Below are 72,089 nucleotides of genomic sequence, written 5' to 3'. Positions count from 1 at the left end.
CACTACTGACCTTCCTCCTACAGCCACTATTGACCTTTTACTTTCTTTTATTTCTCAATCTGCACCTCTTTCTTTGCCTATTGACCCTATCATCCCTGCTGTATCACCTTCTTCCTTACCTTATGCTTCTACCCCTACTCTTAGAAGGTCCACTAGATCCCATAAACCTCCTTCTTATCTCTCTCAGTATTCTTGCAAGTCTGTTAGCACTAAGCCTAATTCTGGTGTGCCATATGATCTTTCAGCTTATTTGGACTATTCTCACCTTAGCCCTACCTTTCATTCCTTTGTCATGACAATCAATTCCACTCCTTCAAAACCTGCCTATTTTCATCAGACAATTCAATACCCTGAATGGAGGGCTGCTATGGATAAGGAAATAGATGCCTTAGAGGTTAATAATACTTGGAGTTTGGTTCCTTGACCTCCTGGTAAGTACCCTATTGGTTGTAAATGGGTTTATAGGGTTAAATATCTACCTAATGGCTCCATTGAAAGGAATTAGGCTCAGTTAGTTGCTAAAGGTTTCACACAAAAGTTTGGCTTGGACTATTCTGAAACTTTTTCCCTTGTGGCTAAGTCAGTATCAGTCAGGATTGTGCTTTCTTTGGCTGTTGTGAAAGGGTGGTTTCTTCATCAAATAGATGTTAATAATGCTTTCTTGCATGGTGATTTGGTTGAAGATGTCTATATGTGTCTACCACCTGGTTTTCACAGCAAGGGGGAAAACATTGTTTGCAAATTAAACAAGAGTTTTTATGGTCTCAAATAGGCATCAAGGCAATGGTTTGACAAATTCTCCAAGACTATTCTTCAAATGGAATTTGTTCAATCAAAATTTGATTACTCATTGTTTACTCACACTCAAGGGTTTTCTTTTACAGTGCTTTTGGTATATGTTGATGATATATTGCTCACTGGAAACAATCCTACTTGTGTTGACAGTTTGAAGAAGTTGCTTGATGATAGGGGGTTGAAAGACCTTGGTTCCTTAAGGTATTTTTTAGTTCTTGAAGTAGCAAGGATTGATGCAGGTATAAGCTTGAATCAAAGGAAGTATGCCCTTGAAATTTTGAAAGATATTGGTTTTCTTGGATCCAAATCAGTCAGATTTCCTATGGAGCTAAGGCTTTCAAAATATGAAGGAAAGCTATTGGCAGACCTTGGGCAATATAAAAGGTTAATTGGGAGATTAGTATACTTAACCTTGACTCGACCTGAAATTACCTATGTTGTGCATAGGTTAAGCTAGTTTGTTTCAAAGCCAAGGGAGCCTCATTTGCTTGCAGTCCATAGAATTCTTCAATATATCAAAGGATCACCAGGAAAGGGATTCTTCTTCTCAAGCAATTATGATTTGCACATTAAATCCTTCTGTGATGCAGACTAGGTTGGATGCCCTGATACAAGGAGGTCACTGACAGGTTATGTAGTCTATTTAGGAGAGTCTTTAATATCATGGAGATCAAAGAAATAAGGGGTTGTCTTAAGATCCTCAGCAGAAGCTAAATATAGAGTGATGGCTAGTGTGGTATGTGAGATTAATTGGGTGCTTCAATTACTCAAGGATTTGAAGATTGAATATCGTAAACCAACTATGCTTTTTTGTGAAAATCAAGCAGCATTATACATAGTTGCTAATCCAGTCTTTCATGAGAGGACTAAACATATTGAAGTGGATTACCATCTGGTTCGAGACAAAATTTTGGAAGGAATGATTAAGACCGTTCATGTGACTACAAATGCTCAAGTAGCTGATGTGTTCACTAAAGCTTTGGGCTTGAATTCTTTCACAAGATTGACAGAGAAGTTGGGCTTAAAAGATATTTTCATGCCAAAGAAATTGCAGACTAAAGTTCTACTTCAAGTCCTTGATCTTCCAGTTCAGGACTTGAGGGGGAGTGTTAAAATTGAAGAAGGAAAGTATAGTGGGATGAGCAAAGTAAAGAAGAAAATAGTAGGGAAGGATCAAAGGGAGTCCACGTGTCAGAGAAAGATGAAAAGGGAAGTTGGGAACAACTGTCAAGTAATGGAGAAGCCAAGTGTCAAAATGTGATTTGTTGTATTGTAAATCTGTTAGTTAGTTATTTTAGGCGGGAAAATGTTAGTCCCTGTTTTGTGGGCCAAAATGGGCTTTTGTCCTTTTCGCGAAAAAAAATCAACATGTTGTCCCATTTCTCAAACTAATTAGGGAAATGCCCCTCTTTTGAAACTCGATTTTCTCAAAATCGAGTTAAACCCTATAGCAACGCTTTAAGGAGCCTATAGTGACGTTTTTAAGGACATATAGCGGCATTTTGTAACTTGAGCTCCATGAAGTCGAGTTATAGGTTAAAAAAAAAAACTTGCATGTAACTCGATTTCATGGAGGTTGAGTAACAAAACGCCGCTATAGGTCCTTAAAACGCCAGTATAGACCCTTTAAAATGTCGCTATAGGGCTCCAGAAATTTTTTTTTTTAAACTCGATTTTGATAAAATTGAGTTTCAAAAGAGAGGCATTTCCCTAATTAGTTTGGAAAATGGGGTATTTGCCCTTTTTTTTGTGCGAAATGGGCATTTGCCCATTTTCGCTCTGTTTTGTGTATATAAACAGCAGTACATTGCTAATTATTTTGTAACCACTTTCATTCATTTTGTATCACAATTTTTAGTTTCTTCAATTCATTTTTCTCTCTTTTTAACATGGTATCAGAGCATGAGATCCTGAGTTTGATAATTGTCTTCTCTACTCTACCCTCCATTTAAATTCCCATGTGTTGGGTTTCACCTATTAAAATGTAGTTTTGACTGACACGTGGGGGGAGAGTGTTAAAATATGTGATTAAATGATTAAATTTACCATATCTCAATAACTTAAACTTTTGAAACAATCAGTAATTTAACATCGTGCTTATTATCATAGATGGTCATTATTATATATCAATGTATAATTGCTTTCTTCATTAGATCAGCTTTGTTTAATTTATAGTGCGGAATATAAATATAATTTTTGCAGCTTACGCTAGGTAGAATAGAATTCATTTTATTCATAACCAAAATGATTCTTTTACCAAAAAAAAAAAAAAACCGAGCATTTCAGAATCACAACTAACAAGGATTACACCAGCACAAACAATACAGCAAACTACGCACAGATCAAAAATACATACCAACCAAATGATCATAGCCGCCCAAAGAACTATATATATCCCGAATTGGACTAGGTCTCTCAAACAATTCTAAAGCTTCATCCAGCTGACATCAGTTCGCATACAGTACAGTACCCAACAACTCACATTCATTGTTAGCATCTCATGAAAATTTGCCGGCTACACTTGAACATTTACATTTCTAATAAAGCATATTCCCGATTACAGTACAAGCCGATGATTAGAGTGCTTACAATTGGACATTTTTGAAAAATTTGAATACTTGATCGATGCGAAAGAGTGTATGAAGTGCACATGAGAGAGTGTAAAATAATAATTTCCTTACAACAGTGACTTCCTCAGGCTTCTCATTACGCTCAGGAATTTGCCACCTTAAGCCTTGATGCTAAATATACAAACTTGCACTCAACAACCCCATAATATGTCCTCTGTCAGAGGTGTAAATCTCCAGGGAAGCACCTCGATCTTTACGGCTTAATATATGCTTTTCCAATGCCTTATAGTGAGAATAACAAATCTGCCAAAACATTTTTCCACATATATATATATATATATATATATATATATATTTATATATTGCTTTCCTTAATTAATACCTCCCCTATTGCCAGACGTCTCACCATCTGCTTGTTTTGCTAAGGAGACAGCCATTCTTCAATCTTGGCAAGCTTATGGAAGTGCCAAGTAATTCTGTCATTAATTATTTATTTTTCTCAATAGTGTTTGATTCTGATCACCTGTACCTATATGGTCTCATTTCATGTTTTAAATTTGAACATCAATAAAAATATATATAATTATTGTGCATAAAATTATGTATGTACTATATATGGAGCTAGCATACGCTAGTGTGAGAGAACAGTTATACTGTTGAAAAACTCAGTATTGTCCAAAAGTGACAATCACAAAAGAAATAAAAACAAAAAACGAAGGACGTTTCCCACTAAATTTTGATGATAAGAATTTGTCATATATCTTGTGCATTCAAATACTTCCCCCCTTCCCTCTTAATACCGAAGTACGTTTTCCACTTTAATTTTGTACGAATGCATTTTTATCGCTACTTATTTGCGCTACTGAATAAATAGTTATAAAATAGTTCCGATTAACGTGTGCTCTTAGGACATACGTTAAGCTATTTGTTTTTAAAAATATTTTATGAAAAATTGAAAAAATTTTACAACTTTTTCAATTTTAAATAAATTTTTTTTAAATAATATATTATTATATACTCTTAGAACACACATTAATTAATTCTTTAAAAAATATCACAATAACTTTCCAATAGCAAATCGACAATGCGTATATTCTTCATGTTTTTTTTACCAGAAAATAGGTTTTAATGTAACACGTGTAGATTTTATGGGCTGCCAACTAGGTTTCCACGTAGGATTATAGGCACGTGTCATACGCATCATGGCACGCCTCTGCACGAGCCTTCCATACACAAAGAGCATGCCCATGTTCTCTCCGCACTATATATGACACTTCAACTATACCCATTCTGCAGTGTCAGTGTGACTGTGTGAGTGTCAGCAGCAACCACTAATTTCACTAGCCTTCTTTATAGTTATTTTGGTTCAGTTCCCATTAAGAAGAAGAGAAAATGCTTTACATTTCCATGATGCTTACGTCCAAGTGCATCATGCATGCTGATTTGCATGATGGTGCTGATGATGTGTGTGGTTATAATTATTACCCTGAGATATTAGTAGAATTCGATGGCCACGATGATGACGACTATGCTACCACTACTGCATCCATGGAAGGTGACGGGGATGATGACGATGACGATGATGATGACGGTGACTATGCCCCAGCTGCTTGATGTGATAATCCACATGACCTGACCACGCATCTTGTTAAAACCCTTGTATTAGAACCCTAAAACCCTAGTATTTGCAGTGGCCCTTTTATATATAAATATATATATATATATATATATATATTTTTTTTTTTTTTTTTTTGCTGAATGAAAGAGTGGCCCTTATATATATAATCCCTTTTTGATGCGTAACTTAAATCTTTCTTAGTTTATTACAGTAATCTCTTGTATTGCTCATAGTAAAAGTTCCTTTATTAATGTGTCATTTTGTTTTTGGAGATAGTATTAAATTGTCACTTTGGTTAGACAATTCTAACAAAGTTGCAATTACTTTGCATATATAATTATATAATAATGTACTGATTTTTTTTTTTTTTTTTGAGAAGCAATAATGTACTGATTTAATATCAATAAAAGAAGTGTAATGATGTTATATAGTAAATTGTTTTTTATAAGCATACGATTTTATTAAAAGCTAAAGGTTCATATTATTACACATATTAACAAAGCGAGTATTGCAAACTTGTAGCTGCAAAATAAGGAGAAGAGTGCATAGTGAAAGCTGATTTCTCATGAATGCTTCCAAGTTTTGCTAAGTAGTCGGTCGGAAACTTACCTTCTTGATAGGAATGATTTAGCTTAAGAATCTGCGGTCTCTAACAAAATTATAAAAATTTGTTGTAGAAATAATATGGGTTCAAGTTTAGCATCAAGTTCCACAGCCAAGTGAGTGAGTTCAAATGTTTTTTTTCTTTTCTTTTTCATCTCTTACTGCCCATACTTCTACTAAAACATTAGTTCACATTCCTAAAGATCTTGAGAACCCAGCTTATCCAAAGTGGTCTCGAACAACCCCTATTTTCCTGAATTTCCAAAATTAACAAGAGCTATCAATATTAAGCTTGAACCAACCAAGGAAGGGAATTCGCCATTTAACTAAAATTGGAATTTTTGTTGAGAGGGAGATGGAATTATTAGCTAAGTGGAAAAATTCTTCTAATTTTTTTACAGGTATATAGTGGAAGATGGAGAGGTGGAGTTCGAATATTGAACAATAGATATGAGGGGTCTGTTTCGATACCGTTTATTTTGCTGAAAATTAAAAACACTGTAGCAAATAATTGGAAAAATTCTTCTAATTATTTTACAGGTATATAGTGGAAGATGGAGAGGTGGAGTTCGAAAATTGAACAATAGACATGAGGAGTCTGTTTGGATACCGTTTATTTTGCTAAAAACTGAAAACACTGTAGTAAATAATTTTAAATTAAGACTAAACAGTGCACACGTGGGTCCCAACAAAGATGGACAAACTGTTTACGCAACTAAATGTTGAGACGTGTACAATGCACAGTGGCTGAACTGCGTGAATGGATAAACTGCACAATATACGTGGGTCCTAACAAGGATGGACAAATGCAGAAACGCAGACGTGAGGGTGAGACGCTTATTTTGCTGAAAACTGAAAATATTGTAGCAAATAATTTTAAAATAAGACTAAATAGTGCACACGTGGGTCCCTGCAAAGATGGACAAACTGTTTACGCAGCTAAATGTTGAGACGTGCACAATGCACAATGGCTGAACTGTGTGAATGGACAAACTGCACAGTACACGTGGGTCCCAACAAGGATGGACAAACGCAGAAACGTAGACATGAGGGTGAGACGCTTATTTTGCTGAAAACACTGTAGCAAATAATTTTAAAATAAAACTAAACAGTGCACACGTGGGTCCCAACAAAGATGGACAAACTGTTTACGCAACTAAATGTTGAGACGTGCACAATGCACAGTGGCTGAACTGCGTGAATGGACAAACTGCACAATACACGTGGGTCCCAACAAGGATGGACAAACGCAAAAACGCAGACGTGAGGTTGAGATGCTGTATCCAAACGTTACCGAGGTATCACAAAAAATATTATTACCATTATCATTTGAACCCAAATTCTAAAGCCTTTTGGAATTTGAAGACATCACACCAAGCTATTAGATATTTTGAAAATGGTAAAACGTGTTGAACACATGTATGAACATACATACAAGTGTGCACAACTAAAATCGTGAAATGAAAACAATTTTCAACTTGAAACTGTGTCTTTAACTTATGATTTTTGTTGTTTTTGCACATATGTACAAGTTGGTGCGTGTAATTAATAAAAATGTATTTGATATTAAATAATACCATATTAGCCATATCAAAATACAATAAATAAGAAATTCGTGTGCAAAAACAGCTACCACACTAACATCTATAGAGTAGTAATGGAAAGCTAATATAATTATTTTGCACACATATTTTTCAATAATTAAATTTTGATAGGAGTCATGTGGTGTCATTTGATAATATATATATTTTCCAATTATCACTATCCTTTTCAAGTGACTCATAAAGGCCTTATAATCTGCTTAGAGGTTGATAATGGAGCTTTTTATGACCTATCCCACGAATCCACACGTAAATGCTATTGTATATAGACCCTAAAAATTTGAGATAGCCACTAAAAACACAACCAAAGAAATAAAAAAGCAACGTTGTTTTTTTTTTTTTTTTTTGGTTAACAAGAAAATGATTACTGCAAGTTGAATTGTGTTATGCAATGCATTATTGAGCAACTCGGCCTACCAAAATGTATTTCATCAAGTTTAGTTATGTTATGCAATGCATTATTGAGCACAACTTTGAGTTGTGCTCAACCATTCCAGTCCTCATAATGTATTTCAAATCCAAATGCAATACAGATGTTATGCTGTCATCTGCATCTGCTGCTTAATCGAGCTCTTTGCTGATGAGTAAGATTGGCTAATAACTACACAGACAAATGTCATCATTATTGATAACTATACCGTTCATTATTTTCTTGTAAAATAAGATTAAGATTCAAATATCAATCATGCTAATTATCCTGGGCCCAGAAGTTAAAATTGATAAGCAAATTAGTGACGGTTAACATATAATTAGCATTGCTATTCCATCTTCGTTATGGTAATATTTTTGGAAAATCATTTTTTTCTTTTTCACTGGTTTGCGATGTGTCTGTACCATGAAGTAAAATGACCCAGTGAAACTTAATTATCTAATTGAATTGGTTTTGCTACAATATATCAGAGATGGGAAAATTTCAGCACTCTTTTAATTTTTAAGGAAATTAGTGATAATTGCAACCCCAAAGCTACTAAATGCCAAATCAAGCAACTTTATTGCGAACCAAATAAACTAAAGGAGACCATTAAATGGTCTCATTTAATTTTTAAGGAAATTAGTGATAATAATTGCAACCCCAAAGCTGCTAAATATCAAATCAAGCAACTTTTTTGAGATCCAAATAAACTACAAATGAGACCATAAAATGGTGGTTGTCATTTAATGATAACTGACCTTTTTAAGACCCATCCCACGAATCCACACATGAATGGTGCTGTTGCTATTATATAGCACCTAAAAATTTGAGGTAGCCACTAAAAAAAAGCAACAACAAAATAATTACTGCGAGTTTAATTTTATTATGCGATGCATTATTGACCAACTTGGTCTCCATTATTATCTGAATTGGTGCAGTTTGAGTTGTGATCAACCATACCATTCCTTATAATGTATTTCAAATCCAATGCAATACAGAATTACGGATGTTATACTGTCATCTGCATCTGCTGCTTAATCTAACTCTTAATTCATTTATTCGTTTTTTAAAAAGTATGTATTAACATTATGTTAATAATTTTCCCTATTCAAGCTTTTTAAAACCCAATTTATGGCCTCATTTAGTTTATTTGGTTCTCAATAAAATTGCTTGATTCGGTATTTAGCAGCTTTGGGATTGCAAATATCACTAATTTCCTTAAAAAATAAAGGAGTACTGAAACTATTCCATCTTTCATATGATGTATCAAAGCCTATTCTATTAGATAGATAATTAAGTTTCATGGGTAATTTTACTTCACAATAGAGGCCAAAAATTTCATAACGTGACACTTTATTGGGATTTTATTTTTCGTTTGATTCAACTAACACTCTATCTCTCTACATTAGAATAGCAAAACTTAATCTATTGGGATGTTATTTTTCATTTGGATCTAACTGAGTCTTTTGTCAAATTAAAGAAAATTACAAGAAACCAGGTTTGTTTGGAATCTTCAGAATCGTACAATCCTAAACGATGGCTAAAATCCTTGAAAATTCTAGATCGTTTTAGATAGGTGGGATCATAAAATTGTAAGATCGGAGATTTTGACAACCATGACATCAACAACATTTCACACACTATTATTATTTTTATTGTATATGGACCACCTAGATTAATGCTTTCATAGTGTCAAAAATAACTTTGAAGCAATGATAACATAACTGTTGAAGTTTGAGCTTGAATTGAGTTGAAACTCACTCTGAAATAGCATGTAATTTTAATTTTTTGAAACCCATGGGTTATAATGTGAAATACAATTTTTGTTCATATGTTTATTTTACTTTTTTTTTTCTCCACTACATTGAGTTTGGAGAGAGTGTGGTAAAATTTTGAATACCTCCAAAATCTAATATGCTATCAACTAATTTATTCTAAATTTCTTTGTTGAGAACGTAAAGAAGTGTCAATTGATTCAAAGGATCGTGGGCTATTTTGCACTAAATTAATCTAGAGAATACATCCAATTAGAAAATGAATAAGTTGTGAATTAAGAATGCCAAGTAGTCAACATAGGGTTATTTTGCACCAAGAGAGAAAATAATGGTGATCGACTAGCTCCCGCAATTAGTTAAAAAGGTGCTTACACTTTAGAGGGACAAAGAAACCAACAATACTAAGCCATATTTTGACCTAATCGAATGTCCCTAACTCCAAAAGCTGAAATATATTATGTCTAAATTAAAACAAGTGCTAAAGTTACTCTAGTCTTGAGTTAGCCAATAAGGTAATGCATGCCGTGGCCTACCACGGAGACAGAAGAATCTTGTGACGCTGCATATCCTTTAATAGCACCATTTATGTGCTCCACCCCTATTGGTTACCAAGACATCTTCTAGAACGATAAAGAATCCCAACTATTCCATCCATTATGGGATGTTCACTAATGAAACTAAACTTTGGCCGCCTTTGAGGAAATGAGCTTTGGACAAAGGAAAAAAAAAATTATATAATACATACAAGCGACTCTTTGGCAATTGTACTTAAAAAGCCTTATAATCTGCTGAATCAAAATTTATGCAACCTTATCAAGTACCAACTATGCCAATCTTTTGCAGCAAATATCAAAGACTAGTCCACAATATTAGAGTTTGGTTGGAGGAGGGTTTCTTACTATTCACATTCTCTCACTAGTAACTACCGTTTTCATATCCGAAAAGAAAAGCCAAATCTTCTACTTTACAATTTTCTTTTAGTCCCACCAACGTGCCAATAAAAAGAAGAAGAAAAAAGCTCATTTTCATGACCAAATTAACCAAGCATCGAAGTCCAATGATAATAGATATGCTCTACCACATGCATAGTATGTTCTCTCTCATGGTTGCTAGCTTAGCTCCTATTAGTCCTACGTGTTTGCTGAACTGTCAGCTGGGTTTCCAATGTGTCTATTCTAGACAGCACCACCTATCACTGGCATAGGGTCATGCACACACTTCAAGCATTACTCCACACTTCCCACATGGATGGCTTGTGCCAAAAACGAGTTTCCCACTATATAAGCACCGCTTCTCATCCCCATAATATGCACACATTTGTTTCTATTTCTATCACTCTATCTTGACTCTTTAAAGCTTGTGGAAGACACTCAAAGTCATTCTCATTGTCTTTGTCTATCTTTACCACAAAAGCAAGAAAATGTTGTTCATTTCCAAGGCCATTGCTGCCTCATGGTGCAAGAAGCACGCAGATGGAGATGATGATGGTTATGATTATGCCCCAGCAGCCTCCATTGAACGTGATGGCGATGATGATGATGATGATGATGGAGATTATGACTATGCTCCAGCAGCATCCATGGAGGGTGATGATGATGATGATGATAGTTATGACTATGCTCCAGCTGCATGAATAGCCATTTACTGCTAGTAGTACTACTTATGGGGTTCTAGATAATTAGACACCCCAAAGTTTTGGCGGTTATGATAAAATTTCAAGCTATGTATTAGTGGGCCTACTAATACTCTCTTAATGCTAATGACGGCCATGCAAGTGACTTAATGTTTTTCATGTTAATCATGCTAATGACTGATGGTCATTATTATATATAAGTATTATATATCAATATATCATGGATTGATTGATTAGAGTTTTGTTTAATTTATAGTGCGGGAAATAAATAATATTTTTTCGCAGCTTATAACCAGGCATTCACAGTTAATTAACAAGGAATATTACACCAGCAATACAACAAACTACAAATAGATCCAAACTAAGATACAACTGAATCAACACCCTACTACAAATACTACTATATCAACTCTAATCCAATAAGCTACATACAGTCCCAAGTCAAATTTACAACTACCATAGCCAGCTGGTCTACCTCCTGAACTATTCTTCTTCCAAAGTGCTTGAACCAGACATTAGTAAAGCTACTCAATGCCTCCATATCCTGCAAAATAGTAAAATACTCCTCAGTCTCCAATCTGCTTGCTTCTAACCCTGCACAAGATTAACTAATTCCTTGTCTGCTACCAAAATTATTTCTGGGAATTCCTTATCCTAAGCAGCCAGCAATGCCTCTCTAATCGCTTTTCATATAGCTTCCTGTTTCAGCTTTACAGTCCCAATAAAACAGCCCATCATCAACCTTCTCCCTTCCTGATTTTTACAAATGAAAGCAGCACCATTCCATTTCCCTCTCTTCTTTACCCCTCATCCTACTAAAAAAATAATTTCCCATCCTTTACAACATGAAAAATGGCCATGTTTCTCTCCCTCTACTCTCAATACGTAGACTCTGTCAGTATTTGCATTGTAGGACATCCTGCAAATGGAGAAGATGCTCCTGCTAAATCCAGCACCATTTATGCATAAACACAAAAACTGTTTAACTGCACACCAAGTCCATACTTTGCTGTAGCACAATAATCAAATCATTATTATATCATTTGCTGGAATCAAAATCACATATCCATTAATGGTTCAACCATTAATGCACCGAGGATGGTTTTTATGGAGAACATTGCAGTATTTTGGTTTTGTTTTATGCTTAAAATATTGGACTTTATGGAGAGCAAGCAATTTGAAAAACAAATTCTCTATACATGGGAACCAAAATATCTGATCCAATCACACTTTTTTGCTTAGATATTGAAGTTATTCTGCAAACAAAATTGTAGAAGAGATAATATTGTAGTATGAATAAAACTACAGAAAAATTTCTCACCCCTGTAGTAGTTCAAGTAAACAAAATTTGATGAACTATTGACATCAATATGAATAGACCCAAAGCCAACATGACCAAAAATCTGGTAAGTAGAGCAGGGTTTCTATAATGAATACACTAGTGTCTTGTCAGAACCTTTCCTCTTGATGTATAGATGTAATTATTAACATAAATGGATTCTTTTTATATCCATATGAATAATGACAGACTCTGGTCACGAGTCCTGACAAGTTGTTAAGACTAAGCATCTGTACCACACCTTTAGAATTTCCCATTTTCATTTGAGAAATCCAATCACCAAGACAATTCAACCATGTTGACTCACTTCTTCTCCAGCTATGGGTCTTTGATGATCACTTGGAACCTCTCTAACCTGAGATATATTGGACCCACTCTTCGCCGGTGGCTGAACAATAAATAATGTTAATTGTTGAGCAAACTACAAATTGTCTTAAAACTTTTTTTCATAGTTCCACTGTGGCTTCCAAAATTCTGAAAATGCAGCTTTGTTCCTCACTAACAAACTGGAACCAGGATTTCTCTTTCAATCTCACTCTCTTCTGAATCCAACAAAGGTCTTGCCATTCTATCTAACATAGAAAATATTTCTCTAATTTCTGAATGAGACGGATCTCCAACAACAAACTCATGGACAATCCCATTAACCTCAATTGAACTACATCCAGGCACCTTTTTGACTCCAAGATCTTTCATTTTCCTTCTCACTTTTGTTACATCTTCCCATCTGTCAGCAGAAGCATAAATATTGGCAAGGAGTGTATGAATACTGGAATCACTTGACTCAATTTTCACCAGCCGATCAGCCACCCGTTCACCCATCTCAACATTGCCATAGATTCTACAAGCACTAAGCAAAGAGCCGTAAAGTGGAACTACAATCTCATTATTTTCTTTAGGGACTTCTTCTATCAATTTCTCTGCTTCGTCCAACTTTCCAGCTCGACCAAGAAGGTCAATCAGACACCCATAGTGTTCTAGTTTCGGCTCAATCTTGTACTGCTTTGTCATAGAATTAAAAAACTGGCGGCCTTCCTCAACCAAACCTCCATGACCACAAGCGCTTAAAACACCAATAAATGTGATATCATCAGGTGAGACTCCAGCTTGTTTCATCTCTAAGAACAACTCAAGTGCTTTGCTTGTCTTACCATTCATGGCAAGCGCACAAATGATTGAAGTCCAAGAGGCTGTATCTTTTTCCTTTAACTCATAGAAAATTTCCAAAGACTTCTCAACACACCCACATTTTGCATACATTTCTATAAGAGCAGTGCCAACAACTGTATCCACCGAAATTCTATTCTCATCTATGTATCCATGAACCCATTTTCCTTGCTCTAGAGCTCCCAACTGAGCACAACCTGTGAGGAGAGCAACCACAATGAATTTATCTGGTTTAACCCTTCTAATTTGCATGTCTCGAAATAGAGCCACTGCCTCATCAAAACGGTTAAACTGCACATACCCATTGATCATAGCTGTCCAAAGAACTATATCCCGAGTGGGACTCTTCTCAAACAACTCTCTAGCTTCATCCAGCTCACCACAGTTCACATACCCAGACACCATACTGGTCCAACAAATCACATTCTTTGTATGCATCTCATCAAAAATTTGCCGGGCTACACTTAAACAGCCACACTTAGCATACATGTCTAACAAAGCATTCCCAATGACAGTAGTAAATCCAAGCTCATTTGCAACATAACCGTGAATTTTCTTACCAAGCTCCAAATTTTTCAATGCTGTGCAAGCTGACAGAGTGCTTACAACTGTGGCTTCATCAGGCTTCTCATTGCTCTCCCTTCGCATTTGCTGGAAAACATTCACAGCATCCTCAAACCTCCTACGCCTAACATAGCCCGAAATCATAACGTTCCAAGACACCCTGTCTCTCTCAGGCATTTCATCGAACAGCTTCTTGAAATTCTCAACCTTGCCCAGTTCGGCATACATGTCCATAAGCGAGTTACAAACATAGGTATCAAACTCAAGCCCAGTCTTCAACACAAACCCATGAACCTTACCACCCTCCCAAGCCTCACCTAAGCACCCAATCGCCTTGAAAACATATGGGTACGTAAAATTATCGGGCCAAAGACCATGATTTCTCAATTGCCCAAAGACCCAAATGGCTTTTCTAAAGCTACCCTTCTTTGCAAATGCTTTGATCAACACGTTGTATATGAACAAGCTCGGGTTTTGAATATAATTGAAGATTTTCTCAGCGTAGTGCAAGTTCCCAAGATATGGATCTGTGCAAAAGACCATGAGCTTGTTAAGGGTGTCGTGGTTTTGGTGGAGCCCGACCCGGAAGATCTGGGTCTGGATTTGCTTGAGATGGGTCATGGATCCGCAGCTCTTCAGGTATTGAATGCATGATGTCTTACTCAGCCTGGGGCTGCTAGTGCTAGAGAGGCTTGAGAAAAAGTGTGGCTTTGAAAGGAAATGGCGGGAAATTAACTGGGATAACCCAACGTTGTTGTGTTGGAAGAGCATTGACCATGTGAGCTCAATGCAATTTCAAAATTTTAAGCTCATATATACTTTGTGAAAGACACAATGGGATAGTAGTAGGACACTATACTGCCATGTCAAGCCCTTTGGAGCAATATTAAATTTTTTATTTTATTCTTTTCTTTTAATGAATTGAACCGTATAAAACTTTTGAGTAACTTATAAAAAGTGTATGAGCATGGATACAACAAATTCCATGATTTTTTTTTTTTTCATAATTATTTAGGTGGCACATTGTAAGTTATGTATAATAAATTATGTCAATAGTAGTCCCATATAAAAGTGTTGTTTTCTTAATCACAATCTACTACCTCAAATAGATATATATATATATATATATTTCAAATTGTGGTGTCGTATTGTTGCTTGAGTAAGCGAAGTAACTAGCTAATGATGTTGTTACTAAGTACTAGGTTTTATAATACCAGTCATTATTTAGGGTTTAGCTTAGATCTAATGCTCTAGTCTAGTGGACCCAACACAATTCAAACACATGTTCAAATTTGGTCTTATGTTTACATTGTGTTCTATTTAGTGCATTGGAGCACTAGACAAAAGCTTCGCCCTATCTTTTATTGGTCAAAGGTTTAAAGTCATAAATACTACATTTATAATGATATCATTTTTTAAAAATTACACTTATCACCCTATTGATGCTCATTTTGGAAAAAGCCCAACAGCAAGAAGAAGCCCAACTAGATGGGCAAGAAGAGAGTTAGTGGGTTGAGAGAAGAAACCCATCAAGCCCGAATGGCAGGAATGATGGATCTTAGGCCCATAAAGTAAACAAATGGGCCTTGGGAAAAGCAAATGGGCCTTTAGGAGCCCAAAGGAAAAAGCAGTAAACTCATGGGTATTATGTGATGTAGAAAAGTGAGAATGGATCACAGCAGACCTGAAGTAATGAAGTAAGAAAGTAAGGGGTTGATGGAAAGTCCATGAACCCCAAGGATGAAGGATATAGTAATCGGGCTAGGAAAACCCAAAAGAGTTAGTAAAAACCCATGGGAATGTAGAGTTGGAAATGGGCCGAGGACGCCCAAGGAAAGAAAATGGGTCGAGGATGCCTAACAAGGAAGAAATTGACCAAAGGAGTCCACAAGTAATGTAATGAGTCAAGAAAGCACAAAGTAACATGACTATAAACCCAATGACAATATTGGGACATTGTAACTAATTGAGGGAAGAGCATACAATAGGCCTGAAAGAGGCCCAACAAGCAGGGATCAAATAGCATTGCAGTTGGAATAACAGAATGGCATGGCAGGAACACTCGCAAGCCAACGGAAGGAACAAAAAGTGGACTAAAAGAGGGAAAATCCACAATCAAGCAAGACCCAGCCCTAGAGGGAAGCAAGCTATAAAGAATGAAGGATCAAAAAATAGTTTACGCCACAAGAGGTTAAGAATGAGCAGCATAATACACAGGCAACCCTCCAGTCCATGGCAAACGCATGAGCAGCAGACAAGTTTTGGACATACACGAAAGTAGAGCACGCACAAGGCCCAGGTACCACCAACCTGTACCCAGCCAATACAGGAGTGGTGGGTCATGGGTTAGAGGTAAGAGAGGGAATGGTCTGGCGGTGGGGAGAAGGGAAGGCCTATTCTGGGATTCTCACTCAAAGTGGGTAATTTCTAATAGTAGGATCCTCCTGCGAGGTTACCCACGTTGAGGACGTGGTTCTCTTCTTGGTCTTAGTCTTGTAACACAAATAAACACGACATACTAACCTTTTTCCTCTTGATTTTACTATTTATCATAATTATTTCCTTTCTTGCCATTTATAGTTTCACTCATAACGTGTTTCTTATTGCTATATTGTTCTTTTTCTTAAGGATTACTTATTCATTTCATCTAACGGGAAGCGTATTGCCTTTATTATTGTCATACTGTACTTGTCTGCCATAATTCTTCTGTAACAGTTTTGTCTGCCATGGACATGTGACCAAAGTTTCAGCAAAATGGGCATAGTTTGTGCACAAGCCTGCCCAAGGTGGGTTGCAATTAGACTGGTCTCAACTCTCCTATCTAGAACACTTGGGCCCCAATACAGCAGGAGGTAGGCCAGCGCAAAATCACAAAAGGCCCACCACACACCCTAAACTATTATTTATGTTGTAATGTTTCTCTAAACTATCAATTTGCATGTTTGACACATAATCTAACTTAAAAAGAATTGTACTCCCTATTGAAGAAAAATACTTAATTTACCCTTAATATAAGTGGTGACATGATATTTTAGTATGCATGACGTATGCCATGTTACTATAACTTTTGTGTGGAGTTTGTGATGTGTTTTTGTATTAAAACCTCATTCTCTCTCCATTGTGTGTGTGTTTGTTTCTCAAAAAAGAAAAAAAGAAAAAAAGAAGAAGAATAGACATATGCCATGTTAACTAAAATTAAGAAAGTTAATATGTGGTGGTGTAATATTGCTTATAGTTATACTATATGTAACTTGATCCTAATTTTTTTTAAAGTTTTCTAATTAAAAATCTAATAAAGATAATCTTTATTTTTCAACATAAATGGCTAATGTTGCATATGTCATGTGTATTACATAGTTATATTACCATTGGTGTTGAGCTAATCTATGTATTTTTATTTCTTTATTTAGGGAATACATCTTCGAATCTTTTAAAATGGAGTGTCGATATTTTGGGCGGTAAATATGATGCCCCTAAATAAATAAATAAATAAAATAACACTATGGGGATCAATGATTCAATTATCAAACCACCAAATGTAAATAGCTATGAGAAATAAAAGAAGAAAAAAAAAAAGAGGAAAGGGATAGAACTAGAAGTGGTCTGAATTTGGGCCTAAAGAGTGGTTAGGGCCTGGGTAACAAAGTAATTGGGCTAATAGACTATAATTTGGGGAGTTAGAGAGACCCATGGTTGGACCTAGCCTCAGAAACGTGCATCCCATTCCCATCACATGGGGCGGGGTTCAAATGCTGTACCACAATGTCACACAATAACTATCACACAGACCACATTAAAAAATAAAGATAAAAATCATTGTCACATGTATCCGACCTCTGTCAGAAATTAATTACTACTTTTATTGGTCTGACAGTCAAAATTTTCACGTTCTCACGGCAGGGTTGGCACTGGCAGTGAAATCCAATGTATGATGTTTTTTGTTGGTTGATTCGTGTCTCTTTTCTCTTTTTTTTTTTTGGCTTTTATGAATCCAGACCCCAGAGAACACAATTTTATACCGCCTAGAAAATGGAATACTTACCACTAAAGTCCTATTTAAATTCTTCTAAAAAAACGTATTACATATATAAAAGATATTTCTATATAACTAAAAGAATTATTTATTTATTTTATAATTTTATAGTTGGGAGGAGGATTTGAACATAGATGTTTCTTTGGAAATTAGTCAAAATTACTTTAAAAAACTAAGATGCACTGATTATCTTCATAAAGATTCTTTAATGCTAGTAAGTTTGTTTGTCCAATTTCATATTATCTTCCAATGGAATTGTTCAAAAAGTTAAATTCAAAATGCAAGTGCTTAAAAAGCTGTGATTTTTTTTTTTTTTTTCTTTTTGCATCATGAATGCATTCATATAAAAGAAATGAAGACATTAGTTATTAAAGATAGGAGTGAAAAAAAAAAAGATAAAAAAAAAGAGAAAAAAAATAAAGAAAAGGGATAGGCCGTTAGAGATTGTGCAAATGAGGACAACTGATATATCAACGAGGAAGAGTAATTAGATTTAAGTCTTAATGAAAAAATACGTAAATAATAACTTGAAATAACACTAGTAGATATAGTTAAAAAATTATAAATTAGGAAATGATATTCTATAATTTTGGATAAAATAAAATGTTACAGAATAATATATATGGATGTCCCAATTATTTTCTTAAGGATTTATAATCAATTCCAAAAATTTTGGGATTTAGTCTTTGTTATTATTGTTGTATTGAGCATATTATCAAGTTCGAATTTATAGACTTTCAAATTTGTGAATCAAGTGCTTGATTTGAAAAGATCAAAGTTGCCTTGTGAAGGTGATTTGGGATCATATCACCTATAAATTACAATTCCTTCAATGTGATAGCTAGTCCAATTAGAATGCACTAAGCCACTAAGTCAATAAAAAGTTTAGCTTAGCTTCCAAACAATCCAGAATCCTTCAATGTGATAGCTAGTCCAATTAAAATGCACTAAGTCAATAAAAAGTTTAGCTTAGCTTCCAAACAAATCCAAAATTAGTAAAGTTGGCAACTCTCTTGTCTATGTTGCTACATACACACACGCAGACTCGGGTGTTGTTTAATTGTGAATTTCAAGACATTTGGTGTTTGTTTTGACAATGAGAAAAAAAAAAAGGAGGGAAAATAAGGGGAAAAATGTTAACTATGTTGAGAGGGAATTTTCATATGTTTTGTTTTTAATTTTTACCTAGCACGCTCTAATTGGACTAATTAGTTCACATTTTAAGAATTGCATTTTAATAATTTACAAGTGATATGATCCCATAATTTTGTAATAGATAGCTTACTTCCGAAAATGAAAATATTTTTTGGGACTATTATTTTCACCTTTATAAATGTTACTTCAAATTTTTATTATAAAAAATAGATATTTTAAACCTTTTAAAAGGTTGAATTATGATATTGAAGAAAAATTCAAAACACACTCATACATACACACACATGCATACATTTATACACATGCACACACATATATACATTTGAGTAAGTGATATATATATATATAAAATTTATTTATAAAAGTTTCTATGAGAACTTATCATTTTTATAAATTATTGTGATTTGTATATAATGAGAGAGGGGAGGGAAAATGTGGGGTTCGAATTATAGATATGAAACATCATAAAGAATTCTATTAATACTAGACTATTACTTAAACCACACTAATCATCTTTATAAAATTTATTGGTTATACACAAGTTGCCTAGTTTGCTATAGACATGTACAAAAGAAATCACCATTATTCTTTTTTTAGTTTCATTTAAGATATTAAAATGTATAATGATTAGTTATTTCTTTAAGCACTATAATTAGTTTAACATTTTGAGTCTCGATCAAGTAAACGATTGAAAAACAACAACAAAAAACTTGTGATTAAGAACATTAATTTAGAAAAAAAATAAAAAATAAAAATCAAGTAAAATTTGCGTTTCTTTGAAACATTAAATATATTCAATTTCATTAATCTATTTTAGTTCAACAAAAATATGATTTATTCCACCCCAATATTTTGCCAAGGCTCAAAGTCTCCAGGTATATAATATACACACACACACACACATATATATATATATATATATATATATATATATATATATATATATATAGCAAAAAAAAAAGGAAAAATTTTTCATCATAGAAACTATTTTTTCCGGAAAAATCATGTACTAGGAGGGGATTTTTTTATTATTTTTTATTATGGTTTAATATTTTGATTGGCATGTAAATTGACAAGAATTAGTATATATGAACAAAAGTGAGTTGCATTCTAAAACAAAAGTGAGTTTTAGTTAGCTTAGCTAATAAAATCTCTTGTTGTCGAACAAAAGATTTGTGGTTCGAACACCTATAAAAAAAAATAATTAATGTCTTAACTTGATAATATAGAATAATTATTATGAAGCAAACGTCATTTGTGTGTGTGTGTGTGTGTGTGTGTGTGTGTGTGTGATCCAAGAATGCCTAGAGGCTTTGGGCCTTGTCCGAGGATGATTGAGGATCCGAGGATGGTTAAAGATCTTTAAGCACGCAAATAGGAAGTTCGTGGAAGAAGAATACCTTGGGAATACTTTAAGCGATCAACTGTACTGTAAAATAGAACCTCAGGAAAGATAACAGAGTTGTATAGGCAACGGAAAGAAGAAATATTTGGGAAGGTGACTGCTACCTCCACATTCAATGCACTCTACTAACTGAACTGACCACATTTATGAAAAAATGACACTTGAACAGTGTTTTCATAGCTCACAACCCCTCCTTCCATTTCTAGAAGGGCCTTGATTGGACAAGCATTCAAAGATTTCCCTAAAAATTGGACAAATGGGAGGCTGAGATGCAAGGGGAGGGACTATATAAGGAAATGATATCCACGAAAAAGAGGATCAAAGAGAGAGAGAGAGAGAGAGAGAGAGAAGCATAGGAACTCATTGTAAAAGAAATATTCTTGATCAATATATGAATAGTTCATCCTCGAACTTACCTGAGGAAGGATTTAACATAAAACTTGTGTTTCTTACTCTTATATCGTGAGCCCAATCATTCTGAAGTCTGAATTTTACTTAATTTTGCAGTTCACCCACATGATCCACTCTCTTAACAAATTTATTGTTTTTGGCCTATTGGGTTACTCACACTGTTCTAAGTGGGCTAGACACCTTACTTTTTTGCCCTTACAATATATATAAACAACAAAAAAATGATCAACCAAGATTCCAACCCTCTTCTTCATCAATTATTAGGAATTCAAGATACTAATGGTCTCTCTTCTTCTTAAAAAAAAAAAAAAAAAAAAGGAAGAAAAAGAAGAAGATGTTAATACTCTCTGTTCATAAACAGTTCAACTTCCTAAAATATCTGAAGGTACATTTATTTATTTTTTGTTTTTTGATGGGATATCTGAAGGTACAGGGGAATATGACAGATTTTTATGGACTAAAATATGAGAAAATACTTTCCTTTGTTTTTTTTTGAAAATATGTTTTCTTAATTTCTAAATTTAGGAAAAGGTTTTCCTGGAGTCTTGGACACCTGCCACCTATAGGAAGATAATATGTGTCAAATCATGTGCATGAGTTGATTATTTAGAGCTAAACTTTGTCCTACACCTCTCTTTCTTTTTTTTCTTTTTTTTTTCTTTTTTTTTTTTGTGGTAAAGGGTCCTTAACCTTTATTCTCTTAGACATTTGAGAAGCTCTTATTAAATAATCATCTACAAAAATACACATATTTTTAAAAGAGAGGTACTACGTCCACAACATTTTTACAACAAATCATAGGTGGTTAGTTGTTATTGGTTCAAATTTGAACCTAACACTAAGATTACTTTTTTGCCCCAACAATAACAACCAGTAACATCCTGCTACTTAGGATTTGTTGTAAAAATGTTGTGGACATATCATTTCTCTTTTTAAAAGGATAAATTGTAAATTACATCCCTAAAACTTGGAGGTGTTTGAATTTTACACTAAGTTTCAAAATTTAAAATTTTCCTCCTGAAGTTAGGGGGTGTTTGACTTTTATATCTTGACGTTTCATAATTTAGATTTTACCGCTTAAAATTTGAGAGTGCTTGAATTTTACACTTCCAAATTTTGAAACTTTAGGATGTAAAATTTAAACACCCCAAATTTTAGAAAGTAAAATCCAAACACTCCTAAAATTTATGGAGTAAAATTCAAATTCTGAAATATTAAGGTGTAAAATTCAAATACCTTCAAATTTCAAGGGGTAAAATTCAAATTCTGAAAGTTTGAGAGTGCTTGAATTTTACACCCAAATTCTGAAATTTTAAGAAGTAAAATCCAAACACCCCTAAAATTAATGAGATAAAATTTAAATTTTAAAACATTAAGGTGTAAAATCTAAACACCCTAAAATTTCAAAAAATAAAATTTAAATTCTAAAATCTTAAAGTATAAAATTCAAACACAGCTAAAGTTTAGGTATAACATTTCACGAACTAAAAAGAGAACGTAAATCAGGCTGCCACGATTTCTTATTTTATTTTTTCTGGTATCAGGTATGCTTTGCACATCACATCCAGGTCCAGCGATATATAGTGTACTATTTGATAGTTTTGGAAATTAAATTCACCATAAACCTGGGAAGGTGTCATCCACAAACGAGGTCGTTTCGCACGTGGATAAAACCCACCGACGTTTCTTTAATAAAGTAAAAAAAAAAAAAAAAAACTTAGTCCCAATCAAAAAGTGAAGAAAACAAAAACACTCTTATAATGCTGTTGTAAAAACTGGGGCATCTTCGTCCTAGTACTACCAATTCAACGCCTTAGTTTTTCTTCCAAACCCCTTCATAGGACTACCAAACCCTCCTCAGTTGTCTCTCATTTTCTCTCTCTCAAACGCACTGCACCCATATTTTCTTCTGTGGAAACATTTCTCGATCTCTGACTCGAACATTAAGGTGTTGTTTCCGATTCCCAATCTTTTCTCCATTTTGTTTTGGGGCTCAAGATCTGTGTTCCTCTTTGTCTCGGTGATGTGTACCTCAAAATCTCTCTAATGGGTTTCATTTTCATGCTTTAATTCTGTTGTTACTGAAGCATCAGCTAAATTTCATAGAATTTTGTATTTATTTCGAATACCCATGTCTCAGATTTTGCTGTGAAGTCCTTAAGTGCTTCATTTCCTTTCAATTTTGATTCATATGCCTCTCTCAGTTTGCAATCTCGGTTTATAGCTCTTTAAATTTGTTGAAGATCTACTAGGTTTAGCACTTAATTTGGTTGAATATATATATATTGGATTAGAGTTAAGAGTTTCTAATGTCTTCGATTCGATTGGATTCTACGAAGCAGTACTATGCCACGAGCAGTCTCGTGGTTGGGTACGCGCTTTGCTCTAGCTTGCTTGCTGTGATAAACAAGTTTGCCATAACCAAATTCAATTACCCTGGTCTCTTGACTGCATTGCAGTATCTAACTTCTGCTCTAGGAGTTTGGGTTTTGGGGAAGTTGGGATTTTTGCACCATGATCCATTTACAATTGAGACTGCCAAGAAGTTTTTACCAGCTGCCATTGTTTTCTATTTGGCAATCTTTACCAACACGAATCTTCTTCGCCACGCGAATGTGGATACATTTATAGTGTTTAGATCATTGACACCCCTTTTGGTTGCTCTAGCGGATACAACGTTTAGGAAACAGCCTTGCCCATCAAAGCTCACTTTTATGTCATTGGTGATTATATTGGGTGGAGCTGTTGGGTATGTGGCAACAGATTCAGCTTTTACTTTGACTGCGTATTCATGGGCATTTGCTTATTTGGTGACAATCACGACTGAAATGGTTTATATCAAACATATGGTGACGAATCTTGGGTTGAACACTTGGGGTTTTGTGTTGTATAATAACTTGTTGTCGTTGATGATGGCTCCCGTGTTTTGGTTTCTTACGGGAGAGTATGTCGATGTGTTTGCTGCGTTGGGAGCTAATTCTGGGAATTGGTTTGATCTTGTTCCATTCTTGGCAGTTTCATTGTCGTGTGTTTTTGGATTGGCCATCAGTTTCTTTGGGTTTGCTGCAAGGAAGGCAATCTCTGCTACAGCATTTACAGTGACTGGTGTTGTGAATAAGTTTCTTACGGTTGCCATCAATGTGTTTATTTGGGATAAGCATGCCAGTCCATTTGGTTTGCTGTGCCTCCTCTTTACACTTGCTGGTGGAATTCTTTATCAGCAATCAGTTACTGGAGCTGGCAGTGCTCCATTGCAGCGTGAGTCTATAGCTTCAAAGCAGACTGACAGTGAGAATGATGGTGATGATTTTGGAGATGAGAATCAAGGAAAGGGCATGCCTGGTAAACTTGCTTCTGTATGAAAGATTTTGTTGGCAATATTTCATCTTTTTAAGCCCATTGATGAAGAGGCCAAGTGAAGAGTTTGAAGTTTTATGTCTAATATTAATGATTTAAGAAATTTTCTGTGTGAGATCATATTTATTATTTTCTTTAGAATTTAAATTCTGTTAGCACTTTCCCAGGATCCCAGGAATGTTTTGGCATTGGCAAATGATTGTGTTTTTGTTCTTTTACAATTCTATATTGTTCTTGTATTGCTTTTAGGGAGTGATACTAATTGTTGCATGTATTTTTGCTTCCTCATGGGATTCCCATCCCCCTCCCCCTCTTCCTCCTCCTTTCTTTTGGAATTCTTTAAATAAATCTTCTGTCAATCAAAAAGACAAGCTAGTGGACTTGGTAATGTGATTATTATATTCCCAGTTAGTGATTTCAAGGTTGATTTTAAGGCCTCCCTGTAATTTGGTAGGCTAGTGGCCTTCAACTCACTTCCATGCAGATGTTAACGGCTAGACATTAGTGGAAAGTAATTCTTTTTATGGCTTTCTGAACTGAGGAACTTCCTTGCACCTCATATACTCAAAGCAGCTGAGTGAGCTTGTTGGTTGTGAAATTATGATTGGTTCTGCTTTCTATAAGGTGGACATTGGATTTTTCTCAGACACAGCAAATGTTATGTGTAGCTTGTTATAATGAATGCTGTTTAATTGTCTCTAAGGATACAATGGAGTAGTTTTGAGTGCTTGCCTTCCATGGTAGTCAAAGGCGAGCTGGCGCTCACCAAGGCATCAGGGCAAGGCGAGGAGGTACCTCTAAGGTGAGGCAGCACCTCTAAGGCAAGGCGCTTGCCTTTAGAGCCTAGATGAGCCAAGATGACCGCGTTAAGCCATGCAAAAGGTGCTAAGGCAAGAGCCTCAAGTTCTGTTGTTTTTATTTTTTTATTTTTAATATCCGCCCATTATTAATAGAAGGTTGTTGTAATACAGTACATATTATTAGATAATTAGTTTATATAAGCTTGTTATAAAACCTATTTTTAGATTAATTAACTTATAAAAATTTGTCGTAAAAGGTAGAACTTATTGTTAGATTAATTAATTAATTACTAATTAATTATTAAGCCTATTTTTGACATCAATTAATGGACTAATTTCTTCATGTGACACATTTAAAAAACACTTCAATTATAATATTTCAAGACATTAGGTATATATGATTTAAGTTCTTTATGTATGATTACTATGTTTAGAATTTGGCCTCTCACTTTAATCGGGCTAGCACTTTTTTATCGTCTCGAACTAAAGAAGGTGTTGGCTCCTTTGACTACCTTGTTGCCTTTTTTGATAAGGATAGGACATTACTGTGCAGCACTGAGCTGCTGCTACTTCAATTTTGTGTCAGTAATGGTAAATTGCTCTTAAGAAAGGTTTAGCTATAGATCATAATTTGTAAAAGTTAAATGGTTTAGCTTATTGAGCATGTATGGGAACCCAGATCACTGTACAACTAATCTTTCCTTGAGTGTACCTTTTCTATAATTTCTTCTTAACTTCGGTGTCGGCATGGTTCTTAATTGTAAACAAGGCCTCGGATAGAGGCTGGACCTATCTGCCCTGCTTCTGATTGAGACTGAGATGTCATGTGGATTTGCTCAGAATTAATAACTTTTTCATCGTCGGTGTGTGCCTACTACATGATTCTTTGCAAATTGATCTGACACTTGCAATCCAATCAAATAAACTTTTGTTCTTGTGGATGGCTTTTAACCGCACAAATCTTATCTCTATGTTGCTTTGGATCATCTTCATTTACTACAATATTTCTTTAACTGTGTGAGGCTATATGCTAAAATCAGATATGCATATAGGGAACCTCAAATTATAGACTAGAGTTTATTTATTTCTATATTATGCTTTATTAATTCAAGCAAGTAATGATTAATAATGTCTTTCTCTCTTTACGGTTTTGTATCTCTTCTCAATTTAAGTTCTGTAGGTGCAAGAGAGATCTGCTTCACTGGTGAGTATGAACGTTCCTCTTATGACCCATGCCTTCATTAGAAGATGCTTAGGGTTGTAAACCTAAGATTGGGACAAAGTTCATTAGATTTTCCATCACTATAAGCAACTGTATAACTGAATAATACTTCAAGTACACGGGCTTTGGCTCGTATAGACATTTATGTGAAAGACAAAATTTAGATACAGTAATTTAGGTGGTGTTTCTTAAATTGTCCTCTTAACATTCAGCTATGTGATTTTTAACTAAAAAATACACTTTCATCTCATGAGAAAAAATTCACTTTCATCTCATGAGAAAAAATTCACATGGTCGAATTTTAAAAAGATAACTTAAGGAATAATATCTAATTACTATATCTAAGTTTTATCCTAATGCGAAATCTAATGCACAAAAGATCAATGGATTCAAAAGTGAAAAAAAAGAAACCTGAGATGTATGAATATGGTACACAAGGTAAAAAAAATTGGTAAATATCTAAAGAGTATAGGATGATTCTTACATCACCAAAAATCCCTACAAGAACAAACTCCATCCTTAAAGTGGTGAAACCGAATCCAATCCCGCACTATTATTTCCCTATTGTAAATTCGGGAGATGAATTTGGTTAAAGTGTGGCAATCACTGCATACACGAAGGTTTTTTACAACTCGAATTGGGGTACCAGGTTCAGTACTTAAAAGCCCAAATGCAATGGCTAGCTTTTCACTATGAAGGCTAAGTGCAGTCTCCTTGTCTTCCTCTTCCATATCAAGCAACCCTTCTGATTTGTCAGGAACATAACCGGCTTTCTTTAATCGGTTTATCATGTCTTCTAACATGTCATAGATCTCTGAGGATTGTGGATGTAATGAATCTCCCTTCACAAATTCATGAACAACACCATCAACCTCAATCAAACTGCAACTTAGGGGCTTCTTTATGTTTCTTTCAGCTATGAGTTCCCTAACTTTTTTAGCTTCATCCCCCTTCCTTAACGAGCTATATATTTTTGATAGAAGCACATATGTTCCTCCATGGTTTGGATCCAACTTTAGAAGCTGTTGAGCTGCTCTTTCTGCAGCCTCAAGGTTGCCATGGATTCTACAGGCACCCAGAAGCCCTCCCAAAACAAAATGATCTGGTGCCATTGGCATGTTCTGTATCAACTCCTCTGCTTCAGCTATGCGGCCAGCTCGGCCTAATAGGTCAACCATACAACCATAGTGTTCAATACTTGGTTGAATGCCAAATGTCTTAGACATCAAGTTAAAATGTGAAATTCCTTCATCCACTAATCCAGCATAACTACAAGCTACCAAGACCCCAACAAAGGTAATTGCATCTGGTTTCACCCCTCCAATCTGCATCTCATGGAAATATTCCAATGCCTTCTCCCCTTGGCCACACATTGCAAGACCTATAATCAAGGCCGTCCACGTCATAACATCTTTCTCAGGAAGTTCTTGGAATACTCTCATTGCAATTTCTATGCTCCCACACTTGGCATACATGTCCACAAGTGTTGTTCCTAAGGCAACATCTACCTCAATTTTTTCCTTCTCAATATAGGCATGCAACCATTTACCAAGCTCAAGAGCACCCAAATGGCTGCAAGCAAGCAATAAGCTTACCATAGTCACCTTATCCCCCTTAACGCCCTTGAGTTGCATCTCTCGAAAGAGTAACAATGCCTCCTCATAATCACTATCCTCAACATGTCCATTGATCATAATGTTCCAACAAACCAAATTCTTCTCTGGCATGTTGTCAAATAAATCCCTAGCAAGTGACACACAACCACACTTGCAATAAGCATCCATAAGAGCCGTAATAAGGACCACATGGAACCCAAAACCATTCTCATCAATGTACTTATGCACCCGTCTTGCTGTTCCCAAATCTCTTGCTCTAGCACACGCAGTCAAAACATTAACCAAAGTAACCTCATTAGCTTTCGCACCCTCAATTTCCATCCTATCAAATAGCTTAATAGCTTCACCCGGTTGATCCCATTGCGTGTAAGCTCCAATCATGGTCGCCCAAGATACCACACTCTTATCAATCATTTTGTCAAACACCTTGTGGGCCGATACCAAGCACCCGCAATGCGAATACATATTCATCAACGTGTTCTGAATATAAGTATCCGAAGCGAAACCAAGCTTAGTCGAATGACAATGCAGCTGTTTCCCTTCACGCAAATCCACACACGATTTGAACAACGAAGGAAATGTGAATCTATCCGGGACAATAAGACCTTGGGTTATCATTTCTTGGTAGAAAACAATAGCCTCACGTGGCAAGTTCTTGTTCGTGTAGCCTCGGATTATCGAATTACAAGTGAAGGTTGTGGGATTGGCGATCTGGGTTAAGGCCAAACGAGCATAGTGGAGATTCCCTGATTGTTGGAGAGCACAAAAGGCAACGATTCTGCTAGCGGTGTATGCGTCGAAGAAAAGGCCGGTTCTGAGCATTTGGGCATGGATTTGCTTGAGCTCCTTCATGTTGGAGCAATTTTCTAGTGAAACTAGGCATGGGTGTGGCTGAGTTGAGTTGTTGATGATGTTGCTCTTGTTCTCAGTGGCTGTGATGATGGTGGGGCATTTTGGAAGAGGATTGTCTGAGGATAAAGGTGGTCTGAGGTAGTTGAGGGACAAAGGAGCAGACATTGCTTTTGCGGTTTTGCCTGTGGATGTTCGGTATTTCTGTTAAAAGAAAACTCACAATCTCCAGTGCTACAATTTTATATTTATTTGAATAAACTACGTATTTGGTCCCTATCCTATTCACTATATTTCAATTTGATCCCTAACCTTTTAATTATATCAATTTGGTCCATAACCTTTTTTTACCGTGTCAATTTAATCCTTACAGTTATCTTTTAGATGAAAATTAATGATATGTCTAATGGCTAAAATAAAAAATTAACTTCCGTTGATGTGATAATAAACTAAAATTTTATTTTGGCTATTTGCTATGTAAACAATTTTCATCTAATATATAATGACAAAGACTAAATTGACACGACATTAAAAGGTTAAGGACCAAATTGACACAATTGAAAGGTTAAGGACCAAATTGAAATATAGTGTAAAGGCTAGAGACTAAATATGTAGTTTACCCTATTTATTTATTCATTTATTTTTGAGTAAATGTGAAAATGCATCTGTGATTTGCTCTTTAAAAAAAAATTACAAATTAATGTCGCAATAAATAAAATTGATGCCACGGTCAACAAAATATTAAATAAATGTTTAGATTAGTTTTTGTGATTGGAGAAATATAAATTTTTAAGATTTGCGTAGTAAATTTTTTATCACCAAGAGTACTCATATTTTTTATCCTCTCAAACGTGATGTGCCCTTGTATTTTTCCATTTCCTTCCAATAATGAGGAATTCAAACCATCCCTTAAAAAATTCCTAGATATTTGAAATGGACAATGATTCTCTCACACTCATTATAAATTCTTTTTTTTTTTTTTCACATCTATTTTTCATGTTTTAAATTGTGGATATCACATTTTTTACCTTTTAAAATTTATATATTAGCACATCAATTATGAATATTGTATAAACCATTATGTAGATGTAAAATGAGTGTAAAAGAGTAATATTAATTAAATCTTTATATTTCTTTTATAAACATCATATCCACCCCCCCCCCCCCTCCGGGGTTTTCATTCCCCTCCCAAACACAATTGAGAAAATACTCCATTTTCTTTTCTATTATTTTCAATTCTTTTGAAATCTCAAAGACTCAAACCCCAACATAATATTGTGAATCTATTAAAGGATTAACAAATGAGAAATCTGAGCAAAAAAGAAAAAGAAAAAGAAAAGGGAAATCAATTGATCTTGGGCATGCTCCAAGGGGAACCTTCTAGGCTTCTACTTTTCAAGTAAAGATCTAAAGATGTACCTTGTGCACACACTAAGGAGTGTTTTCTACTTTGCAAGTAAAGATAAAATTTTACTGATTTATTATGTATTTTAAGTTTTTGTTAAAAAAAAAACTAAAACTCTAATTTTCTTAGTTGGAAAAAAAGCATTTAGTTAATGTTGGTAATTGTACAACAATTTCGAAGGCTAATATTAAAATGTGTGGGCAATGTAGCGTAGAACATGGATGTTGGGGTAGTGGGAAAGAAATAAACAATCTATCGAACTTCTTAGTTGAAACTCTAACAAACTGTTTAGTCGCCAGGGGAATAAATGTTGTGTTTTTGTGCCAACAATAAAAATTGAAAATGATTAAAGTTTTGAGTTTTTCCTCATTTCTCAATAACAAAACAGATTGATATTGATAGATAATGAGAATAGTGGATGGTCTTTAATACTAAATGGTGTACTGACATTGTAGTTCTCTCAGTTAAGTGACATGGTAGAGATGAAAAGAAATTTATTAGATATCCTAGGAGTGTTGCTCTCTCCTCTCACATGAGGCATGTTGGTCCCACAATAACTTCTTGAGGCGAAAATGTCCAAATTGCTCTTTCCTCTAACTTGAATGACTATAATGTCATTTACAATAGGCATGTTGCAAGTTGGAATTTTCTTTTTAATGTTGGATATTATATTGATTTGTTTTTCTTCCAAGTCTAAGACTATTGAAACTTCTTATATTTATTTTTTCTATCATTTTTGTCTCACGTTTAATTTCAATGTACCTATGAAATTATTGATAGTGCCAAGAGTTTTGTTTTAACAGAGACATTTAAGGTTCAATTCTCTCTCTCTCTCTCTCTCTCTCTCTCTCTCTCTCTCTCTCTCTCTCTCTCTCTCTCTCTCTCTCTCAAAGCTATCTAGGATTTCTCATTTCTATTGAAACATCAATTTTCTATGTAAAATTCACAAATATTAGAGAACCCTTGGATTTATATATGAATTGGGAACAAAAATCTACTTTTGATAAATGAAGTAATCGCCAATGAACCTCACACCTTTTACTGAATACATGCACGGGGATTGAGCATCACTCAAATTTTTTTTCCTTATCTTACAATTGTAACTATTTGTCTCTTGCGTAAGCTTGAGAAGGAAACTTTGGTGTGCAATTTCAAAATAAATCATGCAAGATTAAGATCTCTAGCTAATTTTGGCAATTGATCTTAGGATATCTTTGCAAATATGGAGAGTTAATAGGAACAATAAAGTTATTAGTTGTTAGCCTTTGAAATTTTCAGCATACCATGTCTTAATGAATAACATATTACAACTCAATGTTGCATAAGAAGCATATGAAAATATAACTTTAGTCCTAGTGAGTTCTAGAGAAAGAGTTAACTAGAGAGTGAAATGATGTTGTACCCTTCTTTTTTTTGTTTTTAATTTCCTTTTTCATTATGAATGTTGAACTTGTCAGAAGCATTTTTTATTATAAGGAGTTCTGTATCAAAGTCAATCAAGAGCCGAAAAGAAGATCGGAGTTCATGTTAGAATATCAGAAGAGTTTTCTCTAACTTAAACCTCTCATAATCAATAGGTAACCTATCATGTTTCTATTGTTAATTGTTATGCTGAGAATTATTTTGAATTTCTTCCAGTGAAGATGTTAGTTCCTCTGCTTTAAATATTTTTGGTTTGACTTTGTTATTGTTGCATCTATTGAATATTGTGCTTTTCTTGATTGTGGTAGGGCGTATCATGATCCATTGCAGCTAATACCTACTGTGGTTTGTTATGAAAACTGGACTGTGATTGATGGCTATCACATTGAGCTTTCAGATGAAAGAAAAATTTTCTTGAAAGAGAGGGCTCATCAACTGAAGGCCCAGGCAGGGGAACTATTGTCCAGTTTTTTTTTTTTTTGGTGAGAAACTTGTCCAGTTGGTTGTTCAAACCCTCCAAAACCACATTAACAAGGGAAGAAAAAGTGGAAAAGATTTCAATGCCAACCTTTTCCATGGTACACTCACTTCTGTTTCAGATTGAAATGTTGTGAGAGATGGAGAGCCACTTCTGTTTCAGGTTGAAATGTTATGAGGGAAGGAGAGGCTTCCAGTTGGAGTGTTTTCAAGCTTGGCCCCTCTTGTTGTAACATAAAAAGGCTATATATATTAATAAATGTTAATATCAATTCAATCTACAAACATTCAGGCATTGTCTTAACCAATTCCATGAAAACCAAAAAGATCAGATGAATTCATCACTATTAGCTCAACTTTACCCTTTTTTTCCAAATTCCTGAGGGGTGGAGGATAATGGGATTTTTTTTTTTGGGGGGGGGGGGGGGGGGGGGGAGAGGTAATGGGAATTTAGGGACAAAGCCAAGCTCAATCTTGATATAGCTTGACAGTATAAGAAATAGTTTGAATTACATAAGACATACACAACTAAGTGATTCGTAAGGGTGTTTCTCAAAAAAGAAAAAAGAGGTGCATCGGAAGGGCATTTTACATAGGGTCTAAGAGCATCCACATCAGTTGGTGGATACTCATCTATAATACAAAACTTCCTCCATTTTACACATTTTGGCCAAAAAAACACTCACATTAGTGGGTGTAAAGCTGTGCAAAATTGTGGAAAATCATCCACGAGCTACAGTAACCATGTAAATATACACGGCTACCGTAGCTCGTTCATACATTATTTTATCAATTTTCAGTTCGCTTGCTTTTTTCTCTCTTTTCTCCGTGCTTAACAAACTCAGTAACATCTCCCCTTATCTTCTTCTTTTTCCTCAGATGCACACAAACACACCCACACACAAACACATCCAAAACAGAGAATCAACACAGGGATACACTTGCTCAAAAAAAAAAAAAAAAAAAAACACATACACAAACACAGATCGGTGCTTGATTGGAACGATCGGTGCTTGACTGGATTGGAGCTCGTGAGTCTTGCCTGATCGGAGCTAGGGAGATCTTGGGATTTGATCGATGCTTGTGGATCGGAGCTAGGGAGATCAGTGCTTGTCGGTTGGAGGTGGGAGGCGAAGGGTCGGTGGTGGAGGAGAGAGGGAGGTCGAGTCGGTGGAGGGCTGAGGCGACGAGCTGGATCAGCGGCAACGGCGGGTTGGGTGAGGCGGCTGTGAGGGAGAGAGTGAGAGAAGGAGAGGAATGGGTGAGACATTTTTTTTGATATAGAATAGGTAGGACTTGAGAGAGAATGTAGAGGAACCGGTGAGAATGAGTATTAATAAATAATAATAAAAAATAAAAAATAAAATTATTTAATTAGAATAGATGTGTAAAATAGATAAATAGATGTAAGTGTTTGGAAATGTGGTAGTGTAAAATAGAAAAATGAGGTTTTTAGTGTAAAATAGACGAAAATTTTAAACGGACTGATGTGGTTGCTCTAAGATTTAAAAAGTCTCAAAACTTTTATAAATGCTTGGAGTCTTCAAACCCCAGATCATCAAGTGTCAGGTACATATTGGCAACTGACACTCAACCCTAGGCCCAATCAACGATTTTCAACACAGAATAAAACATGAAGAATGAATTATTTGTTTTTCTTTTTTCTAATTAATTGTAATTGTTGCAAAGTCCGTAGTTTACCCAATTCTAAAGAGTAAGAAATTGCTTAGAGGACCTTCAAAATTGATCCATCAACTAGCATGTGATCAAAACAACATAATACAACCAAACACTAAAATTTTCATTAATGAAGAAAATTAATCATTTTAAAAATATTTTGAGCATATTGTACAACAGGCAGCAATGAGTAAGAAGCAAAGCACGAAGAATCTTGAAGAAATTCTTTAGTGCCTAAAACAGAGAGTTTTCATGACGATTTTTCCATCAACTGTATCGGTTGCAGAATGTTAGTCTTGCTTGTCTCCACGATACAACCATTCATGACCATTTCCTCCAGCATAAAATGTGCTTTCTCCAAATGGAACATGATGTCTAGCTCACACTGTAAATTTAAGTAAAAAGAAACAGGAAAAACCAAATCAACTTCTTTGAAGGAAAAACAAGGAGAGTTGAATTCAGGAGATAGGAAATAAACCAAGATATATAATTTAAAAATATAACTGAATGCAGACTTACCACATTGCCAAAATGACGGTCCATGGTTTCAACCAAGAGATGAATGAATTCCAAAATTGCAAGTTCATTCTACAACATGAAAGCAAGAAAGGGAAATGAATATTGAGAAAGATATGCTACGAGGCATTTAGGACAAAGTACTTAATAATAAAATTTTCTGCTAACATATCTAAAGGAGTTCAAGGTTGAGTTTTGAAAGCATAAAAAAGCGCTTTTATGTGGGCTCATTTTACAATAAGATATCCACATCTTCACCATTCAGGGTGCAGCCTAGTGGTTGGAGGCTTGGGATGAGCATCCTAGGTTTGATCCCCATTAGAAGTTTCCCTAGATTACCTAATACAGGGTTCTGGTGAGTGGGATTGTGTATCTATGGTTTAATCCCAGCGGTGGATCCAAAGGGCCCTGCCTTGGTGAGGTTCCACAACATGTCATCATAAAAAAAAAAAAGTCATCCACATCTTCTATAGAACCTAGCCATAATAATGGACTCTCTCTTGTAGACTATGAAAGCCAAATCCAATCAACACATTTACATAATACCCTCATTGCATAGAAATGACTTTAATATTGCGCACACAGACAAATTTCCTGTTTAGAATATAGTTTTCTTTAGATCAGCATGGTTCATATCATTTTCTGCTCTATGCGGCCACAAAAGTTTCAAAACACAAGCATCTGCTCAACATATGGACTCTACAGAAAAATTTACCTCATCATTGTCAACTCCAACCAGGAAAAAAAGTGATGCATAGCGCCTGTATACAATTTTGTAGTTCCGATGCTCAACAAAAGAACACTGTTACCATAAAACAAAACGTATCAGCAACAGAAACATGAATGTCTGCCATCACATAAATATACATAAATGACACTCCAACAAAGACCTTCAATTTACTCGGAGAAAAAAGAAGAAAAAGATTCCCTAATCAATACAAACAAGCAATATGTTGACAACAAATTAATGTTTTTATTCACCTAACCCTAGGCATGATTCATGTCTAACAAAACCCACCACAACACATCCAAATCAGTGAAATCCAAAATCCTTTTTCAACAACCACATAGCAAGCAATGAATTTTTTTTATAGCAACCACAACCTCACCCCCTCCACCAATTCTTGCGGATGAAGGAAGGGCCATTTAAGGCAGAGCTCATTGTTAGCAAACACTAACATTATAAAATACAAGAACAAAACAACATGAACCATTTTCGCTTGGCAATTGAACCCTAAATCCTTAAAAATCTGAGGTTGTAAATTCCATCTAAGGTGACTCTATCTTGATCTCACTCATTGCTAAGATCCTTACAATGGACCCACTAATTCCCTTAATTGGAACAATTTTCTAAGATAAATTGTTTAACATAAATCTTAACAGCAAATGATGGATTTGAGCTTTGAAAATTTTTCTCCAACATGAATTCCAATCAAGCCTTAAGTCCATCCATATGTTTTCATTAACAAAAAAAAAAAAGTATTTTCATACTTTGTAAAATCTAAAAACCATCCAAACTAAAAATTGAAACCCAATTCCTAATCTTCAAAGACTTTCATCCAAATGAACCATTTGTAACTTTTCAATCAATTAAATATAACAACCACGCAGTAGTTTATAATCATATACACGAAATTTGGATTAACAATATAGAAGTTATATCAAAGGTTTACTCAAAAATAAAGTACGATCTGGAAATTGATTTGGGGCTTAATCAATTTCCAACAATGTTAAGCAAAGAACAAAGTGGCAAACTTTCTTGAAATCAAATTCGGCTTAAGAGAAAAAAAAAAAAAACCTGTTGCTCGTTACGGGCAAGGCATTTGCGAACGATTTCACCTTCGAGAGCACGACGTTCTTCGAGAGTGAGATACTCGTAGTATTGGGCAAGACGGGTTTGTCCTTGTTTGTTTACCATCAATATGAATCTGATCCCCATTTTCTTCTTCACCAGACACAGAGAGAAACAAAAGAAAAATAAAAGTTCAGCCGAGAAACAAGAAAAAAAAAAGAAAAAAAAGAAAAGTCACCCAAAAAAATAAAAATAAAAACTAATAATTTGAACAATTTGTAATAACAAATTAAATCATGAATTTCCCAAATTTTATAAGCCAATAGGACCATTAATGTTACCGTTACAAATTATTTTATAATATTTTTACAAACTGTCGATGCAGCTAATTTTTATTAGTTATTATCTGAGCCTATTGCTAACATCATTTTTATATTTTTCAATAACTAGCATTTTCCTTATTATTTTAAAATTTATTTATGAAACCTCATCTAATAGGGGAAAATTTTCTTTAGAAATTGGTTGTTGTTTATTTTCAATAAAGATATTAATTAGTTTTTGATACATGCAAAATTCAAACCTTAAAATTTTTTAAGGTAAATGATGTATTTGGCCTCTAACTTTTATACCATGAGTCAATTTGGACTCTAATGTTTCACTTGTATTAGTTTAATTTCTAACTTTTTGATATTATGTCAAAATAATCTATGCAAGTGTATTGACATAATTAAGCTTAAAAAATAAAGAAATCTTCAATATACCAAGCAAACCCAACCATCAAAGGCTAAACACTGCCAACGATACCATCATCAATGATGTCCACCACAAGTCCCAAGATTTCTTCCTCATAAGAAATTATACCATCTTCATGGTAGATTATGTTATTTGCTCATTATTCTACTAAAAAATTTTTATTTGTTTAAAATTGACGAGTTAGCTAAGGGATTTTACTTTTTTTTTTTTTCTTTTCCTTTTATTAGGAATTTGTGTTGGTTTTAGGGTTTTGGTTTTCCTGTTTAGTTTATGAGAAATTAATAGGAAAATGAGACAACAAAAGAAAATTAGATTTTTCTAGTTCATGATTTGGTGTTCTTACTTCTTAGGGCTGATTTGCTTTCAATTGTTAGGTTCAAAATTAATTTCCTTCGTTTCTTGTTGAAAAACCTGGCAAATTGTGGAACACTCCATTGAAAACCTTTTGCGTGTGAATAGTCAAGATCTGGCTGCTGGAGAGCAGTTCAAATTTTCTTCCTTATCTTACAATTGTAATTGCTTTTCTCTTGCGTAAGCTTAAGAAGGAAACCTAGGTGTGCATTTGAAAAATAAATCATGCAAGATTACGAATTCTGGCTAATTTTAATAGGTTATCTTAGGATATCTTTGCAAATATGGAGAGTTAATGGAACAACAAAGTTATTAGTTGTTAGCCTTGAAATTTTCAGCATACCATGTCTTAATGAATAACATATTACAACTCAATATTGCATAGGAAGCATATGAAAATATACCTTTAGCCCTATATAAATCCAAGGTCAGCACCTTTTCTGACCATTGGACTAGTTAGAGAAAGAGTTAACTAGAGAATGAAATGCTGTTGTACCGTTCTTTTCTTAAAATTTTTTATTTATTTATGATGAATGTTCAACTTGTTCAAAGCATTTTTGGTTATAAGGAGTTCTATATCAAAGCTGATCAAGAGCCAAAAAGAAGATCGGTGTTCATGTTAGAATATCAAAAGACTTTTCTCTAACTTAAACCTCTCATAATTAAGCAAAAGCTAACCAATCATGTTTCTTTTGTTAATTGTTATGATGAGAATTATTTTGAATTTTTTCCAGTGAAGATGTTAGTTTCTCTGCTTGAAATATTTTTGGTTTGACTTTGTTATTGCTTCATCAATTGAATATTGTGCTTTTCTTAGTTGTGGTAGGTCGTATCATGAATTGTGAGTTGTGAGCGCAAACCGCATGAAGAAGGATACTAATCACAAGAGTATTGCAGTCTGCATGGACGGAATATTGAAATATTGAGACTTTCTTGTACTTTCTGCATCTTCCAAATAATTTTGTTTACTTTACATGTTTTACTTTTACAAAATTAAAAATTACAGTAAATAGCATGTTTCATGTAATTTAAATTGTGATATCATAATGACAAAAGATATGATTTAATCAAGGTTTGTTCATTTTCGACCAAAAAGAAAATTTATGTCCATTAATTAAAAATTAATTTTTCATATATGAATAAGTTTGAACAAAATGCAATTGTCTATTTAAAATCATTTTTTCCGTCATGTTAATCTATACTCTATATTACTATTTAAGCAACTTTCAAGCTGTGAGTTCTAAAATTTTCATATACCAAAATACCTCCAAATTTACTTGTTGAGAAAGTTTAAATAATCGGGTTAAATAAGTAAAATTATTAATTTTAAAAATCCCTTATCCATAAATTAGACATCCCACGTTTCAATTTTCAATTCAAATAATGATCCTCATCCAAACCCACTATCAAGAGGTTATATTCAACTAACACTTATCAATTAAACCATTCAAAAAAAAAAAAAAAATTATCCACTAACAAATAGTTACAACAATTTAGAACTACACCAATATATATATTCTCCTTTTCTTTTATTCTATATATTTTTTTAAGGACACCAGCACACAGCAAAAAAATGGAAAATTGGATGCCCTTTGGTTCCTAATGAGTTTGGGTAGGTCATTCTTCTTTTGCCAAAACAATAGTTCTAATTTCTAAATGCATAATATTGGTAGATAAACATGTAAACCTCAAATTGGGATGAATTTCAAAAGAGCACTCATCACACGCACGAAGTGTGATGTGGTTAGTAGGACTTAAATTACTCGAAGATTGACATGGGCACATGGCTCCTTCAAGATATACTGAGAAAAACTAAATTTCTCTTTTTTGATGAATCAGTATTGTACTAAACTCAATCTTAGTTTGTGATCGTTAATTTTCATAATGAGTTTGAGGAGTTTGTAATTGTGACTTTATTGGGCTCCACTCACATAGGGTTTAGATTTGGACTCAAGTGTCAAGGATTGGTCGTGTTAAACAAATAAATTTCATGATAGAGAGAGAACCAGTTCTTATCAGTTAGACCCTTTTGAATATACACCACTGTTAGTTTCTTGAAAACTTTCTCCCCCTTCCCCTTGTGTGTGTGTGTTAAAATACTTAGTATTATATATATATATATATAAAAGAAGTTCTCATCAACTAACCATGAGCATACAATTTCTTATTTTAAAATACCAAATTCTCACCACCGCACACCCTTAGTGCGGTGGTCACTCTACAAGTATAAATGCTTGTGGGGTGTAGGGGCAAGGGCCGGGGTTCAAGTCTCCAGAAGGGAGCTTCACACATATATACACTTAGATTAGGCCAGAGTAGAAATTCTATCTTGTATAAAAAAATATCAAATCCTCAAAGACAAATTGAGGCTTTTAAAAATCCTCTTTCTAATTGATTTTTTTTTTTTTTAGAGTTCTTTCTAATCACTACAAAAAACGTGGGCTATAGTCGCGTTTGAAAAACATAGCTATAAACCCTAAAAACCCAGCTATAGGCTATAGCTGCGTTTCCATAGCCGCGTTTTTAAACGCAGCATATCCTGCTCGACAATAGCCCCTGCAGGACCTATAGCTGCGTTTCTAAAAACGCAGCTCTAGACCACCCTAGAGCTGCGTTTTTCCAGCCTATAGCTGCGTCTACCCACTCTCCATAGATGCGGCACCTATAGCTGCGTTTTGTACAAAACGCGGCTATAGACATGGTTTGGGCTGCGTTCAAAATGTAGGTATAGGCTGAGACCTATAGTTGCGTTTATAAAAACGCAACTATAGGTCCAACTTATAACCACATTTAACGCACAACCCAAACCAGGTATATAGCCGCGTTTTTAAAAAAATGCAGCTATAGGTGCCGCATCTTTGGGGAGTGGGAAGACGTAGCTTTAGGCTGGAAAAACGCAGCTCTAGGGTGGTCTAGAGCTGCGTTTTTAGAAACACAGCATAGGGTGCTATAGATGCGTTTAGCAAAACGCAGCTATAGACCCCCTATAGCTACATTTATATAAACGCATCCATAGACACCATATAGCTGCGTTTCTCTAAACGCATCTATAAACCCTGACATTTCTTGTAGCCGCGTTTTTAAAAACGCGGCTATAGGTTTTTTTATTATTTTAATTTTTCTTCCTAAACACATTTCTGCCCAGAACAAAACCTATAACACATTTCTGCCCAAAACAAAACCTGTAATTCCTGCCAATACTCAGATGCAACCAGTTTGGAACCAAGAAAACAAGTTGCCAACACTCAACAATTCCCAACCAATAGCCAACAAACAAAACAAGTTCAGTTGCAAAAAGATTAATTACATAAACATATAATTACATACACAAAGCAAGTTCCCAACAATAGATTTTTACATCACAAAATTCATCTCCCTCAACGATTTTTTACATCACAAAAAATTGTCAGCAAGCATCATGATACTTGATCAGCCAGTTTCCAACAACCATCATGGTACTTGATCAGTCAGTCCAATGCCCATAGCTACAGCCAATTACCTGTGACAATGAGACACTGGAAATAAGCTAACGTTTTAAGCTAAAAACAAACAGACTCAAAACAAATAAACAAGTATTTTGCTCAGCCAGTCTATTAACAAGGTCAACATCCCTTAAATTTTTAAAGTCATAATCATATATGAGCTTCTTAACATAGTCTTTTTGCTTGTATCCATTTCAAAGTATGGCATCTTAAAACAAGACTGAGAGTGAGTCATAGATTCCACAAAGGCATGTCTCTCACCTAAAATACTCTCTCTCCTTCGTTCCAGACTGAAATCAGACTTCAAACCGCTTTTTTCCTCTCTCTCTCTCTCTCTTTCTCCTGCTCCTCCTTGGTTCCCAACCACATGCTCTCTACTAGTTCGCCTAATCCGTACTGAATCCAAACCAAAAATAACCTCCATTGCTCTCAAATTTTAGCCTAACTCCAAAAAAAAAAAAATTATATTAACTAGAAAATACCAGAATCTTTGTTGTGAACAACACCGGAAAGGATTCTGTTGTTCACAACGTACAACATAATTTGTTGATTATCAAAAGAATCCCTGTTATGAAAAGTAGGCTGGGGTTAATTCGCTTGTCTTATATTTCATAATCTCTTTGATGTGGGTATGTTTAGGGTCTTTCACTAAGATCTCTGTGTACAAAATTTTGGGTTTGGGACATGAACGTAGTGATGAGCTATTATCAAGTGCCAACTGTTGTGCAAGATCATTGTAATCAACAGAAATTTTATCAATTGATGGTATAATATGTATTAAAGAGTCATCTCTTTTGGGTATCTGAACTAGATCATTCGTAAGGATGGAGACATTGAGGAGTATGGAATGTGTATTACTAGAGCAAGCTAGACTTAAGTGGAGAAGCATGCGTATTAGGTGACCATGGGCTTCGGCATCTATATTGTTCAGATGTTTTTAAAGAAGGAAGATAAAGCATGAAAATTTTTTGAGGATTGTTATAGGATGCTACTGTCTACTGCTACTAATTTGGTTGCTCGAAGAAAACTAGCTCTAGTACAAAGAAACCATGCCATTAAACCATAAAGAAATGAAAAGCACAAATTAAAACACACATCATCAACATAATTCCATTCCATCAACCACATAAAAGTATAAGAAAAATAAACCATAAGTAACATAGAGAACTTGCTTGGATGAAGTTCCCCCAAACAGCTAGGTGGCAATCTTAAACAATGACAGGTGCCCTGTCATCTATACCAACAATATTAAATGGCAGATATCACTAGTAGTGGCACTAGCCAATCTTTTATTTTTAAAATAAAGTTTGAATCAAACCCAACAAAAATCCGTACTTCAACCGAAACCCATATAAGCAATCAAACAAAATTTACATGAATTATTAACAAAGATTCAATTTTTTTAGTCAGGCCCAGATTAGTTCCAAGCATAATCAACAACCAAACAAAGGTTTGACTTCAAACCCAACAATTAAACAACCAAACAAACCAAGTCAATGTTTCCCAAAAACCAAGAAGGAGAAAAGAAAAGGCTTTTAGTACTAGGCAATTCTTCAGGGTCCCTTTTGTACACAGGCTTCTTAGCGATGATATCAAGCTTAAGCTTTCTCCGACAAATCATCCTCTTCAGAGAGCGTGGAAGTGAGGGAAGGAGGGGAGGGTGTTGGATCGAGAGGTGAGAGTTGGATTGAGAGGTGAGGGACTTAGGGTTTTTTTCAATTATGTGGATCCGGAGTTGAGGGCTTTCTCCAACAAATCCTCCTCTTCAGAGAGCGTGGAAGTGAGGGAAGGAGGGGAGAGTGTTGGATCGAGAGGTGAGAGTTGAGAGTGAGCTGAGGGATTTAGGGTTTTTTTCCATGTGGATCCGGAGTTGAGGGATTTTTATTTCTATTTTTAAATTTATACTTAAAACTAAGTTGCGTTTAAAAAACGCAGCTTTAAAGATGCTTGAGCTGTGTTTGACTAAACGCAGCTTAAACACATGTGGAGCTGCGTTTATTAAACGCAGCTCCAGACTAATATAAGCTGCGTTTATTTAAACGCAGCTCTATAAATGTTGAAGCTGCGTTTAATAAACGCAACTCCACATGTGTTTAAGTTGCGTTTAATCAAACGCAGCTCAAACACTTTGAAGCTGCATTTTTTAAATGCAGATCTGGACATATTGAAAAAAAAAAAAAAATTCCCCTGATGGGTCTAGAGCCGCGTTTTTAAAAACGCGGTTTCTAGGCTACCCAGATAAACGCAGCCTCAACATCTGGAAAACGCAGCTCCACCCCTGATCTATAGCCGCGTTTACTAAACACGGCTATAGATCAGGGGTGGAGCTGCGTTTTGTAGAAACGCAGTTCAAATACAACCCTGTAGCTGCGTTTTTATAAAACGTAGCTCCAAAACGTGGCTACAAAACGCGTTTGTTGTAGTGAATTGTTTGTTCATTAGATTGTGCTACATTTTTTCTTTCCACTTTCCCATGAAAGCAACGAGAATAACCATATTAAATTATTAATTTTATTTCTTTCAAACCGGAGCCTTTCGGGGAAATTTAAAAAAAAAAAAAAAATTTAAAGGTTTCATTCTAGCCCTGGTTCGAGATTTCTCTAAATAATTTTTTAAAATCGGGTTTCTTAGTGACCAAATAATGAAAGTGAGCAATGATAATAATAGGCGCCCTAAATGTTCTTTCTTGCTACAATTATTTTGATCTTCAGCTAGAATACAATACAATGGTATGATAATTACATAACATTATATCATATTCTAGCTGAAGATCAAAATGACAAAGGTACAATTAGTTGTTGTGGTCCTCAAAAAATTATTTTAAATCTCAACTTTAACATCTTATTTATCTTTGTAATTATTATTATTATTATTATTATTATTATTATTATTATTATTATTATTATTATATAGCATTAATTATTGAAAAGAATTTTTGTTGTGTCTATGGCATTAGACTACTAAGAATTCAACTCAACAATTCAATTAAATTTATTTTGCCTTCACTTCCTATTATCCATGCCCCAGTACTACCATTGCCTCCTACAATGTAATAAATAAAGAGTAAGTTATCACCCACTGATTGGTCGACATCTAACTTATAAATAACAAATTATAAGCAATTAAGCAGCTCTAAATTAACTTACCTTTATAAAAAAAATATATTACAATTTATACTTATTACGCTGAACAATAAACTTAATGACTTAATTATAGACTTATATAGTGTTTTTAAGAAAATTCCAAATAAAATAAAATAAAATTTATTTATATAAAAAAAAAACTCAAGTATGGTTTATTTAGGGTTACAGTGTAATAAATAAAGAGTAAGTTATTGCCCACTGATTGGTCGACATTTAACTTATAAATAACAAATTATAAGCAATTAAGCCGTTCTAAATTTACTTACCTTTCTAAAAAAAAAAAAATACAATTTATACTTATTACTTTAAAAAATAAACTTAATGACTTAATTATAGACTTATATAGTGTTTTTAAGAAAATTCCAAATAAAATAAAATTTATTTATAAAAAAAAAAAAGAAACTCAAGTATGGCTTATTTAGGGTTCAATATTGGTAAGGAATCTTTCGAGCATAATCTTCTCCACTCACATTTCCTATTCCCACACCCACCTATGTGTGTTTCTAATCTGACTTCTCTAGTTTCAATATTTTCATTTCTCATCGAATTTCAAAACTCATTTCCAACTTCTTTACACTCATCTTCTTTTTTTTTTTTTTTCAATTTCTTGTTCAGGTTTTTCAAATTTCTTTAGGTCAGGCCGTTCATTTGAATTAACGTCTTCAATGTGGCACTGCCACTGAGTACATTGCATATTAATTATGCACTTTGAGATGGCAAGCAAAACTTATAATTAATCATTTTTCCCCCCTTCTAATGATGAGGAAGTTCCCTAGTAGATAACACTTGGATATCTAAAATTATAACCTTAATAAAATAAATATTACTATATATTTTGAAAATCTAAGTTGAATTACATATTCTTTATGCTCTTGATAGACATGTCAAATTTTGTGTCAATCAAATATTATTTATTATATGATCTATAAGCTTATATTTTATACATACTTTTAAACTACAAAAACTTACAATTTAAACAATTTATAGATGACATAAATATTGATCTTAAATTTTCTAGAAATTTTGTGAATATGAATTATATAAGAAGAAAATGTAATCCGATAGTAGATTTGTTAAAATTCACCTCCAATAAAAAGATATTGAGTAAGGTTGTAACTTAAGATTACAACCAATTTTACAGCTAAACTTTGTCCTTAATTTGATTTCTACTTCTTAAAAAAATATAAATAAAAAGTAAAAGTTATAAAAATAAATTTATATATTTCTTTTATAAACATCCTATGCTTTTTTTTCATTTCTCTCTCAAAAAAAATTCCTCCCCGAGACACAATAGAGAAAATAGTACATATTCTTTTTTTCTTTTTAAATAATATTCCATATTCTTTTCTATAATTTTGTATTTCATTCTTTTGAACTCTCAATACATAATATTGTATTGTCCATTTATGGAATATCAATTGATCACCTTGTGTACACTCCAAGGGACACGTTCTACTTTCAAGTAAAGATTAATAAGCTAAAAATGTACCTTGTGCACACTCAGGTGGGTTTGACTATAATTTTTTGCCTTTTGCTTTTTGCCTTAAGTTTTTTTAATAAAAAAATAACTTTTAATTTTTTTTAAAATAAGCTAGATTTTAGCTTTTTGTTACACTTTAACATAAAACTTACTAAAAACTATCTCTTTTAATAAATACTATGCAAATAATTTACTTAAGCCAAATGCACAATAAGGGGTACTTTATACTTTTCAAGTAAAGACTAAAATCTAATTTTACTGATTTATTAAGATAGTTTGAGGCCTAAGGTGAAAATTTTAAAGGTAACTTTTTATATCTAAATATTACCTAAATAATATTTGTTTATTTTTATATTATAATTTTTTATTTTAAGTCTATTATTAATATGACTAATTCACTCAGAGTAAGCTAGTTTTTTTTTTTTTTTTTTTTGTTGATAAACTGCAATTGTATTCACCCAGAGTGAGCTAGTTAGTAATACTTACTATATGGGTTATGTTACCAATAAAAAAAAAATCTGTAAAAAAAAAAGACATTCGAACACTTATTTATTATATTATTTAAGTGACACAATCATATTCTTGTCACATAAATTTGTAAATTTTTGTAATAAAATTTGTATTAGCTTAAGTATTTTTGATTCACCTAAAGATAATTGGATTGTATTTCTATTAATTATATTTTTTTTGAAAAAATACTAAAGTTATTACAAATTTTACTGAAAATAGCTTACGAATTAATGTGGCAATGAGATGGTACTTCAAACACTCATTTTTTTATATTATTTAAGTGACACCTATCATATTCCTGATACATCAATTTGTAAATTTTTTGTCATAAAATTTGTATTAGCTTAAGTATTTTTGATTCACATTGGATTGTATTTCTATTAATTATATATTCTTTTGAAAAAATACTAAATTTATTACAAATTTTACTGAAAATAGCTTACAAATTAATGTGGCAATGAGATGACACTTCAAAAAAGAATAAATGAGTATTGAATTATTTCTTGTAATTGGTGATTGATAGGTCAAGAATGTATTGACCCCTTAGGTGAATTAACCAATTAATTATCCAAGTAAATTAATTAAGTAAATTTAACATGCAATACGCGTTGTAGTACAATCAAATCACCAAATAACTAAATGCAGGGGAAATTAAATTTGAAATTGGTGATTTGTTTACGAATTGGGAAAACCACTGAGGCAAAACCCCACCAGGTGAATTTAAGGTCACAACTTCCGAGAATCCACTATTATTAAAACAAGCGGTTACAAGTAAAGGAATTTGAGTACCTTATACCAACCTACAATTGAACCCTTACCCCAATACACAGTTGGACTTATAATGTAGTGACAATCTCTCCTTTCAATGCATGACTCTCAGTACGTGACTAACCAATCGATGTGCGGATCCTATTACGCGGGTGGCTTACTCCTTTACACGAATCCTAGTACATGACTAATACACCAACTTGAGAAAGATGGTTGCAAATTTCTTCAGTTCATCCATACGATGAAGATCAAGAAGCTCCTTGGTTACAAAACCCTATGGCGTACAAACGCAGCAGCTTCCTCAAGAGAAAGATGAATTAGAGAAAATTGTCTATAGTCACAATTTGAGTGACTAATCACTTTGCATCAAGTTGTATCACCTTAGACGGCCCTTAAAATATGTCTAGGGTTGTGAGAAAAGAAACCCTACATAAATAGCTTGGATATGCGTGAAAAATAGATCTAGAAATCTAAATTCCGTAATTCTCGATATATAGGTTATCTGTCGAGCTGCTATTGAGCATCGGGCTAAAATTCCCCTTTAAACCTCGATAGATACAATCTGTCGAGTTATCTGTTGAGCTATCTGTTGAGCTTTAAAATACAGCACTTCTTCACTTGTTTCTTGAATAGATTTGCATGGCTGATCAATACTTAGACTTGAACTTGAACTTGAACTTGAACTCTTGTTCCTTGAAGTATAAAACACATCTTAGATCTACCCAAATACAAGTAAAGTGCGTTTTGTCAATGGATTAGCCAATTCTAAATGACATATGTTTATAACAATTTCCACATATGTCCTAACAATCTCCCCCTTTGGCAATCCGTTACAAAACCACAACAAACAAATGAAATATGTGAGAAGTCATAAATCACTCAACTCATACTCACTTGTTGATTACAATAAAATCTAATCCTAACACAAAATCTTGAAAAGCTTTGCAAGAAAAGAGTTCATGGCATGACAGATTTTGACAACCTGTATTTCTAAAACACTTTAAACAAAACTCATCAAGGCATCTTAGTGTGAAACAAAAATAAAAGATTGCATACATAAGAAACATGTGTATAAAGAGAGAAAAGAAGCAACACATGGAGAGATAGGTGAACATGATAACAACATCATCAATTATATATATCAAAGATAAATACAATGTTTGCTATCATTAAACGGTCACAAGACCGATGTACAAAACACTCCTCCTAACAAAAAGGTCCTATGCTAACTCTCCCCCTAAATACATGATTACTCTCATACCCAAAACTACTTCCCCTTTTTGTCATGAATGACAAAGGACAAGTCACTAAGAAGCAGTCATCTTATTTTCACCAAAAAAGCTAGCATCCTCATCCTCATCCTCATCCTCATCATCATCAACATCACTGGAGCCATCATCATTGTAACTATCCTTTGAAGCCTGTGGAGATAGAGAAGGAAATGCAACAAAGCCAACAAGGCGAGCTTGACATCGTGCAATATGACCTACACGGGTGGTCACTTGACTCATATCATCAGTGAGAGTGTCAAGGCGAGCTTTCTTGCCCTGAAGCTGTGCCATGATCGCATCAAGCGTCACACCACCCACGAAAGAAGGAGCAGAGGTGGATCGAATGAAGGAGGCTAGAGGAGTTGCCATCTCAGTTTGTGGCCACTTCGGTCAAAGTTGGACCTCGCTCCATCAAACAGATGCCACGCTTAAGGCACCAATGAAGGTGAAGTGAGTAGACTCGGGATAAGAGACAAAGGAGTGGCAAATGGTCCTTATGATAGCAGAAGGAAATATAAGCTTATTACGAGTCCTTATAGACATCTATATGGGAGAGAATGAAATGAGAAGGAAAGTCAATAGTAAGGTCCTCAATGAGGGACAACAAAAAGCGAACACAAGGCTAAGTAATAGAATTATAGTGAGACAAGCAGAAAAACACCATCAACATAGAGTACCAGAATATGGAAATGAAAAGGTACGTATGCATGCATAATTCATGAGCAAGTGGCGTGCAAGAAAAATACTTCATGGGCTCAGCCCAATCCAATCCTAACAGCACACAAGGTTTCAACATAGAAACATACATCTATAATGTATGAAACATTGTGAAAATGCAAATGTAATGCAATGCATGAGCATTTAACATCATATAAACAAAACCCAACCCAAAAATTTTACGAAAAACTCATCAATTTTCAAAAACCCTAAAAGAAAAAACCCAAAACCTAGGTCTAAATGCGTGAAATGCATGAGGAATGAAGGATTGGAGAAGCTTACCAGAGGGAAAAAACAAGGATTAGGCCGAAATCCAAGAGTGTTTGAGGTTTAGAGTGAAAAGAGAGAGTTTGGGAGGTGAAAAGACAATTTCTGTCGAGAGAGAACGAGAGAAATAAGATCAGATTTTGCGCTGGATCTATTTAAAGAAAATGCGTCTCGATGGATCAAAGATCTATTGAGATACTGTTGAGCACTAATTCTCGACAGATAAATCCATCAAGGTGCTGTCGAGAATCTGTTGACGGCAAAAATACCTCAATGGATCAAACAGCTGTCGAGAATCTATCGGCCAGATGGAAACTTTCTCGATGGATTGAGAAAGCAATAGAATCTGTCGAGAAAAGAAGTCCAAGGGTCTCGATAGATAGCTATCTGTCGAGGATCTGTCGAGCTTGATAAAAACAGATTTTTCAAAGAGGAGAAAAACACAGAAATGAATGCAATTAAGCAAGCTACTCAACTAAAAATCCAATCAACATTTTGATCTTTCAAAAACACCTCTCAACAAGAAAAATGTAAAGCATTTAAGATACACACACACACACACACACACATACTAAACAAGTCTAACCAATTTTATATTTCAAAAATAAGTCAAGATAGTTTAGTGAGCATACATTAACACATGTATTCCTTGTGATGGCCAAATTACATTGTACTTGCACATGTATCAAAAGTAGTAAAGAATTTTGCGTGTTGTGTGTGAAAACATCGTAAGATTACATACGTGTCTCATGTTATGACGATTTGAGATAGGAGAAAATCAATTTAACTCACACACAATCATAACCGCTTGATGGGGGCTATCACCTTCGAGGTACATCCTATAACTCCCACATCTCCTAAAATCACGCTTGCAACCATATTTAAAAGCATTTTGATTCTTTTTGCTTTTGATTTGCTTTGCATATATATTTTTTTCTTTTGAACATATCATGCATGGGCATATATAGAGAAAGAAGAAATACCCAATTATGTTAAGCTTTAAATATCACAAGTTTGCTATGCTGAAGCATACAGATGTTATACATGATTGGCGAGCTTTAGAGGTGAGATGGTTAATTATGCCTTTCTCTTAGGATTTTTTTAGTCATTCTCGTCAAAAAAAGTGATACGAGTGTTAAGTATAAGAGATTACTTAATCTTATTCATCACAAACATGAGTCATAAAGCTCACTTGCTTAGTTGTGCATTGAGATGCTCATCTAAGCTACAAAAGATACAAAATTTAGAAAACTTTGTTTCAAAGGCCATCCAAGGTACACAAGTACCATTGTACACAAAACACACACTGTTTTTGTATTTTTCTGATTTTTCAATTTTTTTATTTTATAAAAAAACAAAAATAAAGCAAAACTGAAACAAATAAACAAAAACATGTTAAACAAAGTATAGCATAAAACTAGACTAACTCATAAACAAGAAAGCAAAACACACAAGTAATGCATAAGCAAAAATAGAGGGAGAGAGAAAAAGTGACTAAATCACTTTGAGCCTTCTTCCTTCCACACCTTGGAAGAACCTTTCTGTTTGGCGAACTCTTGATCCGGCAGTGAGGGAGAAGAGTTGAAACCGTTCAAGTTCGAAAGGAATATGAGAGACTTAAGAAGATTTCCAAAAGAAGCAAAAGAGGATGGAAAGTGATGCTGGTTTCCAGATAGGATCATACTATTGCTTTGTTGAGTGGCTAATCACTTGTAGCAATTAGATTGAGTAAGTTCTGTAGCTCCATAGTGATGACAGAGATGTTGCTTCTTTTGTTTATACTTTTGGTTGTTACCCTTCTTAGTCCTAGGGTTTTTAGTCTCTTTCTTTTCAAGCTTATGGAGTGCTCTTAAGATAGATTTACCTTTGTCTATATTCTCACTAGCTAAAACAGTTTTAACACCATTGTTCTCGGAATCAACATTATTAGCAGGTGGAACAAACACAATAGTACTAGAAGAAGCAATATTAGGAGAAGAGAAATCATACCCCAAACCGGTTCTATCGAAAGCAGATTTCTGAAAGCTATGCACCTTATCAAGCTTTGCACTGGAAGTCTCCTCCAATCGAGCTCTAACCTGTCACATCTTCTATTCAAGCTTTTTGGTCTTTTTAGCCAAGAAGTTATTCTTAAACCGCAATGCTCCAATGGTTTGATTTGCCTCATCAATCTTTGTAAAGAGCTCTTCTCGGTCTAGTTCCACATCACTGAGCTTCTTGGTGGCCAACCTATACAGTTTCTCGCGCTTCTCTTAAACTTTGTACAACTTAAAATAGGCTGCATGGATGTCATCTTGTTCATCCATTTTCTCAAAGTTAGATTCCACCAAGTCCTTTTATTCATCCATCTCTTCAACAATCCCCTCAATAGGATTTACTGTGGCAGTGAAGGCATTTAAGATTCTCTCGTCATCATTATTTAAATCATTTTCAGGCTCAGTGTCACTCAAGGTAGCAGCAAGGGCTTTGCTTTTCCCAATGGTCTTGAGATAAGTTGGACTTTCTTGTTTCATGTGTCTAAAACCTTGACATTCGAAGCACTTTGGGCTGGAGGGAACAATGTATTGACCGTCTTTAGCATCCTTCTTTCCTCTATCTTGACTCTTGAATTGAGAGGAACTAGATTGCCTATGGTCCTTATTGAAGCCTTTCACATTGGCATTCTTCATGAACTTCTTATATTGCCTTGTGATGTAAGACTTCATCATGGAATCTTCATCATTAGAAGACTCATCAGTGTCACTGCTTTTGGCCTTCAATGCCATGTTCTTGCTTTGTCAAAGGAATTCGGTCAATGTCCTTTGATTCCTCAATGGTGGTGATCTTGGCATGGAATCTCTTTGGAAGAAATCTGATTACCTTTCTAACAATCTTGAGTTTTGGAATGGTTTCCCCAAGATTAAATGCAGAGTTCACTATATCCTTCAGCTTGGCATAGAACTGATCAAATGACTTATCCTCCTCCATCTTAATCTTTGCAAAGCTCGTGGTAAGCCTTTGAAGTTTTTAATCCTTGACAACCTTAGTTCCTTCATAGGTTGTTTAGAGGATGGTCCATGCTTCCTTAGCAGTTTCAGTGGAGGATATCTTCTTGAACTCCTCATTTGTGACCGCACTAAATAACGCATTCAATGCTTTACTGTTGAAGTTTTCCGTTTTGATCTTAGCATCATCCTAATTAGCCGGCGCTTCCTTTAGCTTAGTCCAGCCTATCTCTACAGCTTGCCATACCTTCTCATCTAAAGACTGCAAGAAAGCTCTCATTCGTACTTTCTAATATACATAATTAGTGCCATTAAATAAAGGAGGTATAATTAAAGATTGTCCTCTATCCATGACAAACAGGGGTCAATGGATCACACAGCAAAGATTAACCCTAATCAGAGTGTGCCCGCTTTGATACCACTTGATAGGCCAAAAATGTATTGACCCCTTAGGTGAATTAACCAATTAATTAGCCAAGTGAATTAATTAAGTCAATTTAACATGCAATACACGTGATAGCACAAACAAATCACCAAATAACTAAATGTACCGAAAATTAAATTTGACACAGGCGATTTGTTTACAAATGGGGAAAACCACTGAGGTAAAATCCCACCGGGTGAATTTAAGGTCATTACTCTCGAGAATCCACTATTATGAAAACAAGTAGTTACAAGTAAAGGAATCCCAGTACCTTATACCAATCTACAGTTAAATTCTTACCCCAATACATAATTGGACTTGTAATGTACTGACAAACTCTACTTTCAATGCACAGCTCCCAATATGTGACTAACCAATCGATGCGCAGATCCTAGTATGTGGCTTACTCTTTTGCACGAATCCTAGTACGTGACTAACACACTAACTTGAGAAAGATGTTGACTGCAAAAGTTCTTCAGTTCATCCACACGATGAAGATCAAGAAGCTCATTGGTTACAAAACCCTATGGCGTACAAATGTAGTAGTTTCTTCAAGAGAAAGATAAATTAGGGCAAATTGTCTCCAGTTACAATTTGAGTGAATAATTACTTTGCATCAAGTTTCATCACCTTAGACGGCCTTTAAAATAATCCTTATATATGTGTAGGATTGTGAGAAAAGAAACCCTATACAAATAGCTTTGATATGCGTGAAAAAAAAAATCTGGAAATTTGAATTCTGTAATTCTCGATAGAAAGGTTATCTGTCGAGTTGCTGTCGAGTATCGGGCTGAAATTTTCCTTAAAATCTCAATAGATACAATCTGTTGAGCTTTAAAATACAGCATTTCTTCACTTGCTTCTTGAACAGATTTGCATGACTTCAATACTTGGACTTGAACTCTTGTTCCTTGAAGTATAAAATACATCCTAGATCTATCTAAATACAAGTAATATGTGTTTTGTAAGAAGATTAGCCAATTCTAAATGACATACGTTCATAACAATTTCCACATTTGTCCTAACAGTGACATATCAATTTATAAGACTTACGGAATAAAACTTGTAATATACTAGCATAATTATAATATTTTTTAGGCTTTCTTAAGTGTGGTAAAAAAAAGTGAAAATGTACATGTAACTCACATTTTATTTTTTAATTTAAAAAAGAAAAACCCCTTACTGCCCCCTTATTTAGGGCCCTTTCTATGTTAGGGGGCCTTTTAGGCCATGTCCTAACTAGCCCAGGCCAAGGGCCGCCCAATGTAGCGTAGACGTGGGTGTTGGGGTAGAAATGAGTGATGTTAAATCCAATTTGCACAAAGCAATAGACTGACACACGACATGAGTAATGTTCATATTACAAATAATGTAGTTTAGCAATTGTGCGCTCTCGAATACGTTTGTTGGGCCTAAGATGTATTTGGGCTCATAATCTATTTGTATGGTGGGCTTTCGAATTTCCTACAACGGGTGATGCTATGCTCGGCCGATCTAGTACTCAACTTTCCTGATTTTCACTATCACTTTCCCTCTTCTTCCAGGATGACTGATCTCTCTCCCTCCCTCTCTTCTCTCTCGTCTTTCCCTCCGCAATTACCAACCCCCCCCCCCCAACTGAGTCCCCCTTGCTTATTTATAGCCACATTTAGTGGAATGATCATGATCATTCCTCCTGTGAGTGGAAGGAGAGGTCCAATATTGCCTTTCCTAAGTGGATGTTTGATTTTGAGTGGGGAGGATGGCAGTGGCATTTGAAATAGCTCCACCGCTAGACTTTATACTCGGCAGGGGCATTCTCTAGGCAATGGAAGGAATGGTCCAATGCCATTTCACCTAAGTGGATGTTTGGCGATGGGTGGGAGAAGATGACAGTAGAGTTGGAACTCGTTCCGCCAGTAGGTTCTCTGCTCGGAGATGGCACCCCCTAGGTGATGCCGTGCGAGACTTCACACTCGCCGGTCATGCCGTGAGTGCTTTCACACGTGATCAGTGTTAGGTTCTCACACGTGTCATTATGTTCATGGGCCTCTGAGTAAGTGGGCTTGAAGGAAGGGGGCGCCCATACAATAGCCCCCCTTTGATTCATGCTCTGCTTATGGTGGTGAATCAGGGATCCCGGTCAGATCATGGTGATAGCTTCCCGTGAATGTCCATTCCCTACACACGGTCAGGGCAATCGTTATTGCAGATTTCTCAAAAACGGTGTCGCGCCAGGTCGTCACATCAGTAATAAAGACTGTAGTTGGTGAACCGCTCGACGGTTCGCGAACTACCTGACGATTCGTAAACCGTGCCCATGAGTGTGGGGAGGTTACCTAAAAGGAATTTGGGAGGTTTTTCCCGCTTCTGCTTCATTAAATGCCTCAGTCCTATAAATAGCCCCTTCTGGGCTATCGTTTCATTTTTTGTGTTCCTTACGCTCCTAATTTCTCCTTCGCCGAGCATTCCTCTTCTGCGCAAAAAAAACTCCTCCTTAGTTCTTCACTCCTTAGAACCCAAAGTAAGTTTTCTTTGCCTCCCTTTTTTTTTTTTTTTTTTCAATTCTTCTTTGTTTCACACCTTAGGAATGGGGTATTCTCATCTTCTCACCCCTGGGGCAGCCTTAGCTAGTTTTAGAGAGACCTTTGGTGTCCCAAAGGATGTTGACATTACGTACTGCAATATGGGCGATATTGAACTCGAGAGGGCCGCTGATTTGAAAGCGGCGTTCTTTCTGCTGATGTCAATACTTGAGGGTGGGGTTAGATTCCCTATAGACCCTCTCATAATAGGCACCCTAGGGTTCTACGGTCTGTGCCCCGACCAGCTCCCCTCAAATTTTTATAGAGTCGTTAGTTGCGTCAGCCGACTAAATCAGCTGTTTGGGTTGCAACTAAATCATCATGACATTAATTTTATGTATAAAATGTGCGGCAACTTTTCAAGTGACTATTACTTGAAAACTAGAGATATGCGAGTCCAGCTTATCTCTTGCCTACCTGACTCTAACAAAAACTCAGCCAACGAGTTTGTTCGGGTGCGCGGCAACTAGCTTGCCGTTGAGCTGCTCTGCTCACTCTCGCCACGTAATGTTGGTTGGTACCGAGAACCTTTGATTACTATGATCATGCATTTTTTCATTGTTTGAGCCATTAACTGATCAGTCTATTTTCGAATTTGCTGCAGAATCGAGAAGGTTCCTACCGGTCTCCCTAGTCATTCAGCACGGGATCTTAACTTTGTCTTGAGGTCGGAGATTTTTGTGCACGACGACGGTCTCATATGATCCTCGGCTTTAACCCGACGTACAATACTTGGCAAAACTTCAGCCAGGTGCTCTTGGTACATAGTCCGCTTCTGTCGTACATCAACGTCCGATACAAAAAATTCCTTCCTTCCGCCCTTACCACTGGCGAAGCTCGAGAACTTAGTCCTCATTATACAACTGTAGACGACATTGCTCCAGTGTGGGACGAGTCCGCCGAGCGAGTGTCCCAAAGTCGAAGAAGGCATGAAGCTATTAAACAGCCTGAAAACGCTGCCTCAGCTACCGAGGAAAGGGCGGCCGAACCAGTAAGTACTTCGGGCGCTAACTCCGTCAACGTGGGAGAAATGGTGAAGCATAGGGAGATGACCCTTGCTCGGTTCATACCTGGTGCCGGACCTGTTTCACAACCTCCACTTCCTTAAGGGACTGATTTGGCTCTTCCTATGGGCGAAACCAGGAAGAGAAAAAGAGTCGCCGAGAAGAATACTCTTGCCCCATCTGACGTCCTACCGAAGACCCCGCCCCGCGCAAGGGGTGGGTCTAGGACCCAAGAGACGCCGGTTGTCGCTCCACCAGTGGTTCATGTCGAGACGAACGTGGCGTCTTCTTCCTAATCTGAGGTGGGTTGGCAGCTCGCTTTTCAGTTGGGTGATAAGCCTTTACCGGCCAGCACCAGCGTCCGTTTGTGGGACAAGGGCGAAGGGGGAAGGGTAGCCCAGAGTTTGGTGCAAGGCCTCCTGCTGCCCGAGGACATCCATTATTTTTCAGAAGGCGATGACGAGACGCTCGTCAGGCGCCTACAATGGCACACCATTGCTGCCTTTCCCCATTCCCTTTGCTGCATTCGTTATGTTGGAAAGCTTTCTTCCCAGTTTCACTTTTCTGTTACTATTCTATCTTCAGGCTGTGCAGTTGACTGGCGTTACGGACGCGCAGTTGACTGGCGTTACGGACGGGAGGTCGAAAGACGCGACCGAGGCTGCTGAGCCGGAGAAGGCGCTAAAGGACGTGGCTGAAGGTACTGCCAAGGAGAAAGGGGAGGTTGCCGCGGCATTAGAGAGGAAGGCCATAGATGCCGAGAAGGCCCGGTGAGTGGCCGAGAGCAAGCTGATCATCCTGGAGACAAAGCTAGGCGAGATTGAGCTCAAGTTGGCGACGACGAACAGCTTGAATCTAGCCCAGGCCGATCAAATTGCCAACCTAAAAGAATCCCTCGAGGCCTGCGAGGAAAAATGGTACAACGTGGGCTTCTCGGAGGCAGAAAACTCTGCGGAACCGATCATGCACCAAGCTCAGCGCCATGGGTTAGGGGAAGGGTGGCTAGCTGCTCTTCAGGCGATGGGAGTGGCTGAGGATTCCCCACTATGGAATCCCGAGCAGATCCTTTACCCGGCCCATCCACTCCCCGCCGTTCAGAGTCAGGCCGATACTACTGATGATGAGGAGACCCTGAGCATGAGGGACCTTGTGCGGGATATTAATGTTCATGTGGAGACATCTGAATCGGAGGTTACGAGAAATATCCGTACTGGAGCCGACGTTGTTCAAGGCCAGACCCCACCGATGATCCAGACAGTTGGGAGCGGAACCGAGCTGCCCCTTACTCCCCCCGCACCAACTGACCTTGCCGTTTGAAAATCTAGCACTGTTTCTTCTCCTTTTTATTGGTTTTTATTTTATGATCCTAACTTGCCGGGCTGTGGCGATGGAACAATTTCATTATCTCTTGGATAACTTTGAGTAATATTATTTAAACATTGCTTGTGTTTCCCTATTGCTTGTTTGATTACCGTCGATTCTGCACATGTTTAAGGTTAGGTCACTCATCATTCCTTACTTTCTCACTTCTTGGGGGCGGGGACTAGCCCTTTCGCCCTTAGGATGTGCTTACCTAGGTTCTTGGTCGCTCGGCCCCATAGGACGGATTTTTGTCCTTAGATTGGAATAGCTTAAGGCTTACTCCTGCTCGGTGATAAGGATTGGACCGAGGATAGGCCTGTCCTTAGACAATGTGTAGTTTAAGGTTTTCACCTGCTCGAAGATAGGAATTGAACCGAGGATAGGTCTCTATCCTTAGAAGGTGTAGTTCAAGGTCTCCACCTGCTTGGGGATAGGAATCAAACCGAGGATAGGTTTCTGTCCTTAGACAACGTGTAGTTTAAGGTTTCCACCTGCTCGGCAATAGGAATCGAACCAAGGATAGGTCTCTGTCCTTAGAAGGTGTAGTTCAAGGTTTCCACCTGCTCGGTGATAGGAATTGAACCGAGGATAGGTTTCTTTCCTTAGACAACGTGTAGTTTAAGGCTTCCAACTGCTCTGCGATAGGAATCGAATCGAGGATAGGTTTCTATCCTTAGACAATGTGTAGTTTAAGGTTTCCACCTGCTCGGTGATAGGAATTGAACCAAGGATAGGTTTCTGTCCTTAGACAACGTGTAGTTTAAGGTTTCCACCTGCTCGGCGATAGAAATCAAACCGAGGATAGGTTTCTGTCCTTAGAAAATGTGTAGTTTAAGGTTTCCACCTGCTCGGCGATAGGAATCGAACCGAGGATAGGTCTCTGTCCTTAGAAGGTGTAGTTCAAGGTTTCCACCTGCTCGGTGATAAGAATCGAACCGAGGATAGGTTTCTGTCCTTAGACAACGTATAGTTTAAGGTTTCCACCTGCTCGGCGATAGGAATCGAACCGAGGATAGGTCTCTGTCCTTAGAAGGTGTAGTTCAAGGTTTCCACCTGCTCAGTGATAGGAATCAAACCGAGGATAGGTTTCTGTCCTTAGACAACGTGTAGTTTAAGGCTTCCACCTGCTCGGCGATAGGAATTGAACCGAAGATAGGTTTCTGTCCTTAGACAATGTGTAGTTTAAGGTTTCCACCTGCTTAGTGATAGGAATCGAATCGAGGATAGGTTTCTGTCCTTAGACAACGTGTAGTTTAAGGTTTCCACCTGCTCGGCGATAGGAATCGAACTGAGGATAGGTTTCTATCCTTAGACAACGTGTACTTTAAGGTTTCCACCTGCTCGGCGATAGGAATCGAATCAAGGATAGGTCTCTGTCCTTAGAAGGTGTAGTTCAAGGTTTCCATCTGCTCGGTGATAGGAATCGAACCGAGGATAGGTTTCTGTCCTTAGACAACGTGTAGTTTAAGGCTTCCACCTGCTCGGCAATAGGAATCGAACCGAGGATAGGTTTCTGTCCTTAGACAATATAGGAATCGAATCGAGGATAGGTTTCTGTCCTTAAACAACGTGTAGTTCAAGATTTCCACCTACTCGGTGATAGGAACCGAACCGAGGATAGGTTTTTGTCCTTAGACAACATGTAGTTTAAGGCTTCCACCTGCTTGGCAATAGGAATCGAACCGAGGATAGGTTTCTTTCCTTAGACAATGTGTAGTTTAAGGTTTCTACATGCTTGGTGATAGGAATCGAACCGATGATAGGTTTCTGTCCTTAGACAACGTGTAGTTTAAGGTTTCCACCTGCTCGACTATAGGAATCGAATCAAGGATAGGTCTCTGTCCTTAGAAGGTGTAGTTCAAGGTTTCCACCTGTTCGGTGATAGGAATCGAACCGAGGATAGGTTTCTGTCCTTAAACAACGTGTAGTTTAAGGCTTCCACCTGCTCGGCGATAGGAATCGAACCGAGAATAGGTTTATGTCCTTAGACAATGTGTAGTTTAAGGTTTCCACCTGCTCGGTGATAGGAATCAAATCGAGGATAGGTCTGTCCTTAGACAACGTGTAGTTTAAGGTTTCCACTTGCTCAGCGATAGGAATCGAACTGAGGATAGGTTTCTGTCCTTAGACAACGTGTAGTTTAAGGTTTCCACCTGCTCGGTGATAGGAATCGAACTCAGGATAGGTCTCTGTCCTTAGAAGGTGTAGTTCAAGGTTTCCACTTGCTCGGTGATAGGAATCGAATCGAGGATAGGTTTCTGTCCTTAGAAAATGTGTAGTTTAAGGCTTCCACTTGCTCGGCGATAGGAATCGAACTGAGGATAGGTTTCTGTCCTTAGACAATTTGTAGTTTAAGGTTTCCACCTGCTTGGTGATAGGAATCGAACCGAGGATAGGTTTCTATCCTTAGACAACGTGTAGTTTAAGGTTTCCACCTGCTCGTCAATAGGAATCGAATCGAGGATAGGTCTCTGTCCTTAGAAGGTGTAGTTCAAGGTTTCCACCTGCTCGGTGATAGGAATCAAATCGAGGATAGGTTTCTGTCCTTACATTTGTGATTCTCTCTATATTTATTGCTCGACAATAATAACTCAAAAGCAATGGGGTCAAATGCACCTGCATGGGTAGGTTTCGTCATATTAGATACGTGATAATGCAAAGTTACATCTAGTTTACACCTTTGGAACATAACCGGTCAATGATAGAACTTTTTCAAGTTGTGAACATTCCATGGCCGGCGAAGGGGTTTTTCCTCCAAATCTTCTAATTAGTACGCCCCCGCACCAACAATAGCGGTTACCCGGTAGGGCCCTTCCTAGGACGGAGCTAGTTTCCCTACATTAACGTCTCGTGTGTTCCCTACGACCTTGCGAAGTACCAGATCCCCAGCGGCAAACTCCAGTCTCCTCACACTTTTGTTGTATCTCTGGGCAAGCTTTTGCTAATACTCTGCTAGTCGAATGATGGCCGCTTCTCGGTGTTCCTCTAGTAAGTTCATCTACCTTGCCATTAGCTTCTCGTTCTCGTTCGGAGCGAATACTGCAACCCGGGCACTGCATAGGTTCACTTCGACGGGGATAACAGCCTGTGCCCCGTAAGTTAGAGAAAATGGTGTTTCTCCCGTGGATCTCCTGGGAGTTGTTCGGTATGCCCATAGAACGCTTGGCAACTCCTCGGCCTATCTTCCCTTGTCGCCCTCCAGCCTTTTCTTCAATCCGCTCACGATGGCCTTATTGGTTGGTTCTGCCTGGTCGTTACTCTACGGATATGCTGACGTAGAATACAGGTTTCGGATACCGAGGTTGTTGCAGAACTCTCGGAACGCCTTGCTGTCGAATTGTAGACCATTTTCCGAGGCTAGGGACTTCGGTACGCTAAATCTTGTTACAATGTTCCTCCATACGAACCTCTTGACATCAACATCTCGGATGTTTGCAAGTGCCTCCGCTTCTGCCCACTTCGTGAAGTAGTCTACGGCCACTAGCACAAACCTCCGGTTGCCTGGTGCTCAGGGAAATGGCCTTACTATGTCTAGACCCCAATGGGCGAATGGCCACAGGCTGCTTACTGTGTTTAAGTTCCCCGGCGGGCTGATAGATCATCGGTGCGTGTATTTGGCACTGCCCGCACCTCCGGGAATGCTCGGTTGCATCTTTCCTCATCCGCGGCCACCAAAATCCTTGAGTCATTTCTCGGTGAGCCAATGAATGTCCCCCTATGTGGCTACTGCACACGCCCTGGTGCAGCTCGGTCAAAAGCTCTTCAACCTAATTGGGACGAAGACACTGCAAATACGGCCCTTCGAATGATCTTCGGTATAATTTCCTATCGGCAGACAACCAGTACCGAGTAGCGGTGTGTCGCACCCTGGCTGCCTCTTTCTCATTTTTCGGGCTCGGTCCTCCGCAAGGAACTCAATGATAGGGTCCATCCTGTAACTCTCGGCTGTGGCGATCTGTGTGACCGGCGTCCTGGCGGCAATACTTGGTTCCGGCACTAACTCCACTCTGATCAACTGAGGTACCATGTCAGCTATTGATGATGCCAGCGTTGCTAAGGAGTCAACGTGCCGGTTCTGCCCCCGGGCTACCCATTCAATCTTGACCTTTGAAAAATTACCCATGGTTTGCTTTACCAGCTACAGATATTCAATCATCCAAGAGTATTTGGCCTCGAAGTTCCCCTGCATCTGGTTCACTACTAGGAGAGAATCCGAGTAAACTTCCACCTCTTTGGCTCCTAGATCCGCGACGACTCTAAGTCCGGCTAGAAAGGACTCATACTCGGCCTCATTGTTAGAAGCCCTAAAGCCTAACTTGAACGAGTGCTCTAGCTTTAGCCCTTCCGAGGTGATGACCACAATTCCAGCCCCCGCTCCTGCTGAATTGGATGCGCCATCCATAAATACTTTCCACAGCTTGACCTTCGCGAGGCAGACTACATTCGTACTTCTCGGTGAGAACTCGGCAATAAAATCCGCAAGTACTTGCCCCTTCATCGAGCTCCTCAGTTTGTATCTGATGTCAAAGGAGCCTAGCCAAGTCCCCCATTTAGCTATCCTCCCCGTAAAGTCAGATCTTCTCAATAATGACTGAAGTGGATACTCGGTCAAGACATGGACGGTGTGAGCCTGAAAGTAATGGGGCAATTTTCGGGTGGCAAGCACGAGCGCCAGCACCAGTTTCTCTAGTGGTAAATACCTAGTCTCGGCGTCAACTAATGTCTTGCTGATGTAATAAACCGGGAGTTGTACACCACTATCCTTCAATAGCACGGCGCTGGCTGCGTGCTCGGACACCGAGAGGTACATATACAGGTCTTCTCCTGGTTCCGGGGCTGCCAACATCGGTGCCCACCCAAGGTAGTCCTTAAGATCTTGGAAGGCTCTGTCACACTCCACGTCCCATTGAAACCCCTTCCACTTCTTCAAAAGCTGATAAAATGGTTGGCACCGATCAGCAAACTTGGAAATAAATTGGTTGAGAGTAGCCAGCATGCCAGTCAATTTTTGAACCTCTTCCGGATTGCTCGGTGGTTTGATATGCATCACGGCTCCAATCTGATTGGGGTTAACTTCGATTCCCTGTTTGGTAATCAAATAACCCAGGAACTTACTGGATCCTACCCCGAAAGCGCACTTCTCGGCGTTAAGGCGTAGCCGGTGTCGCCGAAGTATCCCGAACACCTCCTTAAGGTTGTCAATGTGCTGCCTTTCTTGTTTGCTTTTTATCACCATGTCGTCAATGTATACCTCAACCGTATGTCCAATCTTATCTCGAAACATCCTCGTCATCATTCGTTGATAAGTGGCTCCCGTGTTCTTCAATCCGAATGGCATTACGGTGTAGTGATAATTAGCATCGGGCGTTATGAATGTCGTTTTCTCCTGATCCTCGGTGGCTAAGGCAATCTGGTGGTAACCCTAGAAAGCATCGAGGAAGCTCATTCTCGGGTGCCCGCATGTAGCTTCCACTAATTGATCAATTTTCGGCATCGGGAACGGATCCTTTGGGCATGCTCGGTTTAGGTTGGTGAAATCAACACAAACCCTACACTTACCGGACTTCTTTTTCACGACCACCGTGTATGCAAGCCACTCTAGAAAGAACGTTTCCTTTATGGCCCTAGCCTCTCTGAGCTTCCTAACCTCTTGTCTGATGGCCTCCGTATGCTCCTTTGTGGACCTTCTCGATCTCTGCTTCTTAGGAGGACATAAAGGGTCCACATTTAGCTTGTGAACTATAAATTCGGGGTCAACCCCGGGCACCTCATATGGGCTCCAGGCGAACACATCCACGTTCCGTATAAGAAGAAGCAGTAACTTCACCCTATCCCCATCATTCAAGCCTGCCTCTATCAGGAAACTCCTTTCGCCTCCCAGACGAATTTTTACTCTCACCAGATCCTCGGCGGCGTCGGTCCCCTCGACTTGGGGCCGCTGTAATTTCTATAGGGGAGCCTTCTCGATTGACTCATTCTGCTCGGTTTGTTTGTAGGCTACGGCTATTACGCACTGTCTGGCTGCCTGCTGATCACCCCGTATCACTGCAATCCCATCTTCGGTTCGAAACTTGACCTTGACGTGCAATGTGGATGGCACAGCTCCCATGTCGTGAATCCATGACCTTTTGAGGATTGCCGTATTTGGTGAGAAAGAGGTGACCACCTCCTTACCTCCCATGTTGACTGAGAGTGAAATCTTCCCTTCCGGTGTCACCATGTGCCCATCGAATCCCATCAACGGTTTATCATATTTGGACAAATCCTCCGTCTTCAGGCCGAGCCCCCTGTATAGGTCCGGGTACATTACGTCTGCGCCACTCCCCTGGTCTTTCACTACTCTCTTTACTATGAAACCCCTCACACGGGCCATGACTACTAAAGCATCGTGGTGCGGTTGAGTGGTGCCTTCTAGGTCACCGTCGTCAAACGCTATGGGTTGCCTAGTGTACCTCGGCTTCTTCCTCGGGGATTGCTTGCCTGCGTAACCTTCTACTGATACCACGGCCAATACCCTTTTCGTCAAGGATGCTCTAATGCCTCTTGGTACCGCGTGGATGACTTCTATCACTCCTAGAGGGGGTGGGAGAAGGTTTCAACGTAGCCAACCTTCTTGCCCGGTCTCCTGATTCCTGGTCTCCATCAGAAATTCTTTCAAATGTCCTGCCTTCACTAAATGCTCCAGGTGGTCCTTCAATACCCTGCACTGCTTGGTGGTGTGCCCTTTATCTTGGTGGTAGGTGCAATACAAATTCTGGTTTCTCCTTGATGGGTCGCTTGCCATCTTGTTCGGCCGCTTAAAATACGGTTCATTTTTTATCCTTTCAATGATCCTGTGCACGGGCTCCTTAAACACCGCATTGACTCCCCCAAACGCTGGGCCGGGCTATTGAATTCTTAAATTCTTCCTGTGTCTGAGGTTCAAGCCTGTGTTCCGAGGATAATTGATGATCGGGGCCTTCCTCTTGGTCTGCAGCCGATCGTCTTCCAAGCGCTTGTACTCCTCGATACGCCTCATCAACTGCCTTATATCCTCGGGAGGCCTCAAGGTCAATGATTCTCTCAGCCCGGATTCTTCGGGTAACCCCATTTGAAAGGTGCTTGCCGCGATCTTTTCATTGCCGCCACAGATCTCGTTGTACAATTCCAGTACCGATTAGCGTAGTTGCGAAGGGTTTCCCCAGCCCCCATTTTCATCGACAATAATGCATCTATGGGTTGCGGAACCTGGCTGCAAGTCATGAACCGCACTCTAAACTCCTAGATCAGTTCCGAGAAACTATGGGCCGAACCTTTCTTCAATCCGTTGAACCACCTCAAAGCGGTTAGGTTGAGGCTCGAGGGGAAAACCTTGCACATCAAGGCATCGTTATGGGCATGTAAGGACATCATTTGAATATAGTGACTTACGTGTTCAACCGGGTCTGTCCTTCCAGTGTAGGAGTTGAATGGAGGCCGCGTGAACCTCCTCGACATTGGTGCGCTCTTAATGTCTCTCGAGAATGGAGACCGGGCAGCTTGGCGTAATGCCCTACTCATGGCATCCATGGCCACATTTCGAGGTCACCCCTCATCCAGGGAAGTTGATTCGCGGTCCGCATACTCTCGCGAACGCTCGCGATGTCGACGGGACCCAAATTGGTGGGATCCTGCCACATGGTGATTCCCCACATTGGCTGACCTTTCCCTTCGTTCCTCATGGTCCCTCCTCCTGCGTCTGCCCCAAGCTTGCAACTCTAAATTCCTCACCGCCCTACGCAGGCGCTCGAGTTCTCGATCCCTCTGCTCAAGCTCCTGGTCCCTCCTGTTAAGGTGGCTGCGGCCTGAGGCATCAGACATTGTTCGGAGGGTTTGGTACGACCCTTCTCCAGGCCCAGGCTCCTTTGCTTCCTCATGTCTTCTGTCTTCTTGCCTTTTTTGCCTCATTTCTCACCATGTAGACCCCTGCAATGATCCTCCAGAACCGCTCTTGGCATGGCTTCTGTGTCTGCTGCCAGGCATTCTCCTGTGCGTGCCTAAATAGTACCACAGCTACGTAGAAGATTCCCACAGACGGCGCTAATTGTGCGCTCCCGAATACGTTTGTTGGGCCTAAGATGTATTTGGGCTCACAATCTATTTGTATGGTGGACTTTCGGATTTCTTACAACGGGTGATGTTATGCTCGGCCGATCTAGTACTCAACTTTCCTGATTTTTACTATCACTTTCCCTCTTCTTCCAGGATGACTGATCTCTCTCCCTCCCTTTCTTCTCTCTCGTCTTTCCCTCTGTAATTGCCAACCCCCCCCCCCCCCAACTGAGTTCCCCTTGCTTATTTATAGCCACAATTAGTGGAATGATCATGATCATTCCCCTTGTGAGTGGAAGGAGAGGTCCAATATTGCATCTCCTAAGTATATGTCTGATTTTGAGTGGGGAAGGTGGCAGTGGTATTGGAGCTAGCTCCACCGCTAGACTTTATGCTCGGCAGGGGCATTCCCTAGGCAATGGAAGGAATGGTCCAATGCCATTTCACCTAAGTGGATGTTTGGCGATGGATGGGAGAAGATGATAGTAGTGTTGGAACCCGTTCCGCCAGTAGGTACTCTGCTCGGCGATGGCACCCCCTAGGTGATGCCGTGCAAGACTCCACACTCGCTGGCCATGCCGTGAGTGCTTTCACACGTGATCAGTGTTAGGTTCTCACACGTGTCATTATATTCATGGGCCTCTGAGTAAGTGGGCTTGAAGGAGAGTGGTGCCTGTACAGCAATGATTCCTGGCTTTTCTAGGCTGTTCTTCATAGTTGCAACTGATTATTTATGGGTCTGCAACTTTTCTTTGGTCGAGTGAGTATGAATTTGTAACTTACTCCTTCGTGACCAGAATTTATAAATACTTGCTTTGATTGTATAGGTGGCTTTGGTATATGAGTCTGACCATGCATATACTTTTGGAGGTTGTTTTTTTTATGCCCATTTAGTAGTTGATTAGAGAAGGATGCTCATAGCAAAGGAAATTAAGCATACTTTTGACGCTTTTACATTTCAACGTTAATCAGCTATATCATCATAATTGAAGAATATCAATATTAGGAGTTTAAGAGATGGTATCTCAATATGTGAGATCCACATTTACTGTGATAAAAATATCTTATAAAACTATTTCATTAAATAATTTTCCAGAGTTTAGGGATCTCCATTATTATGTTGGCAATTTGTAACATCCCTCTCACAAAATTGAAGATGATAACACTTAATAAGTGCTCCCTTGCTTTAATTTTGGAATATCAACACCCATTAGGCCATTATGAATGTGTATTAGTTAAACCTTGTCATTTTATGCATTGGGTTTTTTTTTTTTTTTTTTTTTAATTTTAATTATAGATGAGATAGAAATTTAACCTATAACATTTACTCCATAATAATTGTCTTTTATCATCAAAGTAAGAATCTAAGACAAAAATTAGTTTTTTATGTAAATGGGTTCGGATTCCAAATTTTTTATTTTGATAACAAAATTTTAATTGTTAAGCTAACTAAACCACTTTATGTGGATTATTTTTGAATTGTCATACGTTGAGACATTAGCTTGTCAAAATCATCACGCTCATCCTCAACTAAAGTCTACAATTGCCACCGTCCATTCCGTCCATGACTCACAAGATGCTTTGTAGGGACATTTACCCTTTAATTATGTCAATTAGTCAATGAGTCATTCAATTATATAATCAAAACAATTTCCGCCCATTATAATTCATAAGCTTTTTAAAAATTAAACAAACTAACCTCAAACCAGTATAAAATCACCAAGCCAGAAACTGAGCACCAAAAAAGAAAAAAGAAAAAAAGAAAAAAAAAAACGAAACTGCCTCTTGCCCAACATGAATAATCATCGGAATTCAACGACAAGTGCCATTGGTTTTTGCCTCCTCCCATCCGAACTCATACAAAACATTTTGCTCTATCTAGTTTTACCCGAAATCATTCGATTAAAATTAGTCAGCAAATCCTTTTCTCTCATTATCTCTGACCAAGATTTTATTAGAGCATGCAATATAAGATCAAGGTCAAGTACATGGCTCTTTGTGTACAAGAAGCGATGGCCTCGTGATTTGACACTTCACGGCTTTACTGATCAATCTCAGCGTTGGTTCCAGATTCCAATTGCCAATTCATTGAGACCCATAATTTCTCTGGGTGAAGATCTCTATTTTTTGACAGCATCTGGTAAATTTTTCCTTTTTGTCTCTAATACAAAAAAGGTAGTTATTTCTGTTAATTTGGTCACTCAGACCGTTAAAAAGATCCCTCCAAGTCCGTTGGGTCCACGAGGCACATCATCTTGGAGAAGATCCGGAATGAAATTAGTGGCTGGGCCACCTGGGTCGGATCATTTCCAGTTTTTGTTTGTGGAGCTAGTGGAAAACCGGCCCATTTTGTTTGTGTATGACTCAGAAAGTGAGAAGTGGGAGTCTATGGAAGCTAAAGAAAATGTTGCAAATTTGCCATGTCATAGTGAAAGAGAGAGTGAGAATATTTATCTTAGTGTGATTAATGGAAGAAGTGAAAGTGTTTTAATTGTAGTGAAGTCTCATGATGATGGTACTACACCATTGATTCTACGGCCACGATTTGGCAGTGGAGGTAACGATGGTGGACAATTGACCGTCCAATTTAGTTGGGGGAATGTTATTGATCGGTTACATGTGTACGGTGATGGTCACATGATGATCGTGACATCCGATGGCGTAGGTAAAATGATGTTAATGGGCATAGAACTTTGGGGCTTAAGCTTAAATGGTAGGCGTTGGCAATACATTTCAAAAGTTCCTAGTAAATTAATGGAGCAGATTACAAAGCCTCATGGGGTTATGGTGGGTTGTTTAGAGAAAAGGGATGGAATAGTTAGGGCTGCTTTGATGTCAAATTTTGAAGGTTTATGGCACATTATATGGCTAACATATGATATACAGACAAGGCATTGGATTTGGGTCACACTGCCTGATTGCAAGATGAAGGGCTCAAACATGGCTGGATTTGCCTTCTCCTCTGGCATTACCTTGTCATGATCCACACCACTAAACACCATTGGACACATAGAGCATATGTGGTGCCCCTAAATTGTATCCTATCCCTAAGTTTTGGTGAAACAAAATTTTTTTTTTTTTTTTCTTTTTGTTGTAGAAGTCTTATCCATTTGGTAACTAAGCAAATCCTATTTGGGCCAAAAAGCAAAATTTCAACTTTGAACTTTGCAGCTACGTTACAATGAGTGAGGTTATTATCTTGATCTTTAGTATAATCTAGAGGCCTTTTGCCTGCGTCTAACTTTGAGTAAAAGTCCATATTGCTAAAATTATGTGGAAATCTATTACAAACAAATAGTAAAATAGCTGGGGTATTAAAATTCTATTCTTTCCAAATACTGGATGAAAGACTTGAAGTTCAACCAGTGGCACTGTCAGATGTGTTAGAGAATGGTATTTATCTTGGTTGTATCAAGATTTTGATTTAAACCCTCCCAATATATATTGATGATGTTGTGATCGTCAGTTGAGTCGATTCGTTCAGATGAGTCAACAACCTCGTCCGTGTACCTGTAATTGTCGTGAAAAGCCCTCCTTTGGTGGTCACTGGTGTGGTGCTTGCCATAGAGTATCCAATGATAAAGCTAGCATATAGAAGCTTTAAGAAAGTATGAGAGCTTAGAGTATCAGAGCTACGGCGTATTTGTATATTAGGATGTGTGTATGTACCTTGTTTGGTTCTGAGGAGTGTTTATATATGACTCCTTGATAAAATTATGAACTTTTTTAACCATAAAGACCTTTTAAATTTGTAATGCTTTTAGTCCCTCTCTATTTAAAGACGAGGAGGCTTAAAGTTTAATCCTGAGAACTAAAAGGCAAAAGGCAAGAAAAGACCCAGGGAATCAGGCAGCACGTGGGCTTTTTCCTAGTGTTTTGTTGTTTAGTATAGTTATGATTTTTTCATACAATCGGCCTGTTCAACATCGAGAAAGAATTGGAATAGAATAATACCACTTCATACAGTGATACAAATGTAGAAGAAAAAGTTCTCTATTGATTCAAACATTGTACTTGCGAATTCAAATAAAAAATGATTTTTTATTGTTTATATATATATATATATATATATATATATATAGAATATTATATATCTATTATTAATTATAATAATATAATAAAGTTCTTCTAAGTGATGAACCATGATTATCTAGCTGTATTGAATCCCTGTGGAATGAAGAGATAGGTGAAATAGGAGGGGGAAGTGCCAGTCTCATTGAACTTGTCTGCTCAATATTTGGCTTTAGAGAGTGGGGAACCAGTCCTATCTCAATGTTGTTGCTCGAGGTTCCATTCAATTCAATGGAGGGCCTCTAAATTCTTGCGATTAGAAAAAAACATCGTGTTCAAACCTGAATCGTTCAAAGAACCGGTAAAGAGAGAGGTTCAAAATTTTTAAGGTTGAACCGAGGTCTAATCGAGATTGAACTATGATGATATCATAATTAATTTAGTAATTAAGTAAAATAAAATAATTATATTAAATTTGTAAATAGTTGCAAGATTGAGTAAAAATATCTATAAAAAATTGAAATAAACTTTCAAATAAATTTTGATGATATTATAAGGTTAATATAAAATAATACAACATAAATAAGCATAAAAATAAACTAGTATATTATCTTTCAAGTATAAATTGTAGGGGTGAAGGGCCCATATAAGGATATTAGGTTGTGGGCCATGCTTGGGGACATCAGATGGCCCAAGGACAAATAAGTGTTGACGAAGATGGGTAGATTATTAAGCCAAAGAAGAGGTCGAGTCATAGTAAACAAGTCATGTTGACCGAGGAGCTACTCCTCCTCAGACAGTAGATTAGATGCCTGAAGTCCGACCACCCATCAAACCCTAGGCAGTGGGCAACCATACTTGGGAGGATAAATTTATGTGAGAGGTGAGTCACCAGAGAGATGAGAAAGATCTGGGCATAAAGTTGCTACCACCGCATTAAATGCTCTACATCTAACCTCTTGACCGCATTAATGTGGAAGTGATACTTGAACAGTAGTTTTTAGTCTTATAGTTACTCACAGAGACTTTAGGATGGTACTAATAGGACAAGTATTAAAAAAAATTAGTAATCTGATCTACATGTGGAAGGTTGAGATGAAAGAAGAGAATGAGATATAAAAGGGAAGAACCCCATGACAGGAGGGGGCAGCCGAGATTGAGAAAGAGAGAAAAACACTGTGTAATTAAGAACTTGAACATATGTATAAGTCCAAGAAAACATATATAAGAACAGACATTTCTCAGACTTGACCGAGGAGCATCCTTCTTTGTCCAAACTGCTTGTCTTGCTTGTTCTGATAGTAATTAGCCCATAATCTAACTCATTGATAGTTCAATATTAAGCCCGCTTTCTAACAAATTCATTGTTTTAGGCTCCTTGAGCCATTGTCTATGTCATTTGGACTGTGGTGCAAATCATGTCCTTACATAAATCATTTTGATTAAATTAAAATAAATCACTTTTAATTAATTTAGTAAATTCCCATGCAAATAAGAATTATTATTAAATCACAAGTAAATTTAGCAAAGAAAACAAATTTAGTAACATTTAACAAATTGAGAGAGAGATAATACAATAGGTTGAGAAATTATAAATCATGTAAGTATAAAATAAATATAATTAAATATTATAATTAAACAAAAGGAGGGCAAGTGGTCTGATGGTTATTGTACGGGCATTACCCTCCTTCAAGCCCATTTGTCTATAAAAGCCCGTTGCTCCGACGCCACATGTAGAACCTTACATTGATCAGACGCACTGGCTCACTCTAGGCAAGTTTTGATGCTCATCTAAAGCTCGAAGCCTAGGGATAGAATCATTCACGGCGTGACCGACAAAGGTGAAGCCTCACCACCTCTGATGAATATGTCCCCCGAGCAGGTAGAACTCGGAGTGCACAACATCACCTAAGGAACACCTTTGTCGGGCATCAAATCTACCGGTGGAGCTAGTTCCAATGCCACCGTTACCTTCTCCTACTCACCACCAAACATCCACTTAAGAGTAATGGTATTGGACCTCCCTTCTATTGCCTAGAGAACGCCTCTGCCGGGCAACAGATGTAACGGTGGAGCTAGTTCTAATGCCACTGTCACATTCTCCCACTCGCAATTAAGCACCCACTTAGAAGAAACAATATTGGACCTCTCCTTCCATTGACCAGGAAAATGATCATGGCAATCCCACCAACTTTGACTATAAATAAGCAAGGGAGATTCAGTTAAGGCGGTTGGCAATTCTGGAGAGGAGAGACAAAGGAAAGAAAGTGATCATCCTGGGAAAAAGAGTGAGAGTGATTTCGAGAGCAAAGGGAACTTGGGTATTTGGGTTGCCGAGCATAAAACCACCCGTTGTAGGAAATCCGAAAGCCCACAATACAAGTAGATTGTGATCCCCAAATAGATTTGAGGCCCAATAGTCATATTTGGGTGCGCACAGTTATAATATTGGTCTTTGTTCTTAATTGAGTGTTAGATATGTTCTACACCCTTGTTTCTTCTCCAATTTCATAACCGGTTCATGGTTAACTCAATTGTCCGGGTTTGAAAACCATAGAAAAAAAAAAGGGGGAAATTCACCACTTGCCAATAGACACTTTAATTCCCGGTCAAAGTGTTGATTGACACTTTAATTCCATGCTCCTATTTTTGAGGTTCTCCAATTGTCTACCATGGAAATCATGGTTGCAATAAGATTAGGCATGAGATTGTTT

At 37.1% G+C, this 72,089-nt stretch overlaps 6 protein-coding genes and 1 long non-coding RNA gene across 7 annotated transcripts; 2 read left to right on the top strand and 5 right to left on the bottom strand.

The window, feature by feature from the left end:
• Nucleotides 1–10,681: 10,681 nt before the first annotated feature.
• On the bottom strand, nt 10,682–14,848 carry LOC142612790 (pentatricopeptide repeat-containing protein At1g31430-like). The gene is made up of 2 exons (XM_075784950.1): nt 12,329–14,848; nt 10,682–11,926 (listed from the first exon to the last, which is right to left on the bottom strand). The coding sequence occupies exon 1, from the start codon at nt 14,846–14,848 to the stop codon at nt 12,845–12,847; it is 2,004 nt and encodes a 667-aa protein (XP_075641065.1). The 3' UTR covers nt 10,682–11,926; nt 12,329–12,844.
• A 7,982-nt stretch (nt 14,849–22,830) lies between these two features.
• Nucleotides 22,831–24,724, top strand: LOC142622043 (GDP-fucose transporter 1). The gene has a single exon (XM_075795453.1). It carries the CDS (start codon nt 23,391–23,393, stop codon nt 24,441–24,443), a length of 1,053 nt encoding a protein of 350 aa, XP_075651568.1. The 5' UTR covers nt 22,831–23,390; the 3' UTR covers nt 24,444–24,724.
• Nucleotides 24,725–26,901: 2,177 nt separating this feature from the next.
• Nucleotides 26,902–29,124, bottom strand: LOC142608177 (pentatricopeptide repeat-containing protein At5g06540-like). Its single transcript, XM_075779891.1, has one exon. The coding sequence runs from the start codon at nt 29,091–29,093 to the stop codon at nt 26,946–26,948; it is 2,148 nt and encodes a 715-aa protein (XP_075636006.1). The 5' UTR covers nt 29,094–29,124; the 3' UTR covers nt 26,902–26,945.
• Nucleotides 29,125–34,009: 4,885 nt separating this feature from the next.
• On the bottom strand, nt 34,010–36,445 carry LOC142621672 (AP-4 complex subunit sigma). Its single transcript, XM_075795001.1, has 4 exons — nt 36,221–36,445; nt 35,138–35,224; nt 34,426–34,494; nt 34,010–34,291 (listed from the first exon to the last, which is right to left on the bottom strand). The coding sequence occupies exons 1-4, from the start codon at nt 36,359–36,361 to the stop codon at nt 34,157–34,159; spliced, it is 432 nt and encodes a 143-aa protein (XP_075651116.1). The 5' UTR covers nt 36,362–36,445; the 3' UTR covers nt 34,010–34,156.
• Nucleotides 36,446–40,606: 4,161 nt separating this feature from the next.
• On the bottom strand, nt 40,607–41,241 carry LOC142633032 (uncharacterized). The gene is made up of 2 exons (XR_012843799.1): nt 41,062–41,241; nt 40,607–40,817 (listed from the first exon to the last, which is right to left on the bottom strand). It is a non-coding gene; the product is annotated as an uncharacterized LOC142633032 (long non-coding RNA).
• A 21,475-nt stretch (nt 41,242–62,716) lies between these two features.
• On the bottom strand, nt 62,717–63,667 carry LOC142634429 (uncharacterized). The gene is made up of 2 exons (XM_075808723.1): nt 63,305–63,667; nt 62,717–63,232 (listed from the first exon to the last, which is right to left on the bottom strand). The coding sequence occupies exons 1-2, from the start codon at nt 63,665–63,667 to the stop codon at nt 62,717–62,719; spliced, it is 879 nt and encodes a 292-aa protein (XP_075664838.1).
• A 3,469-nt stretch (nt 63,668–67,136) lies between these two features.
• LOC142623924 (uncharacterized) lies at nt 67,137–68,497 on the top strand. Its single transcript, XM_075797445.1, has one exon. It carries the CDS (start codon nt 67,159–67,161, stop codon nt 68,344–68,346), a length of 1,188 nt encoding a protein of 395 aa, XP_075653560.1. The 5' UTR covers nt 67,137–67,158; the 3' UTR covers nt 68,347–68,497.
• Nucleotides 68,498–72,089: the final 3,592 nt, after the last annotated feature.

Source organism: Castanea sativa, chromosome 1, assembly GCF_040712315.1.
Source record: "Castanea sativa cultivar Marrone di Chiusa Pesio chromosome 1, ASM4071231v1".
Lineage (NCBI taxonomy): Eukaryota > Viridiplantae > Streptophyta > Magnoliopsida > Fagales > Fagaceae > Castanea > Castanea sativa.
Note: the sequence above shows the minus strand (reverse complement) of the source record. Positions and strands in the feature narration are given on the sequence as shown.

Coding starts and splice junctions, on each gene's coding strand:
- LOC142612790 (XM_075784950.1), bottom strand. CDS start 14,848: ATGCTCTTCCAACACAACAACGTTGGGTTATCCCAGTTAATTTCCCGC.
- LOC142622043 (XM_075795453.1), top strand. CDS start 23,391: ATGTCTTCGATTCGATTGGATTCTACGAAGCAGTACTATGCCACGAGC.
- LOC142608177 (XM_075779891.1), bottom strand. CDS start 29,093: ATGTCTGCTCCTTTGTCCCTCAACTACCTCAGACCACCTTTATCCTCA.
- LOC142621672 (XM_075795001.1), bottom strand. CDS start 36,361: ATGGGGATCAGATTCATATTGATGGTAAACAAACAAGGACAAACCCGT. Junction 34,495..35,137: donor TTGGAGTTGACAATGATGAG/GTAAATTTTTCT, acceptor TTCATGTTGTAG/AATGAACTTGCAATTTTGGA. Junction 34,292..34,425: donor ACCGTCATTTTGGCAATGTG/GTAAGTCTGCAT, acceptor TTAAATTTACAG/TGTGAGCTAGACATCATGTT.
- LOC142634429 (XM_075808723.1), bottom strand. CDS start 63,667: ATGGCCCGTGTGAGGGGTTTCATAGTAAAGAGAGTAGTGAAAGACCAG. Junction 63,233..63,304: donor AGCAGGCAGCCAGACAGTGC/GTAATAGCCGTA, acceptor TAGAAATTACAG/CGGCCCCAAGTCGAGGGGAC.
- LOC142623924 (XM_075797445.1), top strand. CDS start 67,159: ATGAATAATCATCGGAATTCAACGACAAGTGCCATTGGTTTTTGCCTC.